The following is a 72,089-nucleotide window of genomic DNA, read 5'->3' as shown; positions in this document are numbered from 1 at the left end:
TGTGGAATAGATATTTGTAGATATGCATGGTTGGGAATCAGATCCCTATTGTCTTATATTTGATAAAAATATCTCACCATATCTCTTCACAATTAGGCCTTACAGATTTTTATTCTTCAACTTTCAAGCTACATTTCTCTATCATTATACACAAATGACAAATCCATCTATATTTATACTACAATACAATTCATTATCTTTATCTTATTCTTATTCCTATCAAACATTATCATCAATTTGGGGTATTTTCACCCACAACTCCATACTAAAATTATTGAATGGACGTGTGGCTCCAATATATACTTACCATGCCTTATATAAAGAAATGTCACGTAACATTTATTGATGGCATTTATTGGAGTTAGGTTGCAAGTAATAATATCTTTAACATGTGGTTCACAAATTTGTTGCTCTTTCTTTTGTGCTTTTATTTCCTTATGCATTATTTGGAACGTAGATTTTGACAATACTGAAAAAAGTATTTTAACCAGTATATCGTCGGCAGTTCGGTAGAAAAGATAAATAAATAAAACATGATAAAAACACACATTTTAGATTATTTTTTATCGTATAACTCTAAGATATATAAATGAGTTATCTATCCTACCAAATCACAGTTGCATGAAGACGCTAAGAGCATCCACAACGGTGGTGGGAGTGAAGGCCGCCGTCCGTGCCAGCGGCGAGGACGAGGACCGCCGCCGATGCGCTCGCGCCGTGCCAGCGAGCAGGCGACGTGGCGGCTTATGATTGGGCAACGGCATAGCCGTTGCCTTTGAATTATTTTTTTTTTATTTTAAAAATCATTTTTAAATTATATAAAATGATTATAAAAAAATTTCCAAATCCCAAAAATATGGCCGTTTTTTCCGTTTTTTCTGAATTTTTTTGAGTTTTTTTTTATTTTTTTCCCCCAAAATCATCTTTAAATACACACATTCATCATCCATTTATCACATCAATTCATCTCCCATTCATCTCTCATTCTTAAAATTCTCATACAAACTATCAACACATTCATCCCTCAATTCAAAACCTCAAATGGATTTCACCCATATTATGGCGGAAGCGGAACGCGAAGAACAAGAATACTACGAACAACATCGTGCCGCTTACGAAGCATATGTCGTGGCGAATACCCCCGCTCCTCCTCCTCAACGAACCAGATCAAATCGGCACTACATCCATCGTGACCGGGAGGGAGCCCACGAAAGGCTCGCTGCCGACTACTTTGCCGACCAGCCGCGGTTTCCGGCAGATTACTTCAGGCGCCGTTTTCGCATGTCAAAGCGCTTGTTCATGCGAATTGTCAACACATTGTCCGCACGTGTTGAATTCTTCCAAACAGGTCAAGATGCAGCCGACCGGCAAAGTATCACGCCGTTGCAGAAGTGTACGTGTGCCATCCGACAACTCGCTACTAGGCAAACGGCCGACATCTTCGACGAGTATTTGCATATCGGTGAGTCCACTGGAATCCTTTGTCTAAAGAATTTTTGCGAGGGCGTTCGTTCAGCTTTCGGGGATGAATTCCTTCGGGCACCCAGCACCGATGATTGCCAACGGTTGCTGCGTCTTCATGAATCAGTCCATGGCTTCCCCGGAATGCTTGGCAGCATTGACTGCATGCATTGGAGGTGGAAGAATTGCCCGAATGCTTGGAGGGGGCAACACTTAAGCGGTCACAAAGGCGGCGGCCCAACACTTATCCTTGAGGCGGTCGCCGACTACCGCCTATGGATTTGGCATGCATATTTCGGCGTTGCCAGAGCCAACAACGACTTGAACGTGCTCTATTCTTCACCACTCTTCAATGATGTGATGAATGGTGTAGCACCGGCGATCGACTTCACCATCAACGGAAATACATACCACATGGGTTACTATCTTGCCGATGGTATCTACCCAAGGTGGTCGACGTTCGTGAAGATGCTCCACAACCCGCACGACCCGAGGCGGGTTCTTTTTGCGCAGCGTCAAGAGTCCGCGCGGAAAGACGTTGAAAGAGCCTTCGGGGTCCTTCAATCCCGATTTAACATTGTGAAGGCCCCGGCTCGGCTGTGGTACGTGAATAATATCGCCGACATCATGTTCACGTGTATTATCTTACACAACATGATTATAGCCGACGAAGGGCCAAGGGCGGCTAGCTTCTACGACGAGGATGAAGCCGGAAGCTCAACAGCGAGGTCTCCCCCACGCCGAGGTGAGCATACGACGGTTGGCCAGAGGATCGAGACAAGGCACACAATGCGCGATACCCGAACCCACATTCAGCTACAAGAAGACCTAATCAAACACATGTGGGCGAAATTCGGCAACGAGTAGTGGTTTTTTTAATTTTTAGTATTTTAATTATGTAATTTTTAATTTTTAGGATTTTAATTATGTCGTTTTTTATTTTATTTGTCATTTGTAATATTATTTATGTTTTTTAATGAATTTTAGTATTATGGAAATGTTTATGTTTAATTGAATATTAAATTAATTGTGCTCGTCCTTGCGGAAGAGCACAGTTGTGGGTGTTGTGCTCTTGCCAGAGAGCAGGCATGAATAGTACCGCCCGGGCCCACAACCGTGCCACTGGCAAGAGCACGATTGTGGATGCTCTAAGAAACTTGTAATTTAAAACCAGTGCTTTAGGCCATAAATCGCGTAATTTCACGCCCCCGCATTATATAGCAACCTACGGAGTCTTGGTCACCTCTCTTCATGACGAAACACTTGCATAATGCGTTGCAAGTTCCTTGGAGGAACTAGACGTTACTTTTTGAAGTGGGGAGAGGCTATCCCACCATGCGCCCCCTCATCAATCAATTATAGGTTGAAGTGATGCACTCTATTTGGACGTACGAATGAGTATTATTTGTGATCGATTTTATAATTTTAATAACAAAATTTAATTTTTTAGCAATAAAAATGACTCCTTTTAAATTAAACTAATATAAAATTTTCACATCAACTTTACTTAAAATCGTGTCCATGAATTAGTAAAAGATTATGTTTTGTGAGAAATAATTCTGCACAAAACTTAAGTGAATTTTGCGTTGCGTTGAAGGAGCTATTTATAAGTAGTTTTTCCACTATAATTTTGCTTGTAAGTTGTAACTTTGATATGATATATTGGTTTTGCATTTGTTGAAAAAAATTTGGCTTAATTGTATATAAATGTGTTCGTACATATAAATAATGTGTCTAGTGTAGTGGTAAATGAGTTTTCTATAACCCAAACTTGAGTCAAACCCTTTCCATCTTATTTTTTAAAATTTCTTTTTGTTTTTAGTTTTCCAGTTTTTATGTTTTTTTTTTTGTTTTTCAATTTTTCCAATCTTAGTTAAACTTAAATTGAATGTAAATTAATTGAATTTTCAAAATTTGATACATACTCCAAGATTTAGTTGCAAATAATATGTAATTTTATAATTTTAATTGTATCACAATTTAAAAATTTTAATGAATGTAAATTTTAAAATTTGAAGAATTTCATATTTTAATAAAATAAGATATGAATAGCAAAATTTTAAAAAACTCATGAATAATTTAGTGAATAGAAGGTGGTTTACCTATGGTTGTTTTTTAACTAAGGGATCGAAACGGGTACCCGCGGGTACCCAAACCCGATTTTGCGGGTACCGGTACCCGAAAACTTCAATATTATATTACCCAATCCCGACCCGTATAGTTATAAGGGTAACCCGATACCCGCATCGGGTATCCCAACCCCGCAGGCATAATTTGAATTGTGTATTATATTATTCAATGCTATTATGCTTTTAGTTTTCACTTATCATTAATGCTAGTCATCTAATACAATAATTTTGTGTACATGTTTGTAATTCTAGAATGAATTTTGGGATTGTTGCTAGTTGCTACACTATGATTTTAGGTTTTTTTTACTTTGTTGTATTTGCATAATTTCCAACAATTAACTATGCACAAATATAGTGATTTCTCATCTATTAATTATAATATGATTACGTATGAAATATAATGCAAATCCAAATTTCAAATAAGCAAATATGATAAAAACATCAAGCATATCTAAAATTAAATCACCATTCAAAAGTTTAATATAAACTGATTATATATAAATTTGAAACTAATTAACTAAAATAAAATATTTTAAAACCCTAACCCTAAAAATAACGGGTATTATCGGGGTTTAACGGGTATACCCGCACGGGTAGCGGGTATACCCATACCCGTAAAAATTTAAAACAAACTACCCGATCCCGCCCCTTTTCCCATTGTCGTCGGGTAGTGGGTACCCGATACCCGGCGGGTCGGGTTGAGGGTTTCCTGATACCCGCTACCTATTTTGACACCCCTATAAGGGATACGATAAAAAATGGTATGAGGAACTGTTAATGAAGTTAGGCTTTTGATTTTCTCAGCAACAATTTGGAACCAAATCACTAAGAATCATAACCAAATACTGCTTTTAGATTAAAATAAAGAAGGAGATCATCAATCAATCAATAATAGAATCGAATACAAAAAAATATTAGTGGTGATTGATTTTACTTACAAAGGCATCTTTTTTATTCTTTTTTCCTTATTGGAGTGTAAGTATTGCTAAAGTATTAATGATCATGTTTTTTTAATCTCATTGTCAAATTATAATACTACTTAAAAAGGAAAATTTCTTATAGCCGGCAACTTTTGGTGAACACTAACGTTATTAATCTCCAATCTATATGCTTCATTGTTTTTTAGAGATATAGTGTACAATTCAGTTTCCCAAAACTTACACACATTAAATAACTCTTTCCCCAAGTTAGAGAAGTAAGTAACATCTAGCGAAGCTGAATTTATCCATCATTTTACTAGCAACTAGTAATTAATACTTGAACATTATCTTATTTAACCATATTTTTTTAAAAAATTTCTTTTGCCAGCACCAAAGTGGTTGCAAAACGCAATGTTGCAAGCAGAAAGTGTGCTCTCTATCAGAGTTGTCGCAAACTTTTGCGAGCATCGAGCAAATACATGCTGAAAAATGCAAACACATTAACCCGATGATGCAGATACGTGCGGAGAATGACTGAATTGGTAAAAAAAACTCAACTAATTGAGAACTTCATAGTATAAAAACTCAATGTAAAATTAATATTCAAAAGTTTGTTTTTTTAGTTCAACAATGAAGCCTTTATATAGGCAAAGGGAAATCTCAAACTTATAAAAAATAAAACTAAAGGAAAATAACTAAAAGGAAAATAAGCAAAAAAAAAGGAAAACCTAATTTGGTAGAAGGAAAATAATTACTCATAATATTTTTCCTTCTACTAAATTCTATTAACTAGAAAATAAATAAAATATAAAATATAATTTACTTAGCCCCAAGTTTTATATTCTATAACTGCATCACCCGAGCTCGCAAAATGTCTCGCGAAATCTGGTGGTCCATCTTTCTCCAATAAAAGAAATGCTAAGCTAAACGATTCACACCATAATTATATATAAAAAATACATACACAACCCGTCAATGCATGCATGCATCCTTATTTTCTAACATATACTCATTTCTAAATCCCAAATCATCTATCCAAATATATTTTGTAGTTTTTAATTATACTTACAAGTTACAACCAAAACTATAAACTAGTAGTAGTATAAATCGAAGCAAACACCAAGTTGTATGCATAACTCACATTACCATACTAGTTCACAAAGTAGGTGGCAAGTATCTGTCACAAATAATGTCGCATATTTACTTATAATAACAACTCATATTTATAATCAAATATACAGAAATATTATTCTATTAATATATCAAGTGGCATTATTTGTCACCTCTCATCTCCTATTCCAAACACTGCCTACAAAGTCCACTTATTCACACAACAAAAAATCTCTACAGGAAAAAAAAAAAAAAGTTTGAAAAGAATGGGAATCGCGGAAGAGGCTCACAATGTTCGCGTGATCGGGTCAGGGCAGCAGACGATCGTGCTCGCGCACGGATTCGGCACGGATCAATCGGTGTGGAAGCATCTTGTGCCGCACTTGGTGGACGATTACCGCGTGATTTTGTACGATAACATGGGCGCCGGCACCACCAATCCGGATTACTTCGATTTCCAGAGGTATACGTCGCTGGATGGCTACGCCTGCGACGTTCTCGCTATTTTGGACGAGCTTCAGGTGCAGTCGTGTATATACGTCGGCCATTCCGTCTCCGCCATGATTGGGCTCATCGCCTCCATCTCCCGCCCCGATCTCTTCTCGAAGATTTTGACTATCTCTGCTTCTCCTAGGTCGGTCGCTTCGCTTCTCTCTCGCTCTGATTTACTGCTTTTTTGTCGAATTTTAGATGTTAATTCGATTAGAAGAGCGAATTAAGTACGTTTCTTCATCTAATTTTGTGTTTTCGTAGAGAGTAAAATGCGAATTTGATTACAAGCGCGAATTCGGATTTTTTTAATTTGAAATTTCAACTGTTTGATTGCTTTCACTGAGTTTTGGAGAAACAGAAACTAGTCATTTCGTTGGAATAATTCACATTTCTGAACTAATTTGATTAGAAGAGCGAATTAAGTACGTTGCTTCATCCAATTTTGTGTTATCGTAGAGAATGAAATGCGAATTTGATTAGAAGCGCGAATTAGGATTTTTTTTTTTAATTCGAAATTTCAACTGTTTGATTGGATTTGGTGAGTTTTGGAGTAACAGAGACTAGTCATTTCGTTGGAATAATTCATAATTCTAAACTAATTTGAGAAAGATTTGAAAGAGGAAACTGATATTTAATCAGATTTGAGAAAGAGAATAGTGAATTACAGATTTGAAATAATTCAGGTATGTGAACGAGGCGGACTACTACGGCGGATTTGAGCAGACGGAGCTCATACAGTTATTCGAGGCGATGAAATCGAACTACAAGGCATGGTGCGACGGGTTCGCCCCGCTGTGTGTGGGCGGCGACATGGAGTCCGTGTCGGTGCAGGAATTCAGCCGGACTCTCTTCAACATGAGACCGGACATAGCGCTGAGCGTCGCCCAAACCATATTCTACAGCGACGCCAGGCCACTCCTTCGCCACGTCACTGTGCCGTGCCACATCATCCAGAGCGTCAAGGACCTGGCCGTTCCGGTGGTGGTGTCTGAGTACCTCCACCAGAACCTCGGTGGGGACTCCATCGTCGAGGTCATGTCCACCGACGGCCACCTTCCGCAGCTCAGCTCGCCTGAAGTTGTTATGCCCGTGCTGCTTAGGCACATTCGCTATAACATTGCTGCTTGATTCTTGTTATATTTGGATGATCACTATTGTTGTATCCTTAATGTTCTTATTTGCTACTGTGTTTTTATTTTTAACTTAGCTCTCGAAGTTCTTAAATGTAAATAATCCTCGCCAAATTTGATATGTTGGTTATCAATTAAGGAAAATTGAGATTTATGTTGGTGGGATTCGAATTTTAGATATTAGATCATCCTAATATCAAAGATTATATCGAAGTCTTTGTAGGTCTAATATCAAAGTAGAGTTGTCAAATTTATCAGACCGACTCAGCTTAGCATGGCTTAGACTCGATATGAGTTGACTTAGGCCAGCGAAACAAAGTGGGGTCTGGGCTGAGCTCATTGGTGGAAGTGATCTCATTGGACCGTTTTTCAGGCCCAACCCAAGCCCACGATTATTTGAAACCCAACCCAGCCTAGGCCTAGAACCATAAAAAAACTTAGCCCTGGACGAGTCCAGGCCACACCCAAATAAGTCCCATAACTACAAATCATATATTCCATCCGTCGCATAAAAATATGTGCACTTTTTATTTTCGTATGTCCCATAGAAATGAGCAGTTCCATTTATGAAAAGATGTCCCAATTTATTACCCTATACATCAAGTTATTTACAACCAATACCACCATTGAAGCAGTAATAATTAAGGCTAGGTAAATATACCGAAAAAATGGTATATCGATTGTATCGTACAAAAAAATATCGAAAAATATCGAATTTTTTGTATACCGAAATTTTCGGTACGATACAATACCGTATCGTAAGTTTTCGATACGATAACGATATGAATTTTTTATACCGCGGTATACCGTTTTATATTGAATATACAATATATATCGATATTATCGGTATAACGAAATATATCGAAAATCAATATGTATTGTACTATCGACACATACAGATTATAATAATAATATAATTTATTTTTTTAAGATTAAAAATTTAAAATCATAAATAGACATCCATTTAATTTATTTATATACTCAAAATATATTTATTGGAAATCCTAAAATCATAAATAGATATCCATGTAATTTCAATATACCGTTCATAACGGTATACCGAAATTTTTGTACGATATATCGAAATTTCGATACGGTAACGGTATAGATATTATCCATACCGAAATTTCGGAATACCGAAATCCGGTATACCTAAACTTTCGATACAGTAACGATATGAAATTCTTTCATATCGATATTTTCGATACGATAAAGATACAAAATTTTCAATACAATATACCGTATCGATCCAACCCTAATTGTGCCTCAGTTAAGTAGTTTCCATTTTTTATTCCTGGTTTTTCATTTCTAAGCAAGTTGAGGGGGTGGAAATGTACTTGCTAAGTCTGGTCATTTTTCATGTCATGAAGCTGCCTGCATTTAATTTTCTTTCAAAATTATCAAAGTTTAACCTTACAAAGTGTTATATATGCTGTTGCATAAATGTGCCAAACGTTTTTGCTACTTTAGTTTATTACCTTATCTATGTATTCATATGTATATGTAGAATTCATGCATCTGCAATAATGATAAAGAATAATGTCTGTTTCAGATATATACTTTGAAGATGAACTAAAAATTGTCAGGATGTTTTATTGTTGTGATTGTGCAGTTTACTATTTAAGACTAGCCTGAATAGGTAACAAATAGTACTATACACTAATCTATTGTTTACTAGATAGCTCAATCTTCAAGTAATATTTGTCCAACTACTATTGTTGTAGTTCAGTGGTATTATTCACCCCATCCCTTGTAAGAAAAAAATTAATATTCACCCCCAATTACTACTGCAAATGGATGGTTGCAGATGATATGGCGATACCAGAGCAGTTCACCTGCCCTTTCTCTGGGATAATAATGATTGATCCTGTTATTATTTCGACTGGAACGGTTTGTTCTTCATCCCCTCTTGCTATCTCATAATTTTTTGTTTCTAAAGCTTTTTTTTGGAATTGGACAGACGTGCGATCGTCACTTCATAGAAGGCTGGGTTGATGCTAGGGGATGCATGCCCAAAAACTAGGAGAAAACTGTCACACACGGTTCTCGTACCAAACCACGTGATGCACAGAATGATAACGATGTGGCACGAGAATCATGCATTTGAGCCACCAGAATATAATTCTAATCATGTCGTAGCACAACTGGTGGCTGCACTCTTTGAAGCCGATAACTTGGCTCCCCTCATCAATATGTTGGAGGACGATGAGTATGAATTTGGAATGAAAGAGGTCGTGCCGCGATTTGCAAGTTGTGTAAACTGAGTGAGAACTAGGCTAGAGTTAGAACATAAGGCCTAGCGAAAGTGGTCATGGTAAAGTTGAACAATTAAATGCTCAAGAGTAAGATGCTTGAGATTCTTGCACTCCTTTCGACCAATTTGAATTCCATCAAGGAGATGGTTGAGATGTGTGCAATCCCGTGCTAGTTTGAGATCTTGCGGGAGAATCCTGGTCTGGTCGATATGGATCGGTGCATGCTCATTCTGTACTCTATCTTCTGCAAGGATGTAAGCACGTTTCTGAGATGATAAAAGAGGAGAACTTGCTGAACTGGCTCAATCGAGAAGGCACATCTTATACCAAGTGCAAATAGGGATGGGTAAATATACTGAAAAACGGTCTATCGATCGTATCGTACCGAAAAATATCGAATTTTTTATATACCGAAATTTATGGTACGATACAATACCGTATCGTAAGTTTTCGATACGATAACAATATGAATTTTCATATACCGCGGTATACCGTTTAATATAGAATATACGATATATATCGATATTATCAGTATACCGAAATATATCAAAAATCAATACGTATTGAATTATCGATACATACCGTTTATACTGATTATAATATTAATATAATTTATTTTTTTAAGATTAAAAGTTTAAAAATCATAAATAGATATCCATCTAATTTATTTATATATTCAAAAAATATTTATTGGAAACCCTAAAATCATAATTAGATATCCATTTAATTTCGATAAACCGTTCAGAACGGTATACCGAAGTTCGGTACGATATACCAAAATTTCGATACGGTAATGGCATAGATATTATCCATACCGAAATATCGGTATACCGAAATCCGGTATACCGAAACTTTTGATACGGTAATGATATGAAATTCTTTCATATCGATATTTTTGATACGATAACGATACAAAATTTTCGATACAATATACCGTATCGACCCAGCCCTAGTAATAATAAGATGAGTTCTAGTATCCACACTACTTTAATGGGACGGATGAAGTATTATTAATTCTCACTATCCTTATGACCTATAAGGTGATTAAAGAAGTATTCCCTATGTTTTATTAAGTTTGGATCATATACTTTTATAGGATGTTCCATTAGAGTCATTTTTTTGGCAGACTCCAAAACACTTATTTTTCTTATTTTATTTTCTCTTCTACTGTTATTCTCTTTGGATCATAACATCTATATCCTTTTTGATTGACCTCATAACTAACAAGTACACACTTATAATAATATAGGGTGCAAGTTTTGTTCTTCCATGTTTGGGGTAATGAACCGATCTCCCAAATGTGCGAGATTAAGTAATCTCTAGGCTATTTTAAATTGAGTTAGAAGAAATATATATTTTAAATTAAATTGGATACAGTAATCTATATGTGTGTGTATAAATTAGTAGTCTAACGGATATAAATCAAATTCTATTTCTATGTACTAAATGGGCCGAAATGAGGTTCTACAAATGTATAGTGTGGAATAATCAAGATATTAATATGATGTCTTTTTTTGGTGCTAATATGATGTCTTTTTAATGTAGTACTAATGGAAGAATTTATATACTCCTATTCTTTTCCAATTTTGATGGTAGGCGTGTGATGTAGAGGAATTGGGGAAAAATGAGTTTCCAATACTTTGTGTAATTAGAATGATCTTGAGGATAGTTAAATAAATAGACTAAATTAGGTAATGACATTTGTCCACCCTTACCTCCACAAAAATAAACAGGAGTAATATTGAAAAGAGTTTATATATATGTGTGTGTATAGTAAATAGAAGAGAATGGGGTTGATAATTCTAGAACATGTTTAGCAATATATAAAGCCTTCTACTCCCTTATTTTAAAGGGGGGACTTCCGGCCCCTCTCTTTCTCAACAAATAGATAAAATAAAAAAATAAAATAAAAACAGAAGAGCAACAAATAAATAAAATAAAATAAAATAAAATAAAAAAATAAAATAAAAACAGAAGAGAGAGGAAAAAGGGAAATTTTATGTAATTTCTAGGCTACAATTCAAGAAGAATGTGATATGAGATCGTGTGTTTATGAGCAAAATCAAGGTATCCTTCTTACTTTAATCTATTTCATAAATCTATACTACGTTGAATTTGTTAGCTTAAAATTTATGGTTATTTTGAGGATTCATGAAGGTATGAGCTGATCCTAATTAAAATAGTTGATGGATATAAGATTCATAGAGGAATGATAATAACCATGTTTTTATTAGTTATTTCAAGTTTTATGAAAATTGAAGCATATGTTTAGACTATGAGATAGGCTTATGTGTTGACAACTTTATTCGATTATTTATATATATAGAGAGAGAGAGAGAAATGGAAGGGTAAATGTGATTAATCTATTATTACTAGAAGTATAAATCATGCATAAAGATTGTGTATTTGGTGTTAATAGATGTTTTGTATATTAGTTATCCAATATAGGGGGACTATAGATTATATAGCTACTAAATTGATTTACATTGTTTTGGAATTAGAATCTAAGTACGGCAATATGAATGTTAACATGATCATTAATTTCAATATATTTATTCATCAAAACATATATATGATGTGAATAGTAACAGTGAAGTTCATGAATTAGTTTGAATGCCTTGATGGAAAATAAGGTTAAAGTTGTGAGTATGGTAAATAATTGGGATTTGGGAAGGCTACAAGATTTAATTGGATATTTTTAGAGGTCATTTAGTAATAGCATTTATGAATAAATGGAAAACCGTACAAGTTTAGTTTGAGCATAAATATACGATACAGAATGTGTGAATGTGGAATATGGTACATGATCACATATAATATACAGTAATGCTATGCGGCCACAATGTGGCTCGTCACACGGTGGCAGTTTTGTAAATAGTTGAAACAAATAATATTAAAATAGAGTGAACTGCACAAAAGGGCCCTAACTTTTTGACATGTAACAGCAGAGACCCCTAACATTTAAAAATATCATCACAGGTATCTAACAAAATATATAATCAATTTTGCCATTTTCCGGATGAAAATGCCCAAATGGGCTGAAGGACTATTTACCCACTAAGCCTACACCATATGCTGCACCCTATGCTGCATAGCATGTGTAAGAGCGGTCTTGTCAAACAGAATAGTAATCATATTTCCATTCTCCTATTTTCTTGTATATTTTCTCGTAGCATTCCTATGGCTTTACTATGTGCTGCAGCCGCACGGATTCTTCAATTGCTCTCCTGCAGTTGATGTGCCGCCCAGTGCCTGGGAGATGGATCCAAAAGAGAACGATGTCAAAGAAAACGGCGTTGCTAAGGCAAGTTCACCTATTCTCAGTTCAAAGATCTGAAGGGAATGAAACGCGTTATTGGATGAACCGTGCCTGTATATACCTGCATCCCGGTTTAGTAGAGACTCATCTCTTTGCTTTACTACCAGTTTGCTAGTTCTTTTTCCAGACAGTATCGTTTTATCGTACTCGTTGTCGAACTATTTCTGAGTTCGAGCTTTTCGCTTGCCTGAACATGAATATGTATTTCCAGACTTTGTTGCAACCTCTCTTGAATAGTGATCTGTTTTTTTACTTTTAATTTTGAACTGATTATTTTATGATGTTACGTTGGCTGTCTTTAAAGATTAATTAATTGTGTGATGGCACTACTGAATTTGATGACAGAGAATAAGTTTGGAAATTCATGACACATATCAACATCTACTAAATCTTTTTTAAACAAATACAATCGAAATTAATTTGTCGGTAATTGATAAATAGTCCAAATTAATTATATGATTGTCAGTGTAAGCAATAAAGTACCCACTAATTAACTATTGAATTTATATGTAAAATATCTTAGAGCATTAGCAATGGGGCGCCCTAAGGCGCACCCTATGGCGCGCCACGTCAGCAGTTTTATCCTCCTACCTCCCCACCTGCAGTGGGGCGCCCTAAGGCGCGCCACATCATCATTTTATTGTTTTGTTTAATTAATTTAACTGTTTTCAAATAACAAGTAACGAGTAAATAAAAAACGGTCTAAATAACAAACGGCGAAGTTTTAATAAAAAAAAGTTACATCATTGAACTAATAAAAAAAAACTAAGTCGGACCAATTCCCAACTTCCGACGCAGCTCATCGAGTAACGCCCGGAGATATTCGGCTTCGTCGGGGTCGGTACACTTCTTGAGGGCCCTGTGCGTCTGCAACATCGTCCTTGCCATCGACGCTGTTGCTAACGACTCAAACGCGGTGGCCGTCTGGGTTGGGAGCTCTACCGGACCGGAGCTTGAGTTGCAGCGGTCGACGATGAGGTCGCGGTCGCCTTTCCCTTGGCCTTCGCGGTCGCCTTTCCCTTGGCCTTCGCGGTCGCCTTTCCCTTGGCCTTCGCAGCCTTGACGCCGGGAGGACGCCGGAAGGACACCGGTGTGCCAGAACTCCCTTCATCCACATACGTCCGGTTGAGGTCAACCGGGTGGTTGTCGCTGCCGCTGCTCATGTAATCACTAGCTTCATTGGTTTTCGTCCTCTTCGGCGCACCAGTGTGCAGAATTCCACCTTGGAACTTCTGCTTGTCCCTCAAGAGCGCCCAGATGGCCTCGTGCTTGAAGTCGCCGTACATCGACCGGTACGACAACAGCGCTTTAGCGCATACGTCGCTCAAGCTCTCGCCGCTCCCCTATGACAGCGTGAACTTCTCGAACTCCGCCGCGTACAAGTTCACTTGCTTCTTGACTTGATCCCAGTGCTTGCGGAGTTGCCCTATAGCGCGCCAAGTCATCATTTTTTTAATATTTACAAAATCCATACGAATTTTTTAAAAAATAATATATTAAAATACGAATTTCATAAACTTCATTTCATTTAATAAAAATTAATACATTACAATGCGAATTAAAAAAAACTCAAACTCAGCGACGGCGGTTACGAGCCCACACTTCTTCAATCATGTCACTCATGAGCTGCGCATGCTCTTGTTGGTTGCGCATTGAGGCCTGTCTAGATAGAACCTCTTCGAAGCCTAACGGTAACCCTCTATCGGGTGTGTCGGTCGATGTGCCGGAAGAGCTAGATGCACGGTCGTCTTCATTCCTGTCGGTGATGCTTCCGCCTTCACTCTCGACTATCATGTTGTGCATGATTATGCACGCATATATGACATCAGCGATGACTTCCTTGTACCAGAAATGAGCCGGCCCTTTCACAATTGCCCACCGTGATTGGAGCACCCCAAATGCCCGCTCGACATCCTTCCGCGCCGCCTCCTGCTTTTGCGCAAATAAAACCCTCTTCTCACCAATTGGGCAGCTGACCGTCTTTAGGAAAACTGGCCACCGTGGGTAGATGTCATCGGCCAAGTAGTACCCCATATGGTATTGGCGTCTGTTGGCAGTGAACTCGATGGCCGGGCCGTTGCCTTTACATTGGTCGGTGAAGAGGGTGGACGAGTTGAGGACGTTGATGTCGTTGTTCGACCCGGCTACGCCGAAGTAAGCATGCCAGATCCAGAGCCGATGGTCAGCGACGGCTTCGAGGATCATCGTCGGGTGGCTGCCCTTGTATCCACTTGTGAATTGGCCTCTCCACGCCGTCGGACAATTCTTCCACTCCCAGTGCATACAGTCGATGCTCCTGAGCATCCCGGGAAACCCGTGCGCCCTCTCGTGCATCTGCATCAGACCCTGGCAATCAGTGGTTGTCGGCTTGCGCAAATATGTGTCGCCATAGGCCTCTACTATCCCCCGACAAAAGCTCTTCAGACACTCGCGGCCTGTAGTCTCCCCACAGTGGAGGTACTCGTCAAAAAGGTCCGCCGTGGTGCAGTATGCCAACTGACGAATAGCAGTCGTGCACTTTTGCAATGGTGTAAGGCCGGGTTTCCCGATGCCGTCCTCCTGAAACGTGAAGTATTCATCACGTGAAGACAATGTACGAACAATGCTGAGAAAAAGGTACCTCGACATTCTAAACCGGCGGCGGAAAACAGTCGGGCCCCATCGCGGTTGATCGGCAAAATAGTCTTCAACCAGACGTCTGCGAGCTTCCTGGTGGTCGCGTCGGACATACGACCTATGTCGAATAGGCTAATGGACTTGCTCAGCCGCCGCCTCCTTCTCGCGCTGCATTTGCGCATAGCATGCCGCCATGGCCTCTTCAACGGCTGCATCTAATGCTTCGTCAAGCGAACCACCGGATTCAGACGAACTATAACTATTGGTGTCGTCGCCGAGATTCATTTTGGTTGGATGTAGAGAGAGAATATGTAAAGAGATTGTCGATATGTTCGTATGCACAACTGAATGAGAAACGAGATTTAAATAGAAAATCAAAACCGTGTGCCATCGTCCGCGTCGATCGTCCTCGACCTCCACAATGGGGCGACGATGGCGCGAACGATGACCATCGTCCGCGACAGCCGCAATGGGGCGGACGATGGCGCGGACGATGGCCATCGTCCGCGCTATCCTCCGCGACCGAAGTATAGGGCGCGACTATCATCTGCGCCCTATGGCACGCACCCGCAATGGGTGCGGACGATGGATGGCGCGGACGATGCGCGCCATCGGGTGTGCCATCGTCCGCCCATTGCGAATGCTCTTATAGGAGTATTATGCACTTAAAAAATATTTATGTTTCGAGTGTGGGACATGCATATCATTTATATGCCACCATTAACAAGTTCCAGTTAGAAATAATTTTTACCTCAAAAGTCAGAACAAAATTAAAGTAAACCCAAAATTTCTCATTTCATTATGTCTTAATCAGTGTGTGAAAATTGATTTTGAACTTAATGGTCCGAAAAAGACATGCTTTTCTATCGCATCAATTGCTTTTCGGCGTCCCGTCAACAGTGGATGCAGCAGACAATGCAGTGACGGCCATACAAAAGGACGATTTTGCCCTTCCAAGCCCTGAGGGTGTTATGGTCCGAAAAAAATACGATTTGTGATTATATATTTTGTTAGATACCTGTGATGATATTTTTAAATGTTAGGGTCTCTGCTGTTACACGTCGAAAAGTTAGGGCCCTTTTGTGCAGTTCACTCTATAAAATAATAGTTCTAGATAGTGCTTAAGTATTTTGACATAATCACCCTTATCCTTTCAATTTGAGAGAATACGCATTTAATTACAAATTTAAATTTGAAAACAATCTCTCTATACTAATTACAACTCCATTTTCCATAAAAATTATTATCGGATCCTTAAAAGGGATGACATCAAAACATGACAGTATACTAGTCATATGGAATTTGTTAAATAATACAATAACTTTAAACAATTAAACGTGATATAGTAATTATTATTATTACTATTATTATTAATATTTATTAATGTATTTACTATTGTTGTTGACTTTATTATAATAACATTATTTTTTAAATTATCATCCATTTCAAATGTTAAACTTTGTATTATACTTTATATCACTAAATTTATATTAATTTATTATATACTATTAGTATTACGGAGTACTCCTATTATTTAATTATTGGTGCAAAACGTGACACACACTTTAGACCTATACAATAAAAAGAATTTAAATATTTAATTATAATATTATATTATACTACATTTACCTAATATTGTTAACTTTTATTATAAATAAAAATATGAGAACATAAGAGTAATAAGTATAAAGCGTTATCGAAAGTTGAGGAAAATATAGATGGAGAATTAAGGAAGGGGTAGATTAGTCTTGAAAAATTTATACTTTCCAAGTGCATTAAATTTGGTTGAAAAATCTAATTATGGTCAGCCATAATATGGCCATTTAGCATCACTCTATAATATAAATGGTACTACGTGAGTAATTGGAAGTAACTATATAAGGTCTATATAGAAACAATTTTGAAAGAAGATGCTTCAGTTAAAACATGTTTATTGATATATTTGGTATGTGTTTATTGATATATTTGGTGTTTCCCCTTGCTTGGTTAATTACATCGGATATAATTGGCATGTCATTGCAGTACTGCTATACGGAAATGTGATGATCGTCCTATGATGACTATACGGATCTCGCCCTATACGAGCTATATGGTGCCCACTATCGGGATATACGAAAATATGGTAATCGTCCTACGAGGACTATACAGACCTCGCCTTATACGGGCTATATGGTGCCCACTCTCGGGCTATAAGGAAATGTGATGTTCGTCCTATGAGGACTATACGGCTTTTGCCCTATATGGGCTATACGATTGACATGATGTGATGCTCGCCCTATATGGGCTATATGGCGCCCGCTATTTGTGCTATTTGTTGATAGTCTATGTGCCCGTGTTTATTGCCGAGCACGACAAGGAGCTATATGATGTAATCTGGTAACTATATGATGTGATTTATTAACTATATGATGTGGCTTGATTAATATACGATGATGTTCAAGGTTAAATATGGCTATATGGATGAGATTAACTGTGGCTTTTAGGCCTGTCAAATCGGGTATCCGTGGATACCCGATCGGAAAATTTTGGGTACCCGATCTCGAATTTCCTAAAATCTAATACCCGATACCCTACAAAATGATTTCGGGTATCCAGTCCCGATTTTGGAATTTTATTTTATTATTTTTATTATTGTTTAAAGAAAATTAACTACAAACTTTTAGAAATACAAACTTGTAATTCGAATTTGATACAAACTTGAAGTAGTTTGAATTTAAGAAAATAAAAACTACTACAAATTTTTAGAAATAAAAAATTTCATACGTCATAACATCCATTATTTATCCATAATAAACATTACAATTCATACATTAACCTAAAATGTGACTTAAGAACGAAGGATTTTGGGAGTATATTTAATTTTTTTAAAATAATAGAATAAATACATAATTTATTAAATTTGAAAAAATAAAAAAAATCGGGTAATTTGGGTATACCCGATCGGGTATCGGGTACGGGTATCGGTTACCCCGATACCCGATAATCCAAAAATCTTATACCCGAACCCGATCCCGAAACCCGAAAAATCAAATATCGGGTATCCAATTACCCGATATTTCGGGTTCGGATACCTGGTATCCAATACCCGATATCCATTTTGACAGCCCTAGTGGCTTTTATTAGTTTATAGGGATGTGATATGTTGCTAATGCATATGTTGTGTGACATATCATGGTGATTTATTATTCGGATACAGTATATGACCTACGAGATGTAAATTAGTATACTGTAAAGTAGATGTATTTCTATATGGTTATTATGGTGATATATGAAAGGTTGTGATAATATTTAATTGTATGAAATGTCGTATAAATAAACACGAGTCTGATAAAGGTTTGAAAAGAGTAAACGAAAACACATGAATAAGTATGAGAGGGGAAAATTCTAAAATGCGAAATTCTTAAGTGCTAATAATGATATCTACTATATAGTACTATGTAAATTCATGGTAGTCGAATCGAAGCATAAGACAATATGTGAGAAATTAAATGATTGATAATGAATGGTGACGTCACTTATTTGACGGATTTTCGTTAGATTTTGGGATGTTACAGAAAAAGTATCTGGAGGGGGGAGGGGTGTGTGTGTTAAGTAAAAACATTTTCATAGTAGAGCCACCCTTCCCCCTTAATCTATCCTATTATCATATCAAAGAATTTGAATATTTTTTTAAAATTAGGTTTGCATAATTTTGTAGATATGAGTAAATTGTTCAAAAACCTCTTAACTTTTGTTTCATAAAATATATTAACTGTGTATGGATGCAATCATCAACAAAATTATAAAGTATCAGGACCCTTGACTCCGTATAATTGGTGTAGGACCCCTCACGTCAAAATAGACTAATTAAAATAAGTTGTCAACTCAGTGTATTTTTCAACTTATATAATGTTTGTGGCTTTTGGTCAAAAAAGAAGTTTCACAACATATGTTTCGTTTTGAACAATATTGGGAAAAATCAAATTTAAATAACTTGTAGAAGTACTCCCACCGTCCCACAAAGATTGTCCCATTTTCGTCTGTCCCACAAAATTTGTCCTATTTCACTATTTACCATTTTTGGTAGTGAACCTCATATTCCACTAACTCATTCTTACTCACATATTATTATAAAACTGATATATAAAAGTAAGACTCACATTCCACTAACTTTTCAACTCACTTTTCATTAAAGTTAGACAAGCTTTGTGGGATGGAGGGAGTATGATCTAAATGATGGTATCATAGCCAAACTTCTCGATTTGTGCAGAGCTGTTAGTTAGAATTGCATTTCTTTTTTGAGCTATTTAACCTAGAGAAGTGATCTCCTGGGCGACTAGAATGAGCGCCACATTTGGGCGACACACACGTGTCAGCAGTGTCAGCATAATATATTATATTTTAATATCCTCTTTCTCTCGCTTAAACTTTTTATAAAATATTTTTGGCTCGGTGGGATCTATAAAACAATTTGTCTGATTTGCTCATTTTAAGTGAATTCGAATTCACCTTTCTGTACATCGACAACGTTTATGTTGTTCGAGTTTTTTGGGGGAAGAATAGCGATGGAAATTATCATAAATTAGAAGAAGAAATGAAGAAGAATTTGAGTTGTGGGCATTTTGGGGCACTACCCTGATTCAATCCAGAAAAGAATATAAATATGTGGATCAGTGTAACATACCTTCTCTCCATACTGGGGGAGATCCCCTATTATGCCAATAAACACAGCACCTGCTGTTGTGCATTAAAACTACATCGTTTCACTCAATTTTCCTTCCCCTCATTCTTATCTATTTATTGCTATTATAATAAACATCATGAATAAAAAGTAAAAACTGACTCCTTAAAAATTGTGTATGCGTTTGACTCCTTCCCTTCTTACCTGTAATCTATACATATTATATCAAATCTTTAAACTGTATAAAATCTATAAACAATACATCTATGGAAATAATTAGTAATTTCATAGTATACTTTTATATTTAATTCATTTATTAATTGTTAGTGTATAAAATAAAGTACTACTTCATTAATTTAGAAAGCACCTGCCAATTTGTCGAGAAATAGACTAAATTTAGGAAATTAAAATTTGGTACTCATATAAAAACAAAATACACAAAATAACATTAGATATAACAAACATATGTCAATATTTATCATGTTCCTAAATCAAAAAATACAATAGAGATACACATGTTTCATCATGTTCCTAAATCAAAAAATATAATAGAGACACACATGGAATGTCTATTTAATCAAAAAGGATAATAATTTCAGTAATCTCGATCTCGATTGTCGGCATTAGATGCATCTCCACTGAAATATGTTCAATCAACAGAAGACATGGTTTGATCAAATGGTGCTTACATGAAAAAGAAAAGGATAAATCATAACTAATCACACCAAAAAAAATTATTATGGCATAAAGAATCACACATTAACATTTCAGTGAAACATAAATGATTTGGAGTCCTTTCCGGGCGCGCATGAGATGTCGAAAGCGCTGAACTAGAAGTAGGCAATGCATTTTGTGCTTCAACATCCTACAATTATTAAAAAATATGCAAATAATTAAAACATATTTTCCACATATGCAAAAGTATAATGCATCTACTTACCTTGGTCTTATGATTTGCTTTTCTTCGTTTTGGCTGAAGTTCCACCCAACTTTTCAACCGTTTCGAACCTCTTACACTAATTCTTTTCTTGAATCCTCTTGGTACCTTTGTAGTAGGGACCGTTGAAGAGATGTTCGCATTGTTACTGTTGTCTTGGACGTCTTCAGCAAAACGCATTTCCATTACTTTCTTTTGTAGATCAGAAATTGAATCGTGCACCAAGGAGAAAGTTGATTGATGAATAGAAGCTTCATTCGCCAGTCGTATGAGCATTAGACATAGCCTTCGATACCGCTCAGTAATTTGTAACTTAGGATCTTTTTCAACCTCATTACCTATATAGTCATGCACCACACCTGTTCTAGCTTTTCTTGTCCACCTTTTAAGAATATAACTCTCTAGAAGTAACTTCACGTCTAACACATCAAACACTTTCACACAATGACAACATATCAACCCAATCATCTCAAACCTTCGACAACTACAGCAAATCAACTTCGTGTTAGGATCATATATCACCCTCCATTCCCTATCATGATTGATTAGTCCAAGAACATATTCACATAATGATCCTATTTCCTCTCTATGCTTTATGTATGCAACTGCAAACAAGAGAAACTTTAGGTCAAAGATAGATGGAGTATAGATATTAGAAAGTTGGAAGCAATATATAACTCTTGTCCAATCCTAAATAAAAACATACTATATATTGATGTATAAGAAAAGTTTTTCAAAAGAAAAAGAAATATTTATAGAATAAATTAGAAAGGAAGTAAATTCTTACAAAAAGAGGTCTAATACAAACATGTCTACCAAAATCATTTATCTCTGTAAGCAATAAAATCAAGCAACGCCATCAATGGCGCCGCCCTCCCCGATTCAAATCCAACAAGCTCCTCTCCCGCCTCCCTCTTCAACTGCTCCGCCAGCTCCCTCGACTTCTCAACTCCGATCAGCTTCGGATACGTCGCCTTACCCGCGACCGCATCCTTCCCCGCCGTCTTCCCCAGCTCCTCTGTCGTCTTCGTCTCATCCAATACATCATCCACCACCTGAAACATCAGCCCCGCCCGCCGAGCATACACCCTCACCTTCTCAATCTTCTCCTCGCACGCGCCGCCGATCACCGCCCCCGCCCCCGCCTCCACCGCCGCCGCCGTCTTATGCACGTGGATGTACTCCAGCACCTCCAATCCGACTTCATCTCCGCCGCCGCCGCGCAGATCCACGACCTGCCCCGCCGCCACGCCGTCGGCGCCGATCAGCGCCGCCACCTCGCCGATGACGCGGAGGACTCTGCTCGCCGGAACTCCTCCCGAAGGCGCGGCCGCGGCGGAGGTCGGCGTCGTCCATGGAGGGGAGGTCGTCGTGGATGAGAGACATCGCGTGGATCATCTCGAGCGCGCAGGCGGAGGGCATCACGGCCGCCTCGTCGCCGCCGACGAGGCGGCAGGCGGCGAGGCAGACGATCGGGCAGATGCGCTTGCCGCCGGAGAGGAGGGAGTAGCGCATTGCGTCGTGGAGCTTGGAGGCGGGAGAGCGGCGGCTAGGGCGGCGTTAACGGCGGTTATCTTGTCGGCCATGTAAGCGGTGAGATTGAAGTCTGGATTGGGGATTTGGGGGTGTTTTTGGTGGATTGGTCTGATTAGGGATTTGAGGTTGTGAGCTAGAGGAGGAAGCCATTTCCAACTGCTGAGAGCATATCCACGTAGGTGCTCTTGACAACGAGCACGGATGTGAGCCCGGACTCATTTTTTCTGCCTGCTCTTAGTCAAGAGTACAACACCCACATCCGTGCTCTTCCGCAAGCACGAGCACATCCCTCCATTCTATTATTCAATTTAAATAAAAACATTTACACAATATTAAAATTCATTAAAAATACCCAAAATACTATTACTAATTACTAAAAAATAAAAAATTATATAATTAAAACCCTAAAAATTAAAAATTTCATAATTAAAGTCTTAAAAATTAAAAATTACATAACTAAATTCATAAGTGGCCGAATTTCGTCCAAATGGATGATGAATGTGTGTATTTATAAATGATTTTGGGATTAAATTTTTTTAAAAAAATTTCAAAAAAATGGTAATAAAACGGCTATATTTTTTAGAATCCGAAAATATATATATTTTTAATTTTTGGTATTATTTTCGATTTAAAAAATAAAAAATAAAAAATATCAACGGCTAATAGAAACGCGTCACGTCGCCCTGCTCGCTGGCACGGACGTGCTCTTAGCTAAGAGCACGTCCGTGCTAACGGCAAGAGTGCAGCGGCGAACAGGCGTGTCCTTGCCGCACTGACAAGGACGGGTGAACAGCGTAATACAACTGCTGCGGATGCTCTAGCATTGGATTCACCTAATTGCTGCACAGGTTTGTTTTATCAGATTTATCAACTGTTATTTACTTTGAACAATTTTGGTTTGGTCAAATTGACCAAATATTTAATTGCGCTAAATGCAATTGTACAGATATCTTTGTCTCCTCAGAAGTTTAAAGACTCAACTAAATGAATTAATGAAGTACTTAATGAGTAATACAAATTAAAAGTATATAACTAATTCTAAAAACTTTTAATTTTGTTGCGCCCACCACAAGTTTACAAATAATCCTAGTGTTAACCCCGCGGCTCAAAATATTTTTATTATTAATTTGACATTGTCAATATATTCAATATAATTAGAAACAATATTATAAAATTTTAAAAAATACTCCATTTCATATCCACACACATACTACTTTTTATACTTTTTCAACTATATATATGAAATACTGTAGTACTTTTTATTCAAACTACTCAGTAATCCCACCCACTTTATTATGTTATTAATTATTATGTTAATTAATTTACAGAATCTTAATTTCTTTTTTCCTTTCTCATTTTATTTATTTATATTGTTATACTATCACAAAGTATTTATTTAAAATTGATAGATTTACAAACGACACATGTCCTCTTATTTAAGACATTAATTAATATAACCTAAATTAAGTAAGGCCAAATCTTAACTATTTAATTAAATATAAATTAATCATTTATAAGCTCATTTAATTATAATCTAATAAATAAAGCCCATAAAACAATTAAACCTAATTTTAATCCTCCCACAAAAATCGCCGTCCACACTCCACACCACATCGTCTTCTGCCCCTCCAAAGTCTTCTTTTCGACGATCACTACCTTATCTCCCCATCTACTTGGCAAAATATGATTCAATTTGGCAAAACCAATATGATGGACTTTATCATTGTACAAATATATATATATAATGTATTTATTTTATGAATAAAGTAAGTGGTAATGTATATATTAATATTTTATAATCTCTATGTTCTTAAAAGATAGTAGTAATATTTTTTATTTCTATTCATCTATCAAAATTAATCTTATTTTAAAAATAAAAAAGTCTCTCTCTTACTACCTTGCTACTTTATCTTATTCTGTAACACTCCTCATTCGATCAGTTGACAGAATAAGTGAAGACATAATTCTAGTTAAAAACAATTATTGACTTAGGGCATCTTCAATACCTAACATAATAGCATATCATGTTATATAAGTCAAAGATATTGAAACAATAATCCATCAAGTATTATACACAATGACAAAAGTATTATCAAGAGTTTATCAAGGACCTATACATGTCACACTATTAATGAATTTGACACAATAATATATACCAAAAGGTGTGCCAGTGATTGACAAGGATGCAACGCTTTCTCGATCTGTCAAATATTGATTTGCTAAGACAAAATTAGTATGAGTCTCTTCAGTACAATACCATATTCATCACTATAATATTATCATTCTCCAATAAACATACTGTACCTTATACTAAGATTATTAGGTTAAAATTGAAGTTATATAGCCTACTAAAACATGATGTTTGACATATTGGACATCATATCGTTTAGCGACTATATTTTATGTAGGGAAAATTGCCTAAAAAGTCATTAATTTTGGGGAAAGTTTGGTTTTTCCCACAAACTATAAAAGTTGCGCCTAAAGTCACGAACTTTATCGGATAGTGCAAATTTCCCAAACTACCAACCTGGCGACATATTTCCGTTAAAAACTTATCCCGCGTGGCATGGCGGAGGCGTGACTTGGGCATAAAACGACGTCGTTTTATGCTTTTTTTTATTGAATCTTCTTTACACGTCGCTGATTTCATCCCTAAACCATTTGTTGACGATTTCACTATTGTCAATTACGTTTTCCGTAGATTGAATTGGGGTTGCGCTTTTGAAATCAACCAAAAAGAGGTTATATTACCTGAGTTTAGGGTTAAGCCAGAAAATTTGCCAAGTCATGCTTTCGGCATGCCACGTGGGATAAGTTTTTAACAGAAATATGCCACCGGGTTGGGAGTTTGGGAAATTTGCACGATCCGATAAAGTTCGTGACTTTAGGCGCAACTTTTATAGTTTGTGGAAAAACCCAAACTTTCCCCAAAGTTTGTGATTTTTTAGGCAATTTACCCATTTATATATGTCCAAGATTATCAATGAGTTATATCATGTAATATCGTATAGCATCCATAACTCCAATATATTTTTCATATTCCCACAGAGCTCCTAATTTGTTGTTGGATTATATTGCTCCTATGATAGATATAACTAAATTAGGAGAAATGATATGCTACATACCTTATCTTATGTCAGCTTCTTATGTAAGCACCACTCTCGTTTGACGCACAATTAGCATTGGTTGTTTCAATCTATATATTTAGTTTGATTCTAATATATTAAAAAATGTTATTAAATTTTTTAATTTCACAAAATTCATAAAAATCAAAGCTCGATTTGCTCGTTTTCTCTGTAATTTCAAATATATTAATAAAATAATAAATCAAACTTTTATTTTATGAATTTTGTGAATTTAAAAAATTTAATAACATTTTTTAATATATTAAAATCAAACTAAATATATATATATATATATATATATATATATATATATATATATATATATATCGAAACGAACAACGCTAAACATACGTCAAACAAGAGTGGTGCTTACATAAGGAACTCAATTAAGATATCATTCCTCACTAGATTAGTACTCTGAACATATTTCTTTAATTCTGACAAACTTTCTTTTATTCAAACAAACTTTTTTATATTCCAACAAACTTTAATCTATTGCTCCTAATTTGTTGTGCGATAGACATAACTAGATTAATTTCCAGTACTAGCTTATTAAACTTCTATTATATTTCTAGTATCAGCTTATTAAATTTCTAGTTTTGTCTTTATCGTAACCTAGAAAAAAATACATAAATTCTGATAGCTATTGATCTTAGTAAAACCTCAATACCATGTACTATTTCTATTTTTTAAAAATAGAAACTTTTGAAAATCAGAGTTTTATGCATTATTGGTAAAGTAAGAGAGATATAGAATGAAAAAGTGGTTGAATTATTGTTACTGACGAATGAGCCCCTCTTCTTTAGAGATAAAAAGGTTTCATAAAATAGAAATTATAAAAAGTTTCTCTTTTTAAGGGACAAATCGAAATGAAAATAGTTTCTATTTTCAAAAGACGGATGTAATAGCATTTAATTATTTTATTTTATTTCATTCAATAAAGTCAATACATGTATTTTATTTTATAAATAGTTCCCAACTTTCAAATTGGTTACACATGCTAAGAACACGTAACCAGTTACATATTCTCAAAATATGTAACTCCCGTTTTCCGAAGTAAAAAAAACTAACCCATTTTGAGAATTTTGTTGAAACCTCCTAGTCTAGGTGCAATATCAACGCATGTATGACGTGTGCATATCAAGGGACCAAGAAGCGAAGTAATCACAAACAGTAAATAAATGTTGAATCAACTCTACGGAAGACGACTAACAACAAAAACATTTTGATGAAAAAGATATATTGCTAGATTGAACCTTACACTCCATAAGGATCCGATCAAAGAGGAGATGCTAAAAGAACTCAAAAGTAGCCGTGGTCAACCCAGTATTCCAAAGCATCCCAAGCTGCGGGTGCTAAGACAGCCATGTCTGGACGTGATCCTACGCTAAGGCCATGTCTGGACGTGATCCTACGCTAAGGCCATCAAGAACCTGCCATGACCAGTCAAGCTCCACCACCTTAGAAATCTCGATAGAGGGAAGGTTGCTCCCAGGATAACAAATATCACGAAGGGACAGTCCCGAAGCAATAAATCTTCCATTAAACTATTTTTACGCTCACCTAGACCCACATATGAAACAAATGCATACAACACTAAACGTGTCACATGCGACGCTAGATAGGACTATCATGACCTAAACAAGCAACGGAGCATACATGACAAAGGATGATACAATACTTGTGTACAATGAATTTTACCCAAAGCGAAGCATGAGAAAGGAATCTCCACCGGAGCTTAAAGACGAAAGCAATTGCCATCTCATTAACGTGATGGATGCCAAGACCCCCTTCATCAACAGAAAAGGCAAATCAACCTTCGACTAACCTAGTAAATCTTCTTCTTCTCTCCGATGACGCCTCAAATTATCTAGCCATAATCTAGTTGAGCTCATTCAGGGGGCCATAAAAGGAAACAATGAGCTGCAAAATATGAGGCAGGATCGGGCAAGATCAGAGCCAGGCGACCTCCGAAAGAAAAACCTTGATGAAACCAAATATGAATTTTGTCCGTCATTTTCTGACTGAGCCCAAGGAGGTGGTAAACTCTGCACAACCCTCGAAATATGGAAACCATCCCTACCCATGTTATGAACTTGAAAGTACGAAATAAATGGCTCTTCCTATTGTTCACCATATGGTTGGTAGCTACCAAATAATGATTTAAACACTTGACCAACATATCAATTGAGATCCATTGAACCCTAGTAATGATGATGATGCCATTTTCATACGATAGATGAGTTCGTGACATACTGCATGGGCATTTTGTAGCATAATACTCCCTCCGTCTCACAAAGATTGTCCCATTTTTTCATTTCCGTCCATCCCACAAAGTTTGCCCTACTTTTTCATTTCCGTCCGTCCCACAAAGTTTGTCTCATTTCACTTTTTACCATTTTTGGTAGTGGACCTCATATTCCACTAACTCATTCATACTCACATTTTATTATAAAACTAATATATAAAAGTAGGACCCACATTCCACTAACTTTTTCAACTCACTTTTCATTACATTAATTTCTTAAAGCTCGTGCCCGGTCAATATGAGGCAATCTTTGTGGGACGAAGGGAGTAATATGTAATGAATAATATGTAATGTCTCTATCACCCAAAATCATATTTTTCACCAAAACATGTGATAGACACTTAAAGTGATGCTCGTGACATTTCAAAAACTTTTGTAAGATAATGTATGTAGCACCAAACTCGTATCTGCAAATGCATGCAATCAATGACGGACCCAGGTGGGGTCGACCAAACCTACCGTCGTCCGAAGAGCAGTGCCAGAAACTCCATTCATGGAGTTTTGAGATCCCGCGCAACTCACCTTCGACCCCACGGAGATCCACCTTGACCTGAGCAGCAGATCTCCGCCACAATCCTTCGGCCTTTGCCGGAAATAAAAGGGAAGGATTATCAGTGGAAATGATAGACGGGATCCGGGAGGGATGGAGAGGGAGACGCATAGTCTGAAAGTTTCAGATTTACAACGAAGATGACGATATAATTTTATTATTCAATACTTAAGTTGATGAAATGGGCTAAAAACCTGGGCCTACAATCTAAATCAATCGGCTCTTTGTAAAATGTGATGGCTGGACTATGTAGTTAAGATAGTTATTTATTAATTAAAGATAATCATATTTACAATTTCTTTTTATTTTTATTAAATTTATTTTTTTGTTCTAATTTATTGATAAACATTAAGTACTTCCTCCGTCCCCCATTAATTGTCCATTTTCACTTTTTACCATAAATGGTAAGTAGAACCCACATTCCACTAACCCATCCACTCATATTTTATTATAAACTAATATACAAAAGTAAGACTCATTTTCCACTAACTTTTTCAACCCACTTTTTTACCTTTCTTAAAACCCGTACCGGAATCCAAGTGGACAATTATTGGGGGTGGAGGGAGTATCATTTTAAAAACAATAAAAAAATAACATTAAATATATATTTACGTTAGAAAATAAAATATTTAAAGATATAATATGTTTAAATAATTATTTAAATATTATTACTAGTATTTGTAGCTTTATATAATTCGACCCCACGAGTTTCAATTCCTGGGTCCGTCATTGCTTGCAATAAAGAACTGATGCTTGTGATATCTAAATTACTTTTGCAGGAAAATGCATGTGACCAAATTTATATATGCATATACATGTGATAAAGAACTGATGTTGACATCTCAATTACTTTTGCAGGAAAATGCATGTGATACCAAAACTCATATCTGCAAATGCATATGATAAAGAAATTATGCTTGTGACATCTTAGTTACTTTTGCAGGAAAAGGCATGTGTCACGAAAATCATATCTACAAATGCATGGGATAAAGAAATAATGTTTGCGACATTTCAATTGCTTTTGCAGAAAAATGCATGTGACCAAATTTATATCTGCAAATACATGTGATAAAGAACTGATGTTTGTGACATCTCAATTACTTTTGCAGGAAAATGCATGTGACACCAATTTATATCACACGAACTTAATATTACACAAATTTATATTACATAAAGTACAAACAAAGATCACACCAACATAAGCAAATTAAGATTACACAAAACTAACAATACATAAATAAAAGCACACCAAACTAATGCTACTTAAACTAATGTCTCACCAAACTAATATTACATAACTTATTGTCACACCAAATTCATATCAAACTAAAATCATTCATTTTCCAAACATAATCTCCATTAGTCGGTGTCTCATCTCTTGATCTTCTGGGGACTTTGGTATATCTTCATAGAGGGCTTTTCCAGCTTTTCACGCTGTATCTGCAGTCGAGTCTTCACTAGTTCGTTCTTATTATCTTTAGCTAGCCTTAGTGCATGAAGTTCTGCAGCAGCTTGAGCATTAGTAGAGTCAGATTGTGTTACCTTACTTTTTCCTTTTCTTTGTGCCTTGTCTCTGCCTATAGGCCGAGAACTAGTTGAATGTCTAGATGTAGGAGTTTCTGGATTTGAAGGGATAGTATACTCGCCAGGTTCAGATGTCTTTGTCTTCTTTGAGTTGCTACCATCCTGTTTGATGAATACTCCACTTCGGATGTTTGCTCATAACTTCATTAAACACTATCAAATCATGAAATTTGCTCATAACTTCATTAAACACTATCAAATCATGAAATTTGTTGTCGCCTGCTACTTGGTAGATGCTATGAGCTTCATTCTCAACATTTTGGTCGCTCATTCCACTCCTCCTTCGCACGTTTGCTTCTTTGCAAGCAGCCACTCATTTGTTTGCATTTTTGTTAAGTCGTTATCGATACTTCATAGACTCCACGTTTCTCTTGTTAATTTCATCTAGATTTTCTGCTTGACTTACGTGATACAAATTTTGCACACGTAACTATAGTGCTTCTCCCTTCTGATTTTTACCACGCACACTATCTGCGCTTGCATAGACCCAAGAAGACATAAGTGCTAAATCTTCTTTCACAACCCAACTTACATTTTTTTGAGCTCCTCTTCTTTTTTGTTCGCTTGTTGGGCCTCTTCGAACAAGTTGCAGGTGATATTTTCTGATATGGGAATTTCAGTAGATGTAGGAATTTGGATTAGATTTGGAGATAATTCAAGGTTCTGTGAATACTCTGGATTTGAAAAAAATGGGGATTCTGATAAGGTGGTGCAAAATTTGAAAAATTTTGCGAACTTGGATATTCTGATGATTGTTGATAATTTTTGGAATTTTGATAGGTTGGAAAACAAGGCCGATAATTTGGATGATTTGGATCCATAAAACCAAATTTATCAAAACAATAATGAAAGGAAATTTTGTTTGATAAATTTGGTTTGCTTGTGATGAGTTCTACATATTAAGTGAGATATATATAGAAAAATGAAGTACAATGTAGTAGCAAATAATAAAAAATAATAAATTAAACATAAATAAAAAAATGAAGTAGTTCACGCCATTTTTTGGAAGAGTGGTTCACATGATTTTTTTGGAAGAATAATTCACTTGATTTTTTCGGAAGAATAATAATCATTGAATAAAATAAATTAATAATTAAAAGATAAAACATTTTTATGTTCAACCAATAAAAGTAAGACATGTGGACTTGACCCCCACTTTTTTTATGGGCCGACAGGGTAACACCAAACAATAAAGAAGGGTTGGAGTAATTGATTTTAGAATTATTTTTATTTTTGCTATTTTGTTTTTGATGTGTGACCTTGCTTCCAATCAGGCGCGGACCTACATAGGCGGTTGGGGGTCCCATGGAACCCCAACAATTCGAACCTTTACAATGAATTTTATATTCGGAAGAATTAAATAGTTACACAGCACAAGTGGTAAATTTCTTTGCCTAGTGACTGCTAGAACCGTGTTCGACTTACAACAAGATCATTTGGGCTATTATCATTTTATTTGTGTTTTAACTATTTTTTATTATGTTTTTTATACTCTTACATCAATTATACACAAAAAGTTCTTGTTTTATAGTACTTCATTAATAACTTATTTATGAATTTATACATAATTGATAAATTCAAATTTTAGCTATTTTTTGTGATGTTTTTTTTCTATAACTATTATATACAAAAATGTTCATATTATATACTCCTTCATTAATTAACTTATTTCAAAATTTATTCATATTTAATATTAAATATATACATATATCTAGTTTCTATATCATTTAATTAAATCTATCCCATTATTCATTTCCCTCGCAACATAATAGTGTCGCAACTTTTGGGTACGCCGACATAAAAAAACAACTTACAATTGTTACCAGGAAATTGGAACCCCCAACTTCAAAATCCTGTGTCCACTACTGCTTCCAATGTTACCTATGGAAGTAGTCTTAGAAAAGTAGTATGCAGCTAGCATGAAAAAGGATGATAATAGGGAATTTGATAGCCGGAGAGTTGGAGACCCTCAACGATTGAAACAATCCTGCTGGAAGCCCAGAACCCGTTCACATGCACCAAGAACAACCAAGAGGAGATGCATCATTAAATCATATTCACCCAATTAGGAAGAACGCCGCATATCTTATTCAATTTATTAGTAGCTATAAGAAGAGTTAAGGCCAAAATTGGTCCTAAACATATGGTCATTTTACCTTTTTGGTCATAAAATTTATCTTTTGAATTTTTTGGTCCTGCACATATAAAAATTTGATCATTTTGGTCCTCCGTCAATAGTTCCGTCAATTTTTTGACAGTCAACGCGTTTTATCCAATTTTGACCAAATTAGAATCTTAATTCTGATTTTAAGTCACTAATTAATCCCTAATTCTTTTAACAAATATTATAAATCAGAAATAAATAAATAAAAAAATAAAATAAAATGCCTTGTATTTCATTTTTTTTATTTTCTGACAAAAACGGCGTGTTCCCCTGGCTGGAAGGGATGCAATCCTCAATCCCCGAACTGACCTTCATCTCCTTGCCCGATTCCCCCTGAATCATCCCCTGTTTTTCCTCCAGCAAGGTCACGAGCTCCTTAAGCAGCGCCCCGGCGGCCGCCCTGTCGCAGGCGGAGGTGAGGAGGCGGAGCGCGAGCACCGAATTTCCGGTGTCGGAGGAAGGTTTGGGATTCTGCCAGGAGTTGGTGTTGAGCTCGTGCTCGAGGATGAGGTGCAAGGGGGGGTGGGATTGGAATTGGGAGGCGAGAATGTGAGAGGTGGATTGGGAATCGAAGGGGCGGATTTGGAGGTAGGGGGATTGGGGGGTGACGTAGGAGAAAGAGTTGGAGGAGGGGTCGAAGCGGAGCCTGGAGTTGAGGATGGGGTGGGAGGATTGGAGGCTTCGGAGGGCGTTTTCGAGGAGGGAGACGTCGGGGGGCTTCGAGAAGAGAAGAGCCAGGACGGTGATTCCGGTGCCGGTGGGGACGGTGCGGCACCAGCTCAGCTCGGTGGGGCACACGGCGCGGGAGGAGGAAACCGACATTATTGATTCCCGACCAACCATGCTCTTCGACGGTACAATTAAACAACTATCAGTTTGATTGCTTTAGGAATATATAATTTCAGAAAATAGTGTTTCATTTATTTGATTTTATGCATCTGCTTCTTTTGGTAAGGTGTGTGCAATGGAGGTGTGAAGATTGTTCGAGATAATGACAGGAGAAGGTTGGATTTTTATTTTATTTATTTATTTATTTATTTCTGATTTATAACATTTGTTAAAAGAATTAGGGATTAATTGGTGACTTAAAATCAGAATTAAGATTCTAATTTGGTCAAAATTGGGTAAAACGAGTTGACTGTTAAAAAATTGACGGAACTATTGACGGATGACCAAAATGATCAAATTTTCATATGTGCAGGACCAAAAAATTCAAAAGATAAAGTTTAGGACAAAAAAGGTAAAATGACCATATATTTAGGACTAATTTTGGCCCTAACTCCTATAAGAATAACGTTATCAATTTCCATAGAAAATAAATATAGCTATAAGAATAAAAGAGTTTATTTATTATCAGAGTCATACGCGGTGTATTTGTTGCGTGGCGACGCGTAGATAAACATGTAATGGACCTTGTTCATCACCAATTCCCAAAATTACAAAAATGTCCCCCTCTTTTCGCACTGCCCGATTTTGTGATGCGACTCCTCCCTCTCTCGCTCTCTCCTATTTTCTCCTTTCTACGCTCACTCTCCTCGCCCTCGCCCTCGCCCAAAACACACAACACAACCGCCGTCGATCCATTTTCTCCGGTGATTTCTCCTCCAATGGCCCCGGCGGTGGCGGAGAGGATTGAGCTCGCCAAGCTCTGCAGCTCCAAGGATTGGTCAAAGGCTATCCGGATTCTCGATTCACTCCTTGCACAGTCCTGTGCCATTCAGGATCTCTGGTAGTTTGGATTCTCGTTAACTTCTCCAGTGTTCGATTTGTATTGTCTCGACGTATCGAGTTGATTGCTAGCTTTTCCGATCTTTTACTTTTTGCTATTTGTGTGCGTGTCGTGAATGTTCAGCAATCGAGCTTTCTGCTATAGCCAATTGGAGCTGCACAAGCACGTCGTCAAGGATTGCGATAAGGCGTTGCAGCTCGATCCTAAGCTTCTACAAGCGTATATTCTGAAAGGTGGTTGTTCCTGTTTGCTTGATTGAAGGCTGTGTGTCACAATCAAATTGGTATTGTATAATGTTGTATTTCTGCTGGAGATTGTGAAAAATGTGAAGTCAACTATTCTTCAAATTGTGCAATTTGAAAAATGTAGTCAACTGTCATATCAGGAAAATGTGGCTGCTATTTCAGTAAAATGAATTGTTCTGGGGAATTTGTGAGAGTCCTTGCCACCAGTATACTCAGTGTTTTAGCCTTACTAGTGTACTTATATGGCCGAGATGGAAAAATGATGATTTGCTAAATGGTTGTCTTGACTCTTGTGCCTTTTTACGATATGAAATTTTGGCTTTCTTTAAGCAAGTTTTTACTCTTTCCTTTGTATATTAACTTTAGCATGAGCTACTCTAGGTGATGTAGTTTTTTGTTTGTTGGGTACTGCCTCAATTGTTAATACTACAATAACTTACAAGAATGTGATGGAAGGATGTAAAGTTTATTTTGAAGATGATCACCAGATGTTAATCAGAAATAAAACGAACTCCGTGGAGTCTGGAATTCAGCTTCCAAATTGATCTTGGATCTTTAGCTTTAAGGCCCGGAAGATGTTGTTTATGCATTACCAACCTCTGTAGTTCTATCTTATTCATTCAGTACACGATCTAAGTTTCTGCATAGATAACTTGAATGGTGGGTTGGCAGTAATTGAGAGCACTATATAATCCAGTCTAAGAATATTTCAAATAATTAGGACAACGTGACTAGGAAGAGAGTCTTAGGGTCATCCAAATGAGCCAAAACTGCAAGACTAAGTTCCCTTCTTACATTTGTTAATAAATTTGTATCATGCATGTTCTTTTTTCTCAGTTAATACTTTTGTTCATAACTTGCTCCTTGACTCGCGGATGCAGAACTGTTTAAAATATCCATGCTTGCTAGATACTATAAAAGTTCCAGTCAGTGTGGCTTGATGCGGCAATAATGTCTGCAAGTGTTCTTAGAAGCATTTACGTTACCAAGTCGATAGTTACTATGAAGATATAAAATCACTTGATCTTGTAATTTTTGAATTGAACATGTACTTTCTTGGCAGTAGTTGCTATAAAAACTGGAAAATTTGGTGTTTCCTTTTCTTTGTTCAATTCTTTTACAAAAAATGCACCAGCGTTCTGCCATCAATAATATGCCATTTCATTGAGCTTCTCAATATATGAAGGGTATGGAGTTATACACTTGTAGGACTTTTTATTGCTCACCTTTCTCAGGAATCCTATTATCACATATATTTTATATCCATTGCTAAGTAGAATTCTTGCTGTGAAGCTGAGGAATGGACACATATACGAGTTTTTGCACGTGCTTTCAATCATTGGATGTGGTTTTGTGAATACTTCATGGAGCATCAGTTCAAAACTCTCTTAATTGGTTACCTTATATTATTCCCAAATGTTATTTAAGTTCTATTTGGTTTTAACTCTTCAGAAGCTAGTCTGATTTGTTTTTATTCTAGGTCATGCCTTTTCTGCTCTGGGAAGGAAAGAGGAAGCTTTTTTGGTTTGGGAACAGGGATACGAGCGTGCTGTTTGTCAGTCTGCTGATTTAAAACAACTTATGGAGCTGGAAGAGCTCATGAGAATTGCTAAGCAAAATGATTCTGTGTCTTGTCAGAACAGTGATGAAGGGTCGTCTTTTCCTGCATCGGAATCTGTTGTTTCCGCAGAATCAAGTGATGCATCTAAAAACCATGTGAAATCCAATGGAAGAATTACGGAACCTAGCTGCTCAACTCAACAAGTGGAGTCTCAAAAGAATGGATCAAGTCTTAATGTCAAAGTAGAGAGTTCTTTTGGCAGTCTATCAAACACTAAACTTGAAAATCGTCCATTGGAAACTAATGGGATACACAAGAAAAAGAAGTCAGTGGGGAAGTCTGCACTGAACAATGAGGAGGAATCCAGCAGTGAAATGATTGATTTTTCTGATATATGCAGTGAGCCATTAAGCTTATCTGAGCCATTAAGTTTATCTGAAATACACAATGAGTTAATGGATGAGGCCAATAGGAGCAAAAAGTTTTGTGTTGCCAGGATATCAAAGAACAAGTCAATTAATGTCGATTTCAGATTATCAAGGGGAATTGCACAGGTAAATTCAGTTTCCTCTTCTTTCCAGTGATAATGATAACATAAAATGCACTGCTCCAAAGGCATCCTGGAAGGGCATAAGCTTTCCTTATCCATCTGCTGGTTCCTCGAATTTAAGTTTGGCTTTTAATACTTTGAACGTTTGATGCTTCATCATCATCGTCTAGTCCTGGTGTATAGTGCGTCATTCTATATCTTGAATTTTGATTTTGGCTCATTTGCTACTCTCTCACATCATAAATGCATGTATATATGCACACACATGTATCAAGGAAAGTTTTTTAGTTAGTGAAGATGATGCTCTCTTCTTTTGCAGGTTAATGAAGGAAAGTATGCTCATGCTATATCCATCTTTGACAAGGTTGATATCTGCTCGTCTTTAACCCGTCATCTATATTTTAAACTTAGTTTTACTCGCACCATTTGGTTTGAGGGAACATAAAAATTTCATTTGTACACTTATCATGTCTTTTGTCTGTATCAGATACTACAAGAAGAACCTGATTACCCTGAGGCCTTAATTGGAAGAGGGACAGCATATGCATTTCAACGAGAACTGCATGCTGCTATTGCTGATTTTACAAAGGTACATGAATGTGGTTGAGTCCTTTATGTGAGGTGGAGTTGTGGATGATGGAAATCTGACACGGATATTTATGGTAGGCGATAGAATCAAATCCCTTAGCTGGTGAGGCCTGGAAACGTAGGGGACAAGCTAGAGCAGCCCTGGGAGAATCTGCTAAGGTGCTCATGTCACATCTTGGTTATGCTTTGCTTGAGTTTTGTTTATTTTGGGTTTATGCTAGCTGGTTTTGTATTCTTATAGCTGTAAATCCTTGAGCAAAGGCATGAACGAGTATGCTCAGATCCCAGTATTACCTTCAAAACAGCTCTTTATAAACTTATTGACAGAATTTCTAAATTTCTAATTGATAAACCTATAAATGAATACCATGACTCCAGTAAAATGGGCGTATACTACAAATACTGGGAAATTTAGTAGTACCAGTTTCCCCCCACTAAAACAAGCTGCTTTCTTATGTGCCTTTTCAAATGTGATCTCTAGATGAACATTCCATGTACGATTTTAACAGTCCTTTACTGTAAGAGTTAATCTTACACAATTCCGTAGCAACTCTTTTCTTCACTGAAGGTCCGATGTGATCTCCTTATTCTTTAAGATGGTATTTACTTTCTATTGTGCCTTAATACTGTTGTGTGTCTACATCGGTTGATGCTGTGTACTATTTTGTTTGATTTTCTTATATTTTCCAGGCAATTGCAGACTTGACAAAAGCTCTGGATTTTGAACCCAATTCTCCAGACATATTGCATGAAAGGGGTAATTGCATTATGTATATGTTAAAAATTTGTTTTTATTAGTTTCAGCTTGATGCTTGTGAGGATGTCCTTAGGGTTGCCAATCATATACTGCTGGTGCTTTCCAGGCTAACTCTGCATGTGACAGCTATATTAATTTGCAAAATTTAGGCGTATGGCAAATGCTTGCCAGGTGAAACTATCATTAGTTAACAGCCCAATACACCTCTCTTTCCTAAGGAGTCTTTTACTTTTTACCCGTTCGCTTAATTACCATTTCCATGGTTACTCTATCTAATATCAATGACGGTATATATCTAATAGTATCAATTTTATGACCTGGTAAAAGCTACAAAAGTCAAAGATCACTGCAAAAGACATGCGTATGAATAAGAGAACTTATGCAAGCTCTCAAGAATAATTTGGAAATAAATTTTCAGATATCATTTGTTAACCTTATGATTTGTCAAGGAGTGCTCTCTTTGTAGATATGGTCATTTTAGTATAATTTATGCAGGCATTGTAAATTTTAAATTTAAGGATTACAAAGCTGCTGTTGAAGACTTATCAGCATGCATAGAAGTTGATGATCAGAACAAATCTGCTTTGACATATTTGGTGAGCACACAAGATTTAACTTTGGCTTTGGGTAAATGAAGCTTAATAACTTCAATCCAAACGATTATGTAGTTTTTAATTATTGGTGTGATAGGGTTTGGCTCTATCTTCACTTGGTGAATATAAAAGGGCTGAAGAGGCACATACTAAAGCTATCAAAATAGATCAAAATTTTCTTGAGGCTTGGACTCATCTAACTCAGGTAATCCTTTAGAATATAGTTTGATAGACATCCCTTTTTTCTTTTCTTTGCTCGCTCGTATGTATGTGTGTCAGTGTGTATAATATGGTTAACTTGTTTATTGCTTGAAAAGCCCACTTGAATGCAAAGCTCTTGCATACAGGTGAACGGATTCTTTTCTACTGCTCGCCTTTCCCGCTCAAGCTTTATCATCAAAATAAAAGATAATATCCCCGGAACGAAGGACATTCTTAGTGAAAAGTATTTGCAATTTTAAGTTTTTAGGAATGTGCATTTATTCTAAGGCTGCCTCGCAGCAGGTTTTCCTTGGTAATTCTATCTTGTTGTCTCGCAATCTATTATGCTTTATTTACCAGTTATTTGATTTTTAAAACAATTTTATTAAGGGCTGGAAATTCACTATGCGCAGCAGTCAGTTTCAAACGTTTAGTAACTTTTCATTGGGAACTAGGAGGTGTGGCTTATATGGTTATACCATTAATTCGTGTTTTGATGTCGTAGTACTATATTAGGAAAAGTCAAGGTGCAGTACAAAAGCTTTTTTACCTGGCTCATAATGCACGTATTGATGTGGTTTTATGTCAACCTACTATGTACTTGGAGCATGGATAGACCTGTCACTACCTAATTTTATTTTGATTGGTTTGGTGTTGAGAATATCTAGTTCTGTCTGGATTATTTACATGTCCTTCAATGTTAATCAACAAGAATTATGGATAATGTTTGGTCATTTGGCAGTTCTATCAAGACATGGCAAATTCAGAAAAGGCTCTGCGATGCATTCATGAGATTCTGAAAATTGATGAAAGGTTCGTATAAGCTATTGTCTGATATGATCAATTATATTATGTCAAGAATTAGTGACTTACAAGTGATGGATCTTAGTAACTAGCAAACTAACTAACTATTCTCTAAAATGCTCTTTTGATTGGATTTACTTTGTTTCCAATTTTTGTTTGCTCAGTAGCATATAGCCCCCTTTTGTGCAAAATAGTTAATCATTGAAACCAGCTTGGAAATATATTAACTTATTAAGGAGCCTTTTGGCCTACATGAGTCTGTATTGTCTTGTCATGCTGACTGTCTTGGGGCACAATCTTTAAATCAATATTTTGCACAGATTTAATTTGGACTTTAATTTTCATCTCTCATTTATATGCACATAGTCATGTCTGCCAATGAATTTCTCATTGAATCTGTCTTTATGTCACCATTCCTTCTGAAAAAAAATTGTCACTTTATTATGCTCTCTTTTGTTTCTTCATGCAACCTTTACTAAGATGAAAACCCATGTTTTGGGGATCTATGTACCTAAAGTTTCGTTTTTCTGATACGGAGTGATATGCGGAAGAACCGTAAGTATTTGCCTATATCTCGGCATATGAAGCATAAAACACCATTGGCATGATAAACAACAAAGAAGCTACTGGAACAGGAACAATAACTGGGCCACTGCTGAGCGGAATACTGAACATAATATACAGCAAAGAAAGATAGAAGGAAAATGATAGGAACAAGATAAAATAAATGAAAGATAAATATACCTAAAACTTAGAGTCCGTCCTCCGAAAAGGCTGTGCACAACAAGGTGAACTAAACTTTATTTGTGGACCCTTCAAAGTAAGGATCAAAGCCTTATTTACAACTCCACCTTGAATAAAACTCTAAAAGATATATAGCCTATTCAAACAAGACTCTTAAACCGAATCAAACTCTAAGAGATAACTTATCTCAATATGATAATAACAGCTAAACAAATAATAATAAAACTTAGAGTCCGTCCTCTGAAAAGGCTGTGCACAACAAGGTCAACTAAACTTTATTTGTGGACCCTTTAAAGTAAGGATCAAAGCCTTATTTACAACTCCACCTTGAATAAAACTCTAAAAGATATATAGCCTATTCAAACAAGACTCTTAAACCGAATCAAACTCTAAGAGATAACTTATCTCAATATGATAATAACAGCTAAACAAATAATAATAACTAATAAAAGTTGTTTGTGTATAACGCCCCCTTCAAGTTTCTTATCCACACATGATCTCCTGATTTTGATTTTTGTCATACTAATTACTCACACATCAACCAGAAGTCACATGGATTGTCTAATGATGATTCAGTTTGGTTACTACATGTGCAAAAAAGTTTGTTAGTAACTATCTCTTTCCATGACTATGAAACTGGTTACCAAGTTATTTAATTGTATGAACACTGAATAATTTTTAATTTTATCTTCATTATGGCCTTAAATATTTGGTCCAGACTTATTTACATGCATAAAAAAAATGGTTTACATCGGGGTGTTAAGGACTTTAGGTGTTTGTGTGCTCTACATACTTGCATATTATACTGAAGAGTTATATTTGAATTTTATTGATTGGAACTACTGCTTCAGCTTTTCCAAAGCATACCACCTGCACGGGGTTCTTCTCCATGGAATGGGAGAGCACAGGTAATATTTTTAAATTAATATTATTGCACCTGATACATAGCAGAATATACAGGCTATTGTTATATATTATACAAAGTAAATTTTGGATTATAAGATAAATTAGATATTATTGCTTGTTGTGCTTCTATTGTAGTATGATATAGTTAAATGTTTAAGCTCGGAGCTACATCCCAGATTGGTCAGCATATTTGCTCAGAGATTTCTTCCTTCCAGGAAGCTTCTTCTTTTGACTTAAATTTTTGAATTGCTGGATACAATATTATTCTTCCAAAATTTATCTTTTAGCACCGAAACTGCTTTATATTATCTGTGTTTCTCGTAAGCTGGAAGTCTCTCTCCTTGTTCTTTTTTTACTTTATGCATTGAAATTGTTGTGTTACTCTTCCTATATATATTAGCCACTAAAATCATCAATTTTGCCTGAATTTTGGTATCTCCTACAAACTAACAATGTGGACAGAAAAGTGATGAACTTTTATGCTGTAGGCAATTTTCTATGCTTTAGAATTTCAGACACCGTTTTCATAGATAAAACTTTAAAAAAGAGAGAAAAATATCCAATTCACCCTCAGCCCTCACCATGAAAAAAATATATCTAAATTGCCTCCCCGCCTTCACATTTTCCCTCGGATTCTCGATTGACAGGCCATAGATGTCGTCTCACCCTCTATCTAAATTATACTCCCTCCGTCCCATAGAAATAGGCCATTTAGGGTTGGCATGAGTTTTAATGTGTAATTGGTAAAAGAAAGAGGGAAAGAGAAAAAGTTGTTGAAATTTGTGTAGTGGATGGTGGGGCCCATAAATGATAAAGTAAGAAAGAAGGAGAAAAACGGTTGCCATAAATGGATATGGACTATTTCTATGGGACGGACAAAAAAGAAAATATGGCCTATTTCTATGTGACGGAGGGAGTATCTTGAGAGAGGGAAGAGTGAGACCTATTGGAAATCAAATATAGAGAGAAAGATATACTATTGGGTTGGACTAGATTATTATTTTGCTATAAGACATAAAATGATGTTGTTTTGGGTCATGTAGACACTCCGACTTGCCAAAACGATGTCGTTTTGATCCACATAGATATTTGGATATGCCGTGTGAAATTTGATTTGAGAGGAAACCAATTTTGGGGGAAATTGACTACAATCTCAAAGTTCATGACTTTCCCGTTAACTTTTTAAGTTCGTGGGAGATACAAAAATTCGACCAAAGTTGATGATTTTAGCTCTTAATAGGCCTAGATATTACTTATTATCATTGTGTAGTAATTTGGTTTATTTTTTTCGAAATTGTAGAGTGTATTTCCTACTGGCATGCTCTGTTTGATATACATGGCAATGGGTTTAATATGTTTTTGTTATAGAGTAAATTAGATTACTTGAAGTTGAATGATTGCAGGAATGCCATCAAGGAATTATCAACGGGATTGAGTATTGATAGCTCAAATATTGAATGTTTGTATCTAAGAGCTTCTTGCTATCATGCTATTGGAGAATTTAAAGAAGCGGTATGACTTTTTCCGTCCATTCTTCCTCCATATTCTATCTATTCTTCTCTCTACCATAGCGTCATTCATCTCCCCTCTATCATAGCATCATTCATGGAGTGGATTTATGATACAGGTTAAAGATTATGACGCAGCCTTAGATCTTGAATTAGATTCAATGGAAAAGTTTGTTCTCCAGTGCTTAGCCTTCTATCAGGTTATTTATTTTTCAGTAACATTTATTTCCTGTGATTGTCTGATGAATTTCACCTGTCTATTGCAGCAATTCTATTGAATATAAATTGTATCCATGTTACAAACAAGTTCGAAGTGTTGCAGATTTTATTATCTATGTGCTGTGTGTTTGGCTTTAACCAGCAAGAGTTTGCTTAGGTTGTCTATCTGAAAAGATTGGAGCCTTAAAAAATATCATGTGATCCATGGTTTTATTTGACCTACTATTGTACATTATACAGATTTCAATCACTACTTTTGTACCGAGTTAAGACGGTCTCTTTCTTAGGGACTCCTAAAACCTGCTGTTTGTGGACTGGACTATATTCTAGGTACCATGAGATTAGATTAAAGAATTAGGCTACAACTGTGACGAACACGATAAGTGTTAGAGAATTAGAGATTCCTGAAAATTAGTTGATTCTGGTTTGTTTCTCTTTGTGGGTGACTTCTGACTAACTCTAGCCACCTGAAGAAGATTTCAGATATCGGCATTGTGTTAGCCAGATATATCTGTATTGACTGATCACTAGTGTTCTTGATCACAGAGAAGTGTATAGGACTAAGACGAGGTCTTGATATTTTTGTTTTTCACAAGTTGATACCAAGACCATAACTATGCATGTCGCTTGTGTTTGGTCATTTCATTTGATCTTTAGTGTAGAACAATAAAATATAGACACACGTGGAAACGTATATACTATATAAACATATTAGACAAAAGTAGTAGGTCATTATTATCACTTTACAAAGCTCCTATAAATATTACAAGAAACTAAGTCTGCCTAGGAAACATAATTGACATGGGATACTTATTTTACAACCAGTGTTGTCAAAATGTCGTTCGGGTCGCCTGGGTCAGACCATCACCGCCCCAACATGGGTGGGTTGATCGAGATACAGGGTCGCCGCTGGGTCGCCCTAAACACATGCTATCTCTTATTTTCTCAAATATCTCACATGTTTTCTGACTCTCTCAATCACAATTCTCTATATATATGCATGCACCACATCAAACTTTTCAAATCTACTTTCTATACTTTAGAATTCGGCCTCTTCACTCCTAAACAAATAAACAATTCAAAGATCTTTTGCTGCCACCCTTCATATATTCCTTTGTTTTGATATTTTCACACAATGGTTTCAATTATTTATTGTGTTATAACTTATGAATTGTTTTGATATTTTGATCATTTCTATTTTCCACTTTATCTTTATTCACATGAATTGCGTCTACATTTATATTATTTGATATATTATAAACATTAGAGCAATATATTTATTTTATTTAATATTAAAAGGCAAAACAATTAGCCTAGATTTTTGGGTCTCTTGACCCCGTTGACTCGTCGACCCGCGACCCGAATTTTCACCTCATCGACCCGGTGTGCCCCGCGACCCTAACAACACTGTTTACAACACTCCATCTCAAGCTGGAGCATATACATCGATCATGTCCAGCTTTATACAAAGTTCTGAAATATGTTTTCACCCCACAGTAAAAGTGAAGACATCGGACACAGTAGTACTAGTTGGAAACATTCAATATGATAGTGGTCTCTGAATTAGGTTTGGAATCAAAATACGACAGTGTAGACAATTTGAAGAAACCAAAAACCTAATCAGAAGTTGTAGAAACTAGAAAACAAGCAAAATCAGTAGAGTAGTTGGTAGTGGCTGTAACAGAACAAGACTGGCAGCAGAGGCAGGCAGAACCGAACAAAGTTGGCATACCAATTCAGGCAAAGTCCCAGAAGTCGATTTAGAATCTTTATTCGATATTAGAGCATGAATTCAGAGTAGTGTCGGAAACCATGCAGAGTCTACTATGAACAGTGCAATGCTATGAATAGTGCAACAGCGGCAGAACAGAATAGGGCATAGTGGTGGCAGAACAGAATAGGGCAAAACAGAGATGGTTGCAGGATATTGAGAAGTCCTCAGTAGATCAGTCAGGAGTTGTAGAACGGACAAAGTAGAGAAGCAGAACAGAGCAGCGGAGCGGCAGAAACAGAAACCTTAATCTTGTTTTTTTACAGACTAAATTAGAAACGGATTTGAATCCTTTATGATACCATATAGAGCAATAAAATATAGGCACGTCTAAGTATATACACATATTAGAGAAAAGTAGTAGGTCATTATTATCACTTTGCAATCCTTCTAATATTATAAGAGACTAAGCCTAACTATGATACAAAACTGATTTGGCATACTTATTCTACAACATTCAGCAAAGCGGATTTTCAGAAATTAGTAGTTCTAGGGTGATTTAGAAATTTCCAAATAGTTCATTTAGCGTATAAGAGTGCTGTACCATCTTAGCCATTGGAAAACTTTACAGAGAAAAGACTCAATGGGGGGTGCATGGTGGAATAATGAATACTTGAATATAAATGTTAGTAACACATGATTGACTGTAAATCAAACAATGTGGAATATGACTAAGGCAGATTTCTGTGTCATATCATTCATCTCTCTATTCTTCGTTCTCCATATAGACTTGATTTAATCCATATTTAATGTTAATCTGTTGTAAGGTATCCCAGGGCCTGAACCATGCTTTATGTGAGGAGTTACTTTTCATTTTTTTAATGTTGCATCTGTTATCTTTTGTTGCAGAAAGAAATTGCACTGTACACGGCTTCAAAGTTTAACACTGAGTTCTCATGGTTTGATCTTGATGGTGACATAGATCCCCTCTTTAAGGTAATATTCAATTCTTACTTCATCCTACCTAGACCGTGTCAATCATCTGATTGTTCTGTAACTTCTGTTACCATATTATATAGGCATAGGTTAGAAAATTGTAGGATCTAGTTCTCATCATTCTTTTATCTGAACACGTTATGCAATCAAGCTGTATTACAAGAGAAGTTTTGCAGCTTATTGATGAAGACTTTCCTACCCTGGAAAAAAATTGTAAAATTCTTTTGATGTCCTACAGTGCTTCTGTTTCTCCACGAGGCCTCAAATTATTAAGAAACTTGTACAGACTTCAGATGATTTAAGGATACGATGAATTCATATATATATGTATATATTGTATGGACATGCACCTAGATGTATAATCACTATTGGAAGGCAGGTCATGGCTATTTGCTGTTTGTAAGATTTGCTGCCAATTTATTTTGGAGCATATAATTAGTGTACGTCAGTTGTGTGCACGGTCGATGCTGATACTTAGTTGATAGATTTCTTTATTGCTGAGATTTGAACTTAAAATATAATATAGCTGCAAGACATTGATTTTCTAAGCGAATAACTATTGCTGAAATGCCTTGTTGCTAATTTTTTAATGTAATTTTGCACGCAGTAGATATTGTCAGCTAATTGTTTAACAAGAATGAGTCCTGAATTCTAGCTTATTTATTAATACTCTTTTGCATCATTTTTTTGTAGGAATATTGGTGTAAAAGACTGCATCCAAAGAATGTATGTGAAAAGGTCTATAGGCAACCTCCTCTGCGAGATTCTATGAGAAAGGGAAAGCTGAAAAAGCAAGAATTTACACTCACTAAACAGAAGGCAGCCCTTTTACAGGCAGCAGATTCTATTGGCAAGAAGATTCAATACAATTGCCCGGGATTCCTGCCCAACAAACGTCAGGTGATTAAGTGATTTGTTTATTAAGATCAGTAGGCATGAAGTAGCTAATCTTGATTCTTGAGTTTCAAATATTAGCATTATGGAGCATGCAGCCCTTCCATTACTGAAGCATATTAGTTCTACTTACATGTTTTGAGCTGAACTACAACAGGAATTATACTTCTGCTCCCATTTTCCCTGTGCGAGTTTTTATTTTGATGTGACAAGTCATTGTTCTTGACTAGCGTGTTATGGCCAAGTGTGCTATTCTGCAAATCTTATTCCAGACTCCTAAGTGTTTTTATTATTTTATTATACCTGTGGTTCTTTCCAAACTAAATAATCACAAAAAAAAGTATTAGAAGAAAGAAAAAATAAATTATATAGGAATTTAACATTTTCATTAGTTGAAATTTCTGCTTTAAGTGTTCAACTTTACACAGAATGCTTTCTCTACTCCATGAGATTCCAGAGGTTGAAGTTTAGTTTGATTTTTTAACTGGTGAACTTATATGACTGGGATCCAGTAGTTAGTTTCATTGGATTTTTTTAAGAAATGATATTCTTTGGAAGTAGATCTTTAGTTCAGATAAATTGACATTGCATTTTTTGGTTGTCTTCTGGAAGCGAAACTATATTCAGCTATGGTAATATAGCTACTTGGTGCTAACATGTCATGAAAAGCTTAGTATTAACATGCTAATAGGGGTGGGAAAATACCTGAAAACTGAATATCTGATCTGATGATATTCAAAATTTGGTTCGTTTTTTTTTCCGATTTGAATTCAGTGTGGTTTAATTTTTTGGTAAATTTCAGTGTTTCGGTTCGTGTATTTAAATAACCCCCCCCCCAAAAAAAAAATCGAAAGCAAATTTAATTTTAAGAAACCAAACAACTAGACTTTCTTGGGTCATTGGTTTAAAATGTTAATATAATTAGGTCGAGGAAAAATAGTTTTATATTAGTGGAGAAATGATTATTTCACTAATTGTCTTGAGCTCCATGTCTTTTGGGTTGTGACTCTCTCGTCACAACGCTTTCTCTCTGCTGACGATTTTGAGTTTATATGTTAGAAAATAGGGGTGATTTATATAGATGTTTAAAATACGAATGCTATGATATTTATATGTTCTGAAGATTATAGTAATTGTTTAGATAGGTCGATTGATACAATGTATATTTTTATGTAAGTTCTAGAAAATTGATTTTCAGATTTTTGGTTTTTTAAGTTTTTTGGATATTTGTTTTAAAATTTCAGTTTTTTGGTCGGATCAGTTTTCATAGCTTGGTTTAGGACAATTCAGTTTAGTTTGGTTTTATTTTTCTGAAAATTTTGATTCTTCAGTTTGGTTCGGTTTGGGCAAACCGAACGGAAAACTGAATGCTCATCTCTAGCTAATAGTATCTCCAGCTTTATCTTTATTTTCGTGACTACATATTTTATTTCAATTCAAGACACTATTCTCTTATACTCGTAGCCCATTAGTTAGTTGATTGTTGAACCTGTGACAGAGATTAATTGAAGCATAGGACTTTGACTTTCAAATTTGAAGCATAGTTAATCAGTTAGTTTGAAGAACAGTTTGAGGCCAAAACATTATACTCCCTCCGTCCCACAAGAATATGCACGCTTTCCTTTTTAGGCCGTCCACAAGAATATGCACTTTTGAAATTTGGAAACCCTTCTCTCTCTAATGAGGCGGGGCCCATTCTCCACTGACAATACTTTAATTACTTTTTCTTTCTACTTTTCTCTTCCTTTACTAATTGTGTATTAAAACCCGTGCCCACCTCAAAGTGCATATTCTTGTGGGAAGGAGGGAGTAATATTTTAGTACGAGATCTGAAAAAAATTCAGTTTATCTATTGCTATCTTGAGTAGTAAATGTCAATTCTCATGCTGATATATCCAACAATCACAAAAAGTGAGTTAGCATTGGCTATTGTGGGTTGTGTTAACTAGCATGCATTATAAGTTAACCTTCTTGTTTCTTTGCTTCTCTTGCTCCCTTACTGTCTGCTACTTTACTACTGGGTTTTGCACCAACTGATAGTCTTAATCTGAACATGAATCAGTATCGAATGGCGGGACTTGCTGCTTTAGAGATCGCACAGAAGGTTGTCAGAGTTTGGCGTTCTCTACAAACTGAATGGAAGAATTCAAATAAGGGGTCTCTTAAACATGGAAAGAAAGTCAGGAGAAAAGAAAAACATATTCATACTAGTCAGAACAGAGGTGGTGCTGGTTGCAGCACTAGCAGTTTCTTTGAATCTTTGACTATCAATAATGCAGCAGAAGAGAGACAATTCGGACGTCCTTCATTGCCTTGGCATGGTCTTTATTCAGTGGCTGTCAAATGGAGACAAATATCTGAACCATGTGATCCAGTTGTTTGGATTAACAAATTGAGGTAAACCACCTAAGTTCATCTACTTCAGATTTACATGAGAGCAAGTGTCGTCATTACAGTCATTTGCAATATATAAAAGTGGAGTCCACATTCGGACCCCATAGTCAATTAAATCATTACACTCATATTATGTTATAAAACTAATACTCCCTCCGTTTTTTTTAAAAAAACAACTATTTCCATTATGGGCCGTTCCTTAAAAATAGAAATTAGAAACTTTAGAATCTTTCTATTTTAGGACATGGACCCCACAATCCATTAACTCTACTTTCACTACTTTTTCTCTTCATCTCTCTTATTTTACTCATTTTTTTCCCTCTCTCTTACTTTACCAATTCTTCTCACTTACTTTACCAATTGTGCATTAAAACCCGTGTCGTTTCAAATGTTTCTATTTTTTTGAATATGGAGGGAGTATATAGAAGTGGAGTCCGCGTTCCACTCACCTCTTTCCCCATTTTTCTTCACAAAGTCAAACAATTTTTTAAAACCCGTGCCGAGTCAAAATGGGACTATAAATGCCGGATGGAGGGAGTATGGTTTATTTTATGTAGTAAGGGTAAAATAGGGAATCAATGAGAATCCTTAAAAATCTCAAAAAATCCCTAAAACTTAAATTTTATACTCTCTCCGTCCACGAAATATAGTCCCACTTAAATTTGGCCTTAGTTTTGATAGTATATAATTAGGATTCATTTTAACCCTACCCTATATATATGTATATATATTTTTCATGTGTATTTAAGCTCAAGTTCTTATGTGCTTTTTTTTGGTTATCTAGTGAGGAATTTAATTCTGGATTTGGGTCCCAAACTCCTCTTGTTCTTGGGCAAGCAAAGGTGGTACGCTATTTCCCAAAATTTGACAGGTAATTTGAACTGCATATACCACTGTGAAGTTTTTGATATCATAACAAAGAATTGTCTTCCACTTAGATTCAATCGAGTAAATATTCATTTGCTTGTTGATCTGCAGAGCATTCTGTGTTGCCAAAGCATTAATGATGGAGAATAAGTATGCACGTGACAAGAAGGAAAACCTCATCTATCTTAATGAAGATGGGAAACTGCAAGAAGTAAGTAATATTGTTGGACAAGTCAAACGTTAAATCTTTCATGTCGTCGCTTCTTTTTTGTTTCCATTCCCGGACTCTGCTGTTCTTTTGCAAGATTAGTTACTAGGGTTTGACTTTGTAGACTTTCCTTCAGTAGAAACATTATAATACAATATGTTACTCATTTTAGAATTGCTATACATTTTCTTAATGATGTTACCAGCACTGTTTCTTCTTAGGTGGAAATGGCAAACCTCTATGTTTAGAGTGGTAGTTTTTATTTTTATTTTCATGAAACTTCACTGGAGTGAAGCTGATTAGTTAACCATGCTGTAGACATCCCCTGTAGGGATACCAATACCTATCTATGTTTAGAGTGGTGTTTATTTTTATTTTTATTTTTATGAAACTTCACTGGAGTGAAGCTGATTAGTTAACCATGCTGTAGACATCCCCTGTAGGGATACCAATACCTATCTATAACTCAATGATATTGCATATTGCCACTCACCTTGGTTTCTCGGGTTCTCCACTGGAATAACCTTAAAGAAGAACAGTGCCAATGCTACAGGATAGCTGAATGAAAAATTTTGAGCTAATAATGTTGGCTCACAATCAGTGCTCAGTTTGATTATTTCTCGAGCTAATGGGAAATTCTTTTATTTTGCTTTGTTGGTTTGTTATATATTAAGTTCTGAATTGGTGTTGTTTATTGGTATTATAGATATTGAATGCAGAATCATGCTCGGACCTTTACAAAGCTGTGGGGCAGGATTTCTGGTTAACTACTTGGTGCCATAGTATGGCAGTTGAGGGGTACTTTTTGTTGGATATTGCTTGTTGTGAACGCTTCTTTTTCTCCCTTTGGTTATATAACTCCTTTGATAATGTTTCTTGTTTCAGGAAGCAGCTTGAAGGAACTAGGATATCTTTAGAAAAGACGTATACTTCATCTCCTTCTGGTCCCCACTTCTGATTGATAACTTATCAATTTGTACCTTATGCCTTATGAATGTTGTTTATTTACTCCTGTCAGGGATCCAACTGGGTATGATTTTTCTGTCAAAACTCCTTGTACACCTTCAAGGTGGGATGACTTTGAAATGGAAATGACTTCGGCATGGGAGGTATCTCCTGCACCCTAATTTATATCCTGATAAGTATTTAGACTCCAGAAACTGTTTCGGGATTCTTCGAATAAAGTCTTATTCTTTCTTATGGATCCCTTTATCTTCTTAACCATCGTATCTATACCAATTCTCTAATTCTTCTGCTCTTTTAATTGGCTCCGGGGTCTGGCTCTATTGAGCTTACACAATACAATCATTTATTGTTTTGAAGTATACATCTTGTTCCAAAGTAGTCTCATCCTGTTCCAGTTATATTTGAAAGTGAAACTGATCAGAAAGAATCAGATATATACATCATCTTTTCTCTTAGACTAGACTGGCATGTGCTGAAAATTCTTGTTCTGATTTGCAGGCACTCTGTGATGCTTATTGTGGTGAAAATTATGGGTCAACTGACTTTGAGGTGCTCGAGAATGTGAGGGAAGCAATTTTAAGAATGACTTACTACTGGTGAGAATTATGTTTGGAGTGCATAACATAAGCAAGCGCATGGCAATTTGTGATGTTTCATTTGTATGATTCGAGCTCAACTGCTATTCTCAGGTACAATTTTATGGCGTTATCAAGAGGCACTGCTGTAATTGGATTGGTTGTGTTGCTCGGGCTGCTTTTGGCCGCCAACATGGAATTCAGTGGTAGCATTCCAGAGGGCATCCAGGTGGACTGGGATGCAGTCCTAGAACACGACCCTAACTCGTTTATATCTTCTGTGAAAAGCTGGCTGTATCCTTCCCTTAAGATGAGCACGTCGTGGAAAGGGTACCCTGATGTAGCCTCAACTCTTGAGACAACAGGATTAGTAGTTGCGGCATTGAGCACCTACTCTGACTGAGGAATTCTTCTATTCTATAAGGTAACACAAAATATGGTGCTAGCTGTTTCTGCTCTAATTTTATACACTTGGCGGGTAGAGGATACGGACTAGTTTTAAGTTTTAGTTAAATGTGGCAGGTTTTATTTGTGAAGAGAACATGATGTACGCGTATCTGAAATTGATATAAGGAGGTCACCTTAGGAAGTGTGTTTGTTAGGTGTATACATGTGCAAGGTAATATTGTTCTAAATGAACCTTGTATACTGATTGTTTTGCCAGTTATTTACCTCTTGAGTTTGTTAGGGGAAGTCTTTCAACTGCCACTGCCCAGTTTTAGTGTCTGTGTTTAACTCTAATCTGCTTTAAAACAATAGTACTATATTCTTAAAACTCGTGTCACTCATAAATGAGACTCCTAATGGCTGACGGAGGGAGTATCTTTTTTCTTAAATCCTGCGCCTAAAAGACATCCATCATTTGTAGTGGGATGGAAGGAGTACCATATAGTAACATCATAGAACCAAAATTTCATTCGATTTCAAACTAGTGATGCAATTGCAACATTTTACGAAGCCCATGATATTATTAAAATATTATGTTAAAAATCAAAATTACGTGTAAGGTTATTATGCCAATTTTAAAACAACGTTGAAACTCAAGTTGTCAATCGAGTAGTACATATAGTCATCCTTCGCAAACTTAATTTGATTCAAAATTTGATTAATGTTGTATTTATTTCAAAAATTATAATGATTAGTTTTCAATACCAATATTGAAAAGTAATGCTGGAAAACAATATATTGAATCTTAAAGAAAGTAGTAGATAACTTTGGTATGAAAAGAATCTCAGTCTATAATTGCTATCCCAATAATAGATCTGGGTGTATGATTTGGTACAATAGCTGACTATTGAAGATGAATACTACTCCCTCCGTCCCATGCTACTCGCACTTTTCATTTTAGGCCGTAAATTTGGGATTGATTTTTTTTATAATTAAAAAAGAATTTTAGGTGTAATGAGACATCACTTAATAAAAGAGCTCTTAACTTAAACTAACATATTAATTAAATGCATTAATTCTAACTTAAATTATAAATAGTGTAAGGACTTTGTGACGAGCCGAAAAGCAAACGTGCGAGTAGCACGGGACGGAGGGAGTACTATAATATGGTACATAATTGAAAAAGTGGAGTCAGTTTTAAATGAAATGATGGGCCACTTTTTTTAAAGTAAAATTATATTTTTATATTTTGATAAATCATTTGGGTTTTGTATTTATTTCTACAAAGAAAATAAGAAACCCAATCAAGTGGGTATTCTAATGTCTATCCGAATAACATCTACCGTCCTTGTCACCACAACTTTTTTTTTTTTTTTTTTTTCTCTTTAATCTGAGCTTCAGCTTATACATATTTTAGTCAACCTACAGTATTCAAAATAAATTTCTTTATCCATATATTCAGTTCCATATTCTTTTGCAATTTTTTGCCATGATCATATAATGTAATTAATCAAGGATTCATGCTGCAGTTGAGAGGCATGCTAAATTAAAGTGTATGTATTTAAACATAAATTAGATTTATGGAAACTTATCGAAATTAACCAATAGTTTGTATCAAACTAACTAACTAAACTAACAAATTTACGAGTGTAGTACTGACTGATAAATATCTAAATTTGCAATCGAGCTTTTGTAATTAATACTCATGAATGAGGTTCACATGAATTGTTTCAGTATTTATATTTAAAATTACAAGAAATTTATATATATAATAGAGAATAGTACTAATATGAATGCAGAAGATATGCATAGGGTGTGGGGTTGGAAGCTCTCCTATGCTGTGGAGTAGATAAGAGCAGATGAAGTGTCAATTACTGTAATAACCTATCATCCCTTCTCTCCAACCTTCATCTCTTTAAATTCTCTCCATTTCCTTTCGCTTTCTGCTGTCAGATATCCACTAATTTCAAAGGGCATTCTCTCCTTCTCTTGAAATTGATGGCAAATAATTCAGGTTTTTTATTCTTCTTTTAACTTAAAACTTCACTTTTGCCTAGTATTTGTCTTGTCTGTTTCTCTTCTTTAAGTGTATTTTTCTTGAAATGGCTCAGCCTGTCAGAATTTGTTTCCAGCAACAAACTTTCACCTTGCAATCTTGGGTTCAGTAAGTCAAGTTTTGTTTTAAATTAATGAAAATAATGCAGAATTCATGAACTTGGATCATTTAGTGTGCAATCTCAGAGGTGTTTAGGAAACTTCAAATTTGGTCATATTGATTGTGATAAAGAAGGAAAGAGGATGTATGTTTGAATGAAGAAATTAAGAAGAATGGACATAATAGAAGTATTGTATTCTAATAGATGGGGAAAGATATTGTTTAGTGTATAAACAACTTTGTCCAATTTCTTAGGCAAAGTTAATTACTTTCCTAGTGGCTATTTCTTGGTGATTGGTTTAATCTTTCTATTTTGAAGTCTTGCTTTTTGGTTATATATTGATAAGAGAACTAAAAGTCTTATACTAAAACAGCTACTTTTCTTAATTTTGGGGTAGGGTTATGTGTTGGCTATGTTTGGGATACTTATTGATATGTAGCTTTCTGCTAGGTTTGCTTAGAAAATGAGGATGTCGAAGCGAGAGAGGCGTCAGCTACAAGTATACTTCACGGGGACTTGAAAGGTCCCACAACGCATCTGCTTAAGGGAATGGCCAATAGCGTGATCACATCTCTGGCTCATATGGAAATCAAGAATGACGATCTTGAAAGGTCGAAAGCCGTCTTCTCAAAATATTACGAGTACTTACCATATAAGCGCCAGCATAGGGAGAGTGTTCTCAACGTCCTGTATTCTCGTGAAACTGGAACGAGCAGTGCACACTGCTGCAGACCGTCGAGGTGGAAGTGTGCCTTGTCTACTCGGAAGAACCAATGCTTCTATATGAGGTCACTCTGTGCTGCAAAGTTTGGAGCGTCCGTGCAGCCCTTGTCGTATCCCATCACTAATGTGAGCAAGAATACGAAGGAAGGGGAAGAGCAGATTCTCCGGCCAAGGCAGTTTGAGTACCACCCGACTGACTCCAGCCTGATGGCTGTTGGGACCCTTGACGGAGAAGTGGTGGTTCTCAACCATGAGACGGGAAATGTTGTCACATGCATCTTTCCATCGCGGAGTATGAATAGTATTCTTGGCCTTTGTTGGCTTAAGCAACAACCCTCTAAGGTATGATGTCTAATGCTACCATTTAGTAGAATTAGGCCTTTTATGGTAATGATGGCTAAAAGATATGTATATATATATGTATGTTATCCAATATGCCTATCTAGCTTCTTGTGGGTTCCGATAACGGTTGCCTGAGATTGTATGACGTCAATGAGGTCGGTAGAAAGGCGGGAGATAGCTCGAGCGTTATCTTTGATGACTTTGAGCTGTTGACCTCCGTTCACGTGAACTCAACCGATGACCGGTGTCTAACAAGTGGTTACTCGAAGAAAGTTGCCATATACGACCTCTGCAGTGGCCAACGGTTGCAGCTGTTCACGGATATGCACCGTGAGCCCATAAATGTTGCCAAGTTTTCGAACCACTCCCCTCACCTCTTTGTGACTTCATCATTCGACCGTGATGTGAAGATGTGGGACTCAAGACAGTCGCCTCCCAAACCTTGCTACTCGTCTAGAAGCTCAAGAGGGAACGTAATGGTCGTGTTCTCTCCAGACGATCTTTATCTACTCGTTTCAGCTGTAGATAATGAGGTACCACTTCTCATTCTTATGGCATGAATGTTAGTTTTCTTGAAAATGTTGCATACCAAATCAACCCCTTTCTAGGTCAAGCAACTTTTGTCCGTGGACGGGCGTCTTCACACGGATTTTGGGATAGTTTCGACAGGAAGTTGTCATAACTACACGCGCTCGTACTACATGAGCGGAAGAGACTACATCATTAGTGGGAGTTCAGAGGAACCAACAGTGCGTATCTGCTGCGCGCACACAGGAAGGCGGCTACGAGATATATCTTTGGAGGTAAAAATCCACACAGAGAAATAATTTGGTTTCAGATTCCATGATATGCTTAATTGGAAATAGCACTTGATATAGGATACAAGGAGATCAAACTCTATGTATGTGCAATCATTGAGAAGTGATCCTTTTAGAGTAAGTTTTGTCTTATACTAGTAAGAGCAATTGATTTTTATAGGTTTAGGCTACAATTTGAACTGTTTTGTGAAAATAAAACTTAGATAATTTAACATGACCAAATTTGTACTGAATCAGCATTTCCACATGGCAATCTTGGCGGCTTATGCTCGACCATCGAAGTATGAAATTATCAAGGTATAAGGTTTGAACACATAGAGTTGAACATATTAAAATAAGAAATTGAAAGATTTTGTTGATGCAGATTAACTTGCTCTCATCGAGCTCCAGTATCGAAGAGAGCCAAGGAGGCTTGCAGATCTCTTTTGGCAAGGGTGGCTAAGGTTCTCTTCTGTTTCAGTTTCTGTGATTATTCACAAGTGTATATAAGAAGAAGATGATGATGAAGCTAGTTTTTGGTTTTATGTAATTATATTCTTGGAACATAGAAAAATATGGGGGCATACTGGATTTCCCCTTCTTTTCAAAGTATAACTTTAAACACCTGCCATTATATGATTAATAACAGTAGACTAACAACACTTTGCAAAATTATGCCAAAAGCATTTGGGTAATAGATACAATACAAGGCTGCTTTGGGCATCAATACCTCTCTTTACAAGGGTTAGATCAAAAGGCTTATGCTCCGGCATCATGGATGTTGTGGTTTTGCACTGCCCGGTCAATCTGCTATAGCATAGCTTGTGAATGGTTGATAGAAGAATGATTACGAGCCCCAAATCGTCTTGGCTCTTGTCCACAAACTCGAAAAGCTTGCGCTCCTCGACACAAGATACACTATGAAGGAAACATATGCAGCTGAGAAAGCTGTAGCGATGCTCGTGTACAACACCCCGCTCAGTTCAGACGAGAAGAAGTCCACCAGAAGATACCCGTTGATCAAGGTCACCAGAGCTGCCACCATCCACGATACAGTCTGCATAGCAGAAGCACGCTAAGTTTTCAACTCTTCGTTCGCACAAAAGCATGAACTCTCAAAAAGAAAATACCTGAAGAAGAGTCCCAATTTTGAAATAGTCCATGAGTTCCTCCTTGGACACCAGGCAAAGGAGAGGAATTAGAGCAAACGGGATTTGAACTGACTGCAGCACGTTAAGCCATTCATTTAGAATGTCCAATGAGGCATCGGATGTGTCAAAAATAAGCGCAACAATCAGGGTAGGGATGATGGCACAGCTTCGTGTTATCAGTGCCCTTATCCACTTCTTCATCCGCAAATTCAGAAACCCTCCTATAATGAACTGGCCAGCATATGTGCCGGTTAAGGTGCTGCTCTGTCCGGCAGTGAGCACACCAATAGCCCATATGTACAAAATGGGACCAGCCCTCCACCATACCTCTCCTCGAGATACTGCCCTGCATTCACGAGTCCAATAGTCTTTGCTTCTTCCGTGCCATAGAACACCTTTGCAAAAACTGTTGTAACAAATAAATTGATCATGAATGAGATGGCCAGCGCAATGCTAGATTCAATGGAGTAGTACTTGAGAGCTTCGCGCACTCTGCCTATCTTGCGATTGTCTACTTCCCTCGACTGCACAAGGGCAGAGTGCAAGAAAACGTTGTGAGGCATGATGACACAGCCCACCACTCCCACGGCCTGCTTTATGGTACTCGAGTTCAGCTTCGGAACCAAGATACCTACAACCATATTTTACACTCATTACTCATTAGCAAGAAGCACATTGATCTCCCATTTGGTAACAACACTTTCTCACCGATCAAAAGCTCGCGACCATCAGGTTTTGTTTCGCCAAACATCCAAGCAAAGGAGATTGCCATTGTTGCTATAAGCACAGCAAAAAGCGCTTCCAGTTTCCTCACACCATAATTCTCCAGAAACAAGAAGACGAAGCTGCATCAAGAAAGCAGTCAAACATTGAATCACAAAATCTCAGCTTGTTTCCCAATATCATCAATAAAGCATTACAAGTCAAAATGAAAGCGAAATAGAGGAAATATTATTCGCACGCACACACACACACACACACATATATATATATATATATACATACATCAACTTTGAATTAGTATACATATTAAACTCAATTCATCTTATCACAATTCACAAGTTTTATAAACAGTGACAGATAAACTCCATTAAAGAGATAAAATAAAATATACACAAAAATTGGATAGCATATTAAACTCAGCTCGACTTATCTCAAATTCTAAAATAGCAAGTCTAATTACACGTTGAAGAATTATAAACAGTGACAGTTAAACTCTTCCCTGCAACACTCAATTTCCTAATCAGAAAAAAAAAACAGAAAACCAAAATATTAAGGGGAAGGGAAAGTTAAAGACATTGATTGAAACCTAAAATTAAGAAAAAATTGGCACCAATCGAGGGCGGTGATAATGACACCCGCCCAAAGCGGAAGAAGGCCGCGGCTGAGAATGTTAATCGCAATCGCGCTGCCAATAACCTCCTGAATATCGGCGCCGACGAGTGCGAGCTCAGCCATGATCCACAGCAGCAGCCTGGCCCAATAAGGATACTCCTGGCGGCAGAGCTCGGCCAGGTGCCTTCCGGTGAGGAGCTGGACTAATAGGCCCATGGCGGTGGCCCAGAGGAGGAGAGTAGCCGGCGATGGCGCCGGATTGGAGATCGCCCTCGAGGTTGCCGGGATCGAGGAAGGCGATGCTCATGAGGAAGCCAGGCCCCGTGAAGAGCCAGAGCATTCTCCAGGAGAATGGCGAGTAGTCATCGCCGCCGTCGCCGTCGTCGTGAATGTGGACTATGTTATCGGCTTTGTAGGCTCGCTCCTCTTCGTCTAGCGATTCCAGAAGCGGCTGCTGCTGCTGCTGCTGGTGTGCAGACATGTTTACTTTTTTTATCGGATTGAAATTGAAATGGAATTGGAATTGGAATTGGAATTGGGAGGAGTAGTGTAGCGAGGTGACGAGTTTGAGAAACTGAAAATGGCAGGATAGCCGATAGTGAATGAAAAGGGGAAGGAGGGAAATAGCATGGGATTCTTTATATTTACACCTCCTCCCTATTAATTTACTATATTTACATTTTCGTACATAAGTAATTCTTACTACTATAAAAATGAAATACATTAATTAATGTACTATGCTCAATCTACTTTGTAATTCTGGATACAAGTAATTGTAAATTAAATATATTATGCTTATTCTACTGCAATTGTAGAATGTTGAAATTAATATTTTATTCAAATTTTAAGGAGCTGAACTTCTTTTAGTGGTCGAAATAGTTTGATGAAAGTAGTAGTCGTCACGTTTAACTATAAATGAGTCAACGTTCGTACATAACTTTGTGTATAATTATGTGTAAAGATCAAATCTTTACTTTTTTTCTTATTTTCATAATAGCTTTACGTTGTCTTAAAAACTCTTCTAAGGGGTCTTCGATTTGCAAAATTGTATCCGATATTAAATTTATAGTGTGTTTGGTTCATGAGATTCAACTCTAGGTTGATAATTATGAGATAATTAGTCATAATTAACCTCTTATGATTAAAATAATCCCACAACTCAATTCTAGATTGTATCTTGGTATTATTTTACCTTGGAAACCGAACACCACCTAAAGTAAATTGCAGTAGTAGTGTCATTAAGGGGAACACTTTTGTGTATATGCATGTAATATAATACATCCATCTTGATTATAATATATTATTATATTCAATCAACCATTCCAAATAGGTATTTAATTAAACTTTATTTCACAACAAATAAATATAATAGTATTAAATACAGTAGATAAGATAGAGCTGACTAAATAAATAACTAATTAACACCTAGCTAATGGAGTAGCAAATTAATAACTGTGGCCCTCCGGTTGTCCTAAGTTCTAACCCCTATTTAATTTTTAACTCTGATAATAACCTAATTAACCCTAAGTAGCCTCTTGTTATCCGTGAATTTCTAAACTGTATTAGTATTTAATTACAAGCAATAGATTTAGTATTTAATTACAAGCAATGGTGAAATCTAGTAGTACCTCCCATATGAGCATCCGCAATGGCGGACTTCTGTGCGGAATTCCCACGGACATCTCGGACGCCATTAGGCGTGCCCGCCACGGATACGGAATTGGGCTGAGGACGTCGCAGGTCCGCGGCGTTAAGCGGAATTCCGCGGGGACGTCCGCCATTGCGTCGACTCCCGCGGAATTCCGCTTTATTTCATTTTTTTAAATGTACTTTTCTTATTTTAATGGAATTTTTTCCTTATTTTCGTCGAAATTTTAATTACTTAAATTGTTACTTCCGGAAATTGTTTAATTTGTGAATTTATGAATTTTTTTAATGTGGGAATTCCGTTGGGAATTCCGCAGGGGAATTCCGCCACAGTGCAGTGGGAAGTCCGTATGACATGGCAGTGCAGTGGGAAGTCCATATGACGTGGCAGGATGTGTTTTTGGGAATTCTTCCGGGACATCCGCACCATTGCGGATGCCCTAAACAAATTACTTCACCGTATAAATTTGATTTTTAATCAAATGTAATAAAAAATTTCTACATTATCATTCATTTTTCTTATACTACTTATTAAATTTCACATCTATCTTTTCAAGTGAAATTATGACTCTTATCTCCGAAAAACATTGTTGGAGAAATGGACATAAAAATGGAAAGGACAACTGAATGCCACTGCCATCTGCAACGCTGTCTCTAATCCATCCTTTAAATTGCTATTCATGGGTCTCACTGTACTTTTTTACTCCATCTCTTAACTAAGGGACAGAATCTACAACCCTCCATCTCTTATCTGTCCCTTAACCGTCTCTTAAATTACTATTAATTCAATTTCATTTTTTATTTTTATTTCCAACCAAATTCAATTAATAAAAACACACTTCATTAAATAAAATAAAATTACAACATAAAATAAAAATACAACTTAAAATTCAAAAAAATAAAAAAAAACGCATAATTAAAATCGAAAAAAAATAAAAATTACATAATTTAAAATACAATTTTATAAAAAATAAAAAAACTACTCCGCCGGCGAATCATCCCCTGAAGGCGGTGGAGGTGCACTGAAGCCACCTGGAGGCGGAATACCAAGTTGTCTTGCCATAAACTCAATTTCGGCAAGATAGGCTTGGTCTTGGGGAGGCGTCAGCGGGAAGTGTCCGCCATTGTGGCGGTCATGTACATGGACATTAGGGAGTTCGAGGGTGCCCCCGAGCCCGAGCCCGCCTGGCTTGATTCGGCTCGGCTCCTCCTCCGCCTCCGCCGCATTTCTCCCTTGCGGTCGACAGCGCCCACGGGAGGACCCCCCGGCATCGTCTGTCGTGCCCTCAACCTCCTGCGAGGCAAACTCTTGTGCTGCGCTGCCCGAACCGCCCTCACTAAACGAGTATTGGCCACCTCCGGCCCACCTTTCCTCGTCTTAGACGACCTCCCAAAATCGACATGTTTGAATTGTTTGGCGGTGTCTTCGAAGTAGACTCGCAAAGCCGGAATGTCGGCTCCCGTGGTTCCGCTTTGGTAGTGAGCCGCTTCACTCTTGTAGATGGCGCAGAATTTTTTGACCTCTCTGTCGACTCGGTCAAAGTGTGCGGCGGCGGGACCCCTTCGGCTTAATCTCGTGGTAGGCCTTGGTGACCTTTTCCCAGAAGCACTTCCGGGATTGTTGATTCCCCGACGATGGGATCGTACGAGACGCTGATCCAGGCGTTGTACACCGCCGGCGTTTCTTTGGGGTTGTACGGATGCCGGCCTAGATCCTCCTCCTCCTCGTCCGCCTTCGCCTCCGCCCTGGAGCTTCCACCGCCTCGGCCTCCTCCACCGCCTCGGCCTTCTTCCGGAGTGGGTTCAACGGAATAATCCTCCCGAATCTGGGATAATCCCTGCGAATACCTCGGGGCGGAGGGACGGGCGTATGCATCCACATCAAAATGGGGTGGTTGGTACCCCCGGCGTCGACGAACCGGAACCACCACCTAGGATATTGTACATGCCCCCAGTCGCCGAACGCGTTGATGTCAAACCTGCCGAAGCCGCCACCGCCAGAGTTTCCGTCGCCGGACATTTTGTGATGAGAGGTTAGATGAAAATTGGAGAGGAAATAGAGATGATTTGGGAAGAATAGATGTGTATTTGTGTGTGAAATGATGATGAATTAGGAGTATTTATTTATAAAGTAAAAAATAAATAAATAAACAAATAAATAAAGAAAAAATGGTAATATTACCGTTTTTGGTTTTTTTAATTTTTTTTAATTCGATTTTTTTTAAAAAAAATGATTTATTGCGTCAGCGTGACGATGCCCACTCGCGGGCTGGCGAGTAGGCGTCACGCATGGCGCAGGAGCGCGCCACGTCGCGCTGGCGCGTGGTGAGACGTCTCGGCGGGACGGAACGCTCGGCGGGCTGGGGACGAGACTGGGCGCTGCAACGCGTCGCGCCACCATCTCGTCCCGGCATAACGGATTACGGGCCACCCGCGTGACGCGTTGCAGGTGGCCTTATAGAGACTTGTTTGTTGTTTCGTTCTTTATTCTCTACCAAAAATTATTGTAAAAGAAAATTGTTACGAAAATCCAGTACTTATTTGTTGATTAAGTGATCGACTTCTGTAATAACTTGGAAGAAATATTTGTAGCGATGTTAATAACCATTTAAATTATGAACTCTCATTAAGTTTAAATTGAAATATTAAATACGAAATGTTAATTTATTTCTATTACCCCATTTATATACAAGATGTCATCTTTTGATCATATTCCAAAGGAAAAATTTTCATTGTAAAAAGAAAAGAAAAAAAATACGCATATTCATAAAACACATTATTTTGAATATCAGTTAAAGATGACATTTTATTCATAAATGTGATAATTGAAAAAAATTAAAATTTCAAAATTTTATATTCCATTTTAAACTTTGTGGATGGTGAATAAGAATTTGATCCAATTTTATGATATAAATGGCTATTAACCGTTTTTTTATTGCGTATAATCAATGTAGCTTAAACTTGGTATCAAATATCAATAATTAACTAAATGAATGATGGCCAATAAAATGTCAAAGTTAAGAGCAGAAAGAAAAAGCTGGGGCGTGCATTCTCCTGATGCTCCATGCCATTCTTTTTCTACAATGAAACAAATTTTGGTCTAAACCAACCCCAATAAAGTTACCAAAATTTAACTTTTATTAGAATACATTCAATAACATAAATAATAAAATAGTGTAACTGACATTGGATTTAAGCTCAATATTTTTTTGAATAACGACTTAAATTTGAATAGGAGTGAGTACTTAACGCATCTTATTCGCCAGATGATTGGACATAATTTTTTTCTTTCTATTTTAATCATATTCTAAAATTCTTAGAATGTCAATTCCCTTCATTAAAGAAATACTGTCTATTTTCTCGAAGAAGAACATTAGAGAGCAGGCATGAGTTGTGCAACTAGTGTTTATTCAGAGAATATAATACTGCAAACTAGCTGGTCCCAATTTTTAACATAAGGTTTCATACGTTTCATTTCTTATTTAACCATACAATAACAAAATCAACACTTTCTTTCTCATAAAATAACTCAAAATTTTAAGTTGCATTTAGAGCATCTCCAATAGCGGCGAGCGCACCGGCTAGCCGATTCTTGGCGCTCACCGGTCCGCTCGCCGAACCATTGCAGCCGGCGAGCGCCAAATCGGCGAGAAAAACGGCGAGCACATGCCAATTCCCGAGCACTCGGCGATCCGCTCGCCGATCTCCTGGCCGCCATTGCAGGCTCCAGATCGGCGAGCGGGATATTTTTTATTATTTAATTTTCGAAACACTATATATACGCGATTTGGACATCTTTTTCATTTGCACCACTTGTTTTAACGAGTACTCTCTCTATCTTAATTTCTGTACAAGAACAACAACGCGAAATGAAGCACAATAACGAGTCTACTCCAGTGACGAGCGGGTCTCAAACTCCGACGGTACCCGCGGGAGGTGGATGAGGTCCGATGCCCGGGTACTACTACCCTTGGCAGCAGAAGATGCCCGGGGTGGCATCAAGGGGTGGTATGCCGGGATGGCAGGGGATGCCGGGCGGGGAGGGGGGACCGGGGATGCAACCCCCTATGCCGATGATGCCGGGGTGGACACCCGGGATGCAGATGACGCCAGGGTACCCGGGGATGCAGGGGACGCCGGGGGGGGGGGACAACGTCTATCGCCCCAGTCTTGATTTTGCTACTGCTGCTTCGCACACATCGACCCCAGCGGAGACGCAGTTCACTGAGTGTGATACTTTCTCCTTAGAGGAGTTGGGGATAGATCTCGGGGATGCGGACACCCCCGTTCAAACGGGGGGAGTAGGGCGGGGTCGGGGCGCGCCAAAGAAGAAGAAGAGGAAGGGCAAGAGGTGGTCGGCGAGTCGTCGCAGCCGGCTGATGACGACAGCCCGGCACGGAGGAAGTGGACGGAAGCGGAGAACGTCACGCTGTCCAAGGCGTGGGTGAGTGTTTGGGATGATCCCCTCGCCTCGAACAATCAGAGGATCGTCAACTTGTGGGCTAAAATAGCAACAGCCTACAAGGCATTTTGCCCGGAGGGGAGGCCACGCAGCGGGGAGGAGTGCCAGAAGGGGTGGGACCGAATGCGGAAAGAGGTCTCCCGATTTTCGGGCTTGTACACCAACGCCCTCCGAATGCAGTCCAGTGGCCAAACTGATCAGGACTGCAGGAGGATGGCGAAGAGAGAGTTCCCCGTGCCCGGGCTTTACAAGGAGTTCACCTACTGGAACTGCTACCTGGTGCTAATGGACTTTGAGAAGTTTCGGGCAGGAGTCGATGCTGGCTGGCCGAAGAAGCAGCGCCTGAACTATACCGGGGATTACGCCGGCGGCAGCAGCGGCGGTTCCCACGACCTCCCCGAAGATGCTCAGGAGACCCCGTCCCCTCCCGTGTTTACTCGCCGCACTCGTCCGGTTGGTCAAAGGCGGGCGCAACGGGCTCGCCCGAGGTCCGAGGAGGTCCAGTCGCCATCCCCCACTGTTGGCAGCCCGACAGCCGACCTCGTCTTCTTGGCGCGTCAACAAACGCGGGCTCAGATGTACAAGGTCATAGCTGACTGGAAGAATGCCACTGACCCCGAGGAGAAGAGTTTTTTTCACGCACTGCTCGTGAGTATGCGAGCCGATTTGACTGCCGCCGCGGCACAGGTAGGGGGCTCAGACGCAGGCTCAGATGCTGCAAATTTGGGGGTCCCGGTTAGCGGCGCCGAGGGCGACGACGACGAGGCTTGAGGCGGAGGCGGGGGGGGGGATTCGTGCGTGGAGTAGGAGTTTTTTTTAAATTAATGTAATTTTTTATTGTAATTTTTTTTAATTAATGTACTTTTTAAAATTTTAATATTATTATTGAATTTTTCCGTATATGTGTCGTAAAATTAATTCCGTATTTTGTGTGATTGTTAATTATTTGTTTTTAATAATTTTGTTTATTCTGGCTGGGCTATGGCTGGGCTATTACTTGTCCAGTTGCTTGTCCTGATGATGTGGCAGGAGGAGTTTTAGTGCTGATGATGTGGCATGAGGAGTTTGTGGATGGGCTATGGCTGGGCTATTCTTATTGGAGATGCTCTTAACTTTTAAGATTTAGTGTACTAGCCGGTCATGTTGGATCCCAACGCTTCTGCCAAAAATAATCATTGAATTATTGTCAATGGCGGATCCAAGATTCAAAAATAAAGGGAGTGAAATATATATTACTAGCTTGGTTTATGATGGGTATGACTCTTTTTTCGGTGTTCGAGGCGACGTCGGAGGCAAACGGAGGGGACGGACTGAGAATTTCATGTTTGGATAAGGGGAAATCGCCATCGTTCGGCTTCATTTTTGAGGAGATTTGGTTGAAAAATATGTAGAAAAAAAGAGGATAAGAAAAGTCACAAAATAAACCCGTCGTCCACTAATACTTGTCGCTAGTTTTTCTTTTTGGTCCGCCCTCCAATACTTGTTACACTTATTTTTTTACGAATTTTGGTAATGGTCCTCACCTTCTAATAACTTATTCTCAATCACATTTTAGACTCACGCCACTAACTTTTTCAACCCATTTTCTGACTTAAAATCTATGCTGTGTCAAAGTGTGATATTTAATGGCGGACGGAGAGAGTAGTTATTTTAGGTATATCTCGTCACACCATTCCAACCAACTTCTTCAATTGGATTTATTCTCACTTAATTTGTTTGAGAAGTATTTTAGTTAGAGTACTTTGTAAATTGTAATGGTCCATGTCATGGTTTCTTGTTCTTTTACTACTACTAGAAAAAAAAATTATAGTAGTAGATAAGCTTATAAGTTCTAATTGCATGACATGACATGACATCCCTTTGTTTGAGCAAGAAAAGGAAAAAGCAATTTTCTCAGGTTCCTTTCACATTTAGAAAATGTACTAATTATTATACTCCCTCCGTCCCATAATACATATCACACTTTCCTTTCCTTTTTAATTTATCCCACAAAATATGTCACATTTTATTTTTTTTAAGTTTCCTCTCACATTAATATAAATATATTATTTTCTCTTTCACTTAACACACAAAACAACACCTCTTAAAATCTCGTGTCAATCCTCAAGCGTGACATCTACTATGAGATGGAAGGAGTAGTAAAAGTATGAATCCATTACATGGCTATTAGTGATACTTATTCAAAACCATAATACACCCATCTGCTGATTTAATATCTCCAAGATTTCATGATAAATCTTTCTATCTATGCTTAATTGTTGTTGTAGTGTGGCATTATTAATTTACTAGTTTTAACCCACGTGCGATGCACGATGAAATATTTTTTTATCATATGATTTTAAATTGTTAATTGATTAACACAAGATCAAGTTTTGATTCCGAAAATAAATTGGTAGTATTGCAAGTTTTAAAATTGGATGATAGCTTTTCAAACCTCAAAACGGTTTTAAAATTGTATTTTGAAGTATAAAAGTGCCGACGCAGAATAATATTGTCACAAAATTGTGTGTAATCTTTTTTGTATTTTGTATCCATTTAAATTAGTACTATACTTTATCATAGTCGAGCTTCATTACATTGCAATATAGTGACCCTAATACGCTAAAAACTCAAACCTTGAAACCTAAATCCTAAACCCTTAACATTAAAATATAATCATCATGACCAACAAATGGGCCAAATATAAATAAAATCCTCCCTCCGTCCCAGTTCAATTTTACTTTGTTAATCACTTTGAAACAAACTTTAATAATAGAAAAAAATAAAAAGAATATCATAACTTCATGTTAAACAATATGAAGAGTATTGAAAAATATGGAGGGAGTGAAAAACGTGATGAAAAAAAATATGTGAGTGGATAAATTACCAAATGTTATACTCCCTCCGTCCCGCTTTAGCAGTCCCGGTTGAGTCGGGCACATGTTTTAAGGGGTATTTAAGTGTGTAATAAATAAATGATGTAATGGAGGTTATGTCCCACTTTTAAACAACTTTTTTTGCTTTTTTGTTTTTATGTGTGTAATAAATAAATGATGTAGTGGAGGTTGGGTCCCACTTTTAAATGATGTAATAAATAAATTGATGTAGTTGACATCAATTTTTATGCACCAAGTTCAACCGGGACTCCTAAAGTGGGACACCCAAAATTGACCAACCGGGACTGCTAAAGCGGGACGGAGGGAGTATATTTATAGTCCAAAAAATAGAAGATAACTCCTCAAAACCTTTTCACTTTCTTCACCTATTATTAAAAAATTTAAAACCTTTTAATTTCCCAAAAATTAAAAACTAAGCGTTACGTAAATGTTATCAAATTTTGGAAAATGAATGACAATAATTTCCGCCATTGTATTTGTATGAAATGAGTAACGAATAAATGTGTAATAAATTTTGGAAAATGAAATGGAAGGTCATTGAAGTAATAATCTCAGAATTTACTTTACAACCTTTCTGTTAATCCGCATACTCATACAACAAAAGGTCGTTATTCCTCATACTTATAAATACCAATCAATGGCAATATTAAATCTCCGTAAATATCATTATGGATTTTATATAATTGTATAAAATACTTGAAATTCTAATATGCCTAAGAAAAATTGCATATAAGAAAATTTGTAACTTCATAATGTTGCAAAGCAAGTATGAAAGCAGTAATGTAGTTCTTGAAAGCAAGAATGAAAGCAAGAGAGGTATTTAAATCAACATGAAAATAACTTTTAATTACTACAACACTTATATAGATCACTAAAAAAAGAAAAATATTGTTCTTATCAACATACACTCTTTAATACTACTACTAAAATCCTATCAATATAAAATGGATATAAAATATTTAATATACAATTAAAAATTTTAGGATGACACGCCATAAAAATATAATGAAAATTTTTAAAACTTCTCAAGTTTTACCATATATAATGGAAATGAAATTGCATTTATCCAGCTAATAATAACAATTAAAATGAATTAAGTCATTATTTAGTGAAATTAGCTGGTTTAAAAATTTAGCCATTGATTTCAATGGAATAGATTAATAACAAAATTTGTAACTGACACTAACGATCACTCAATCTTTAAATCAACAATTTTACATCTTAATGAAACAATTGAAATGGCAACAATTTCCCCCATTGTTCTTCAAGTAACTTACCAATCTCATAATCTACTTTGCACAAATTTTGGGTAATAAATGAGCCCTAGAAAATCTATACCATACGCATAATATGGATGCAATGAAATAGCGTATTTTTGTATATTTTTTTTATACAATTGACATGATATTTTTACAATTTAGAAAGATGTAATTTATATATCTCCTATTTCTATTACATCGGTAAACCCTAATCTTGAGAAGAGTTGAGCGCTCTCTATTTTCTTTCACACTCCTCCTTTGAAGCTTTTTCGTTGATTTTTGCTCTGCGCCTCTATTTACCAGCACCTCCGGTCCGCTCTTCGACTCTCACCATCTCGCACGATCTCAGACTATTTCCTCTGTCTCCCTTTACCACTTCAGTAGAACTATCATCAACGGACGCTAGACATTTAGGACGATGTGTAGTGTACTCAGTTGTCGATAGCCATGTTGTACGGTTGACACATGAGAATCATCGCCGGCAACACTCTTTTTTCCACCATGTTCATGACACTTTTGATTAATAGAATTGGTATTTATAGAAGATTTGGTAGCTTTTGGTATTCTTCTCCTTTCAAATTCTTCTCAATTGACTTTTAGTGAGCACAGTTTAATTTATAATAATTAATTAAATCAACATTAAATTGTCTCACAAATTTTTGTCATAAAAAACTGTTAGAATTTGGATCCAATTGGATTACATTTCAATTATTATTCTATTTAATTAGATTAAAGAAGACATTATTTCTGTCGTTTTCTTGAGGATTTGCACACTTGGGTACTTATTGTTACAATATTTCGTAATGGCATTAACATTTCTCAGCTACCTAAATTGCCCTAAAAAAACATCTCTCATTTACCAAATTACCCTCAAAACTCAACTTTTATATTAGTATAGATTTCCAAATAGTATAACATTAAATTGGCATGCGAAATAAAGAGTATTAATAATGAGAAAGAGTGGCTACAACAGACGAAATTTCGCAGCACCTTCCTCATATTGTCCGCAATTTTTGATTGTATACAAGTGACGTTAGTGGAGAGAATGGCCACTCTTTTTCCAATTTTAATAATATCCTTTACAATTTTAGTATTACAGTATTATTTACTATTACTATATCGTACATTAGATTTTTAAAATGATTTGCAAGTGTTATTATATGAAGAATTTTTACCATGTTACGTATGTGTTACATTTTTACCATATATATACAATAATGACTATTTTGTTATATGCAATATATTTTTTATAAGGAGTATTATAATAGTAAATATTAATGGCCGTGATTACTTTTAAATTTCATCAAAAAGAATTAGTGAATGTATGATCTCCCCCCAGATTTGAAGGACGAATATAATATTGCCTGGATAGATATAATAATAAATTCAAAGTTTCCAATTTCAGTAAAAATCTTTTTGTGTATGCTTATTTAATTAATTATTTTATCAATTATTGGCAGTGGCACGCATAGTAAAAAGCAATTAGAACAATCGTTCCTCTCTCTCTCTCGCATTCCTACAATGGACAAAACTTCGCCATAGCTTCGTGATATCGTGAAATCAAGATCTTTTTCTTGTATTTTTATGGTTAAATTCAAAGATAATATATTTATACTTTAAATAGTATCCTTTCGTTTAAATAGTTTGCCTAGTTAACAGGTGCAATTTTTTTCTCGTTATAATTTTTATTCTAAACAAAAGGATTATAAGACTAAATACCATAGTACTCTCTCTGTCCCAAGAAAGTTGAGTCGCTTAACTTTTTTGGATTTGTTTTGAAAAAATCGTAATAAATAGTTAAAGTGGATGAATAGTAAAATAAAAGCGAGAACAGTATAGAGAAGAGTTTTATCTATATTATTCTCGATTTTACCTTACTATTTATCCACTTTAACTATTTATTACATTTTTTCAAAGCGAGTCCAAAAAAGAAGCGACTCAACTTTCTTGGAACCGAGGAAAATGTTAGAGAACTGATTCCGTTGTTATAACTTATAAATAGGCTCAGTTTATTTTCTTTAAAGATAAAACTGATATTGTTAATTTGTTATGTGGACCAACCTCTGCCACTCGAGGTTTGTTGTTTGGCCGAAATTCATTATGAAGGGATACATTATTGTGTTGAAAGGCAAAATATATCGTGTATATACACATAAGGATGTTTAAATTGAAATTCAAATTTTAAAACACTATGAATGATAAATTATTAAGTTATTTTTATTACAAAAATGTGTATTCATAACGGGGTGATTGCAGTTGGTGTCGTGTCTGGTGATGCAGCCTTGAAGGTTGTTCGGTTTGCAAGATTATATTTCGAAATTAAATATGTAGTGCATTTGATTTATGAGATTGAATTTCATAACTCATCCTAGATGATGAATAATCTTATGATAATTAGTCATACTCCACCCCTTTTAACTAAAGTAATCTCTCAATTCAATCATAAATTATATCTTAATATTATTTTATTTAGAAAATCAAACAGCTTATTGTATCAAGTGGCTTTAGTAGCAGTAGTACTATTATTTTATAGTAGTACTATTATTTTATAGTAGTAGTATTACGTGGAGTAATATACGGTGTTTAAATAAGTAAATACTCTTATAACTTATCTATGTACCCACAAGTGGGTGCAGTTGTAAGTCAATTTTTATTATTAGTATTTTGTAATAGTATTATGTGGAGTAATATATTAAATAATTAACACTCGTATCCTGTAACGACCCGCTAAGCCAATATTATTAGAAACAATATTATTAGTTTGATTATCTATATAAGTAACTTTTATGCGATTAAATCCGAGCTACGATAGATTATCGTTGTTGTTTGTTTTGATGATAGACAAATGAATAAAACACACGTAAATATATATTACACCTTTATGAATATAATAAATTTAAGTAAATAAATAAAGTCCCATAATCAAAATCTTAATGTCCGATACATCCAATAAAAGTCCAATAAAAATTTAATTTAATACATCTTTTGTTCTAAAGAAAATCGGGTACATCAACGAGAACAGCTCCGAACTGGAATTGGATTTTTCCTGCACCAAATTAAACAAATAATATATATATATAAAAAAGGGGAGAGAGGGCCGATCATGAGGATGATTTTTTTTTTTTTTTTTTTCAAAACATTAAATGCCTCATTTAATGAGGGCAGGCAAATCATATCCCTTCTGACAAAAGAGAATAATTAGAGATAAGAATACCATGCAACTTGCCAAACCAACTTGATGCCCACGTCTCATGCAGCTTTTTTTTTATACATATGTATAGATATAACAATCACTCACCCCATCACAATCTAAATTCTCTGTATACACCAACGTGGATAGAGGATAGAGGAGTCGAGGAAGGAGAATTTCACACAATCGTACAATCAAACGAAGGTAAAAATCTTTTTCCTTTTGATCGGTGTTATTCATATCATGTTCGTCGTACATCATTCCCACACATAACTCAATCATCAATCGAACACCGCCGTGGCTAATCGAAAACACGAAAGAATATAACCTTGTTTTAAACTTATCTTTCGGGTTGGTTTCGGGGCTGTTCGGAGGTGAATCGGGGCTGTCCCGTCTGAAGTCGGGGGCTGCGACCGTGTTTCGGGGCTGCTGCGACAGCAGCGGGGCTGTTC

At 36.7% G+C, this 72,089-nt stretch overlaps 3 protein-coding genes, 1 long non-coding RNA gene and 2 pseudogenes across 9 annotated transcripts; 3 read left to right on the top strand and 3 right to left on the bottom strand.

The window, feature by feature from the left end:
* Nucleotides 1–5,771: 5,771 nt before the first annotated feature.
* On the top strand, nucleotides 5,772–7,396 carry LOC121805096 (probable esterase D14L). The gene is made up of 2 exons (XM_042204877.1): nucleotides 5,772–6,254; nucleotides 6,796–7,396. Exons 1-2 carry the CDS (start codon nucleotides 5,887–5,889, stop codon nucleotides 7,238–7,240), a joined length of 813 nt encoding a protein of 270 aa, XP_042060811.1. The 5' UTR covers nucleotides 5,772–5,886; the 3' UTR covers nucleotides 7,241–7,396.
* A 13,187-nt stretch (nucleotides 7,397–20,583) lies between these two features.
* Nucleotides 20,584–22,878, bottom strand: LOC121802196 (annotated as a pseudogene).
* A 3,973-nt stretch (nucleotides 22,879–26,851) lies between these two features.
* Nucleotides 26,852–28,728, bottom strand: LOC121803307. Its single transcript, XR_006050959.1, has 2 exons — nucleotides 28,458–28,728; nucleotides 26,852–27,123 (listed from the first exon to the last, which is right to left on the bottom strand). It is a non-coding gene; the product is annotated as an uncharacterized LOC121803307 (long non-coding RNA).
* A 5,016-nt stretch (nucleotides 28,729–33,744) lies between these two features.
* Nucleotides 33,745–52,005, top strand: LOC121805431 (suppressor of RPS4-RLD 1-like). The gene is made up of 24 exons (XM_042205278.1): nucleotides 33,745–34,025; nucleotides 34,149–34,258; nucleotides 35,751–36,385; nucleotides 36,701–36,745; nucleotides 36,869–36,970; nucleotides 37,048–37,128; nucleotides 37,660–37,726; nucleotides 38,222–38,322; nucleotides 38,417–38,524; nucleotides 39,263–39,333; nucleotides 40,920–40,976; nucleotides 42,378–42,486; nucleotides 42,602–42,682; nucleotides 45,322–45,408; nucleotides 46,102–46,308; nucleotides 48,365–48,699; nucleotides 49,481–49,567; nucleotides 49,675–49,774; nucleotides 50,478–50,569; nucleotides 50,657–50,695; nucleotides 50,790–50,880; nucleotides 51,236–51,333; nucleotides 51,427–51,736; nucleotides 51,835–52,005. The coding sequence occupies exons 1-23, from the start codon at nucleotides 33,775–33,777 to the stop codon at nucleotides 51,713–51,715; spliced, it is 3,243 nt and encodes a 1,080-aa protein (XP_042061212.1). The 5' UTR covers nucleotides 33,745–33,774; the 3' UTR covers nucleotides 51,716–51,736; nucleotides 51,835–52,005.
* Nucleotides 52,006–53,498: 1,493 nt separating this feature from the next.
* LOC121805428 lies at nucleotides 53,499–56,339 on the top strand. 6 transcript variants are annotated; one of them, XM_042205273.1, is made up of 7 exons: nucleotides 53,499–53,713; nucleotides 54,306–54,920; nucleotides 55,025–55,453; nucleotides 55,529–55,723; nucleotides 55,799–55,855; nucleotides 55,976–56,035; nucleotides 56,103–56,339. In XM_042205273.1, the coding sequence occupies exons 2-7, from the start codon at nucleotides 54,405–54,407 to the stop codon at nucleotides 56,178–56,180; spliced, it is 1,335 nt and encodes a 444-aa protein (XP_042061207.1). In that variant the 5' UTR covers nucleotides 53,499–53,713; nucleotides 54,306–54,404; the 3' UTR covers nucleotides 56,181–56,339. The 6 variants fall into 6 exon arrangements, 5 of the variants coding, with proteins under 5 accessions (XP_042061207.1, XP_042061209.1, XP_042061211.1 ...); XM_042205275.1 differs by having other exon boundaries at nucleotides 54,295–54,920; XM_042205274.1 differs by lacking the exon at nucleotides 53,499–53,713 and adding an exon at nucleotides 53,720–53,863.
* On the bottom strand, nucleotides 56,334–58,794 carry LOC121805427 (annotated as a pseudogene).
* Nucleotides 58,795–72,089: the final 13,295 nt, after the last annotated feature.

This window comes from Salvia splendens, chromosome 5, assembly GCF_004379255.2.
Source record: "Salvia splendens isolate huo1 chromosome 5, SspV2, whole genome shotgun sequence".
Taxonomy (NCBI): Eukaryota; Viridiplantae; Streptophyta; class Magnoliopsida; order Lamiales; family Lamiaceae; genus Salvia; species Salvia splendens.
Note: the sequence above shows the minus strand (reverse complement) of the source record. Positions and strands in the feature narration are given on the sequence as shown.

What these genes read in the sequence shown, in the direction of transcription:
- LOC121805096 (XM_042204877.1), top strand. Translation starts at nt 5,887, where the DNA reads ATGGGAATCGCGGAAGAGGCTCACAATGTTCGCGTGATCGGGTCAGGG. An exon ending in ACTATCTCTGCTTCTCCTAG is followed by an intron (nt 6,255 to 6,795) that starts GTCGGTCGCTTC and finishes GAAATAATTCAG; the next exon opens with GTATGTGAACGAGGCGGACT.
- LOC121805431 (XM_042205278.1), top strand. Translation starts at nt 33,775, where the DNA reads ATGCGACTCCTCCCTCTCTCGCTCTCTCCTATTTTCTCCTTTCTACGC. An exon ending in CATGGAATGGGAGAGCACAG is followed by an intron (nt 40,977 to 42,377) that starts GTAATATTTTTA and finishes GAATGATTGCAG; the next exon opens with GAATGCCATCAAGGAATTAT. An exon ending in AAGATGGGAAACTGCAAGAA is followed by an intron (nt 49,775 to 50,477) that starts GTAAGTAATATT and finishes TTGGTATTATAG; the next exon opens with ATATTGAATGCAGAATCATG.
- LOC121805428 (XM_042205273.1), top strand. Translation starts at nt 54,405, where the DNA reads ATGGCCAATAGCGTGATCACATCTCTGGCTCATATGGAAATCAAGAAT. An exon ending in TACGAGATATATCTTTGGAG is followed by an intron (nt 55,724 to 55,798) that starts GTAAAAATCCAC and finishes CACTTGATATAG; the next exon opens with GATACAAGGAGATCAAACTC. An exon ending in CGAAGTATGAAATTATCAAG is followed by an intron (nt 56,036 to 56,102) that starts GTATAAGGTTTG and finishes TTGTTGATGCAG; the next exon opens with ATTAACTTGCTCTCATCGAG.